The sequence below is a fragment of the Xenopus tropicalis genome, chromosome 1 (assembly GCF_000004195.4).
Source record: "Xenopus tropicalis strain Nigerian chromosome 1, UCB_Xtro_10.0, whole genome shotgun sequence".
NCBI classification, from domain to species: Eukaryota; Metazoa; Chordata; class Amphibia; order Anura; family Pipidae; genus Xenopus; species Xenopus tropicalis.
Window position 1 is genome coordinate 137,771,350 of NC_030677.2, and position 67,984 is coordinate 137,839,333.

Sequence of the window (67,984 nt, forward strand, 5' to 3'; positions counted from 1 at the left end):
GGAGATAGCTCTCAGTACAAGTGAGGGAATACAGGGTTATGGGAGATAGCTCTCAGTACAAGTGAGGGAATACAGGGTTATGGGAGATAGCTCTCAGTACAAGTGAGGGAATACAGGGGTATGGGAGATAGCTCTCAGTACAAGTGAGGGAATACAGGGTTATGGGAGATAGCTCTCAGTACAAGTGAGGGAATACAGGGTTATGGGAGATAGCTCTCAGTACAAGTGAAGGAATACAGGGGTATGGGAGATAGCTCTCAGTACAAGTGAGGGAATACAGGGGTATGGGAGATAGCTCTCAGTACAAGTGAGGGAATACAGGGTTATGGGAGATAGCTCTCAGTACAAGTGAGGGAATACAGGGTTATGGGAGATAGCTCTCAGTACAAGTGAGGGAATACAGGGGTATGGGAGATAGCTCTCAGTACAAGTGAGGGAATACAGGGGTATGGGAGATAGCTCTCAGTACAAGTGAGGGAATACAGGGGTATGGGAGATAGCTCTCAGTACAAGTGAGGGAATACAGGGTTATGGGAGATAGCTCTCAGTACAAGTGAGGGAATACAGGGTTATGGGAGATAGCTCTCAGTACAAGTGAAGGAATACAGGGGTATGGGAGATAGCTCTCAGTACAAGTGAGGGAATACAGGGGTATGGGAGATAGCTCTCAGTACAAGTGAGGGAATACAGGGTTATGGGAGATAGCTCTCAGTACAAGTGAGGGAATACAGGGTTATGGGAGATAGCTCTCAGTACAAGTGAGGGAATACAGGGGTATGGGAGATAGCTCTCAGTACAAGTGAGGGAATACAGGGTTATGGGAGATAGCTCTCAGTACAAGTGAGGGAATACAGGGTTATGGGAGATAGCTCTTAGTACAAGTTGATCCAGGGACTGGTCCGATTGCCATCTTGGAGTCAGGAAGGAATTTTTTCCCCTCTGCGGCAAATTAGAGAGGCTTCAGATTGGGTTTTTTTGCCTTCCTCTGGATCAACTAAATGTTAGGCAGGTTATATATAGGCATTATGGTTGAACGTGATGGATGTATGTCTTTTTTCAACCCAACTTACTATGTTACTATGATGTACCTGGGGGGGTTAGTTCGCCTTTAAACTCAACTTTTTTTTATGCAATTTTAATTTGGTTTAATCTTAACCGCATAATTGCCGAGAAACCTGAATTAGAAAAACATAATGTTTAGAAAGAAAACTTTCTACAAAAGTCAGTTACAATCATCTGAAAAGACAAATTAAAAAAATATTTGAATTCATATTTTTAGCAGCGGTTTCCTCTAATCACGCCAATAATCTTTAATATTTTAAATTTTAGTAGATTTACCCATAAATGTAAAAAGCCTTTATTAAGCAAGTTTTGCAAACTGCAAAATGGGCTTTTTCTGTTTTATCTTTATATTTCCTTTGATTTTTGGTATATGTTTATTTTTTAAAATTTTCTGTACACTCTTGGGCTAATGCCACATGTTTAATTCACTTGAATCAGCCCCTACACCCTACAATATGCACTGCTTTTCTTTCAATAGAGCTTTAAGTAAAAGACAAATATGCTATTTTATGCAGCTATAGTTAGTGAACTTTACATGTTACTTTAATGTGTAGCACATTCGTTTTTTCAATATTTGTTTACGTGAATGTGAGGAATGATCCCTTCTAAGGGCATCTGTGGCAGTCAGTGGCAGGCAGTTCAGTGTCGGACTGAAATGTCAGGGGCCCACCAGAAAACCTTGGACCATGGGCCCACTCTCTAAACCAGTGCTGTCCAACTTCTACGGTGCCGAGGGCCGGAATTTCTCTAGCATACATGGTGGAGGGCCGCTAATGGAAGCCAGTTTGACCACTCCCCTTTTTGAAACCACACCCACTTCAAACCACACCTATTTTATCACAATGGTGGTAGCACAGCAAAATCCCAAATGCTTGGTCCTTACTGTGGGGATATCAACCATCATTCATATGTGAAAGAATTATGTCATATTAAGATATACCCTTAAATTCCATATGCCTCCTCCCCTGTGGATAGCAGAGCAACCCCCAGTACATAATTACACACCTTAGGGACCATTTAATGGCTATTTCCAACTGCTAACAAACTCCCACAACAAACCCCTGCCAGGTTCACCTCCCACAAGCAGCATAGGGCAAGCAGAGTATGGCACACACAGGCAGCACTCTGCCTGTCCTATGCTGTCTGTGTGTGCCATACTCTGCCTGTCCTACCCTGCCTGTGTGTGCCATACTCTTCCTTCCCTATGCTGCCTCTGTGTGCCATACTCTGCCTGCCCTACCCTGCCTGTGTGTGCCATACTCTGCCTGCCCTACCCTGACTGTGTGTGCCATACTCTGCCTGCCCTACCCTTCCTGTGTGTGCCATACTGACCTATGCTGCCTGTGTGTGCCATACCCTCCCTGACCTATGCTGCCTGTGTGTGCCATACTCTACCTGCCCTATGCTGGCTGTATGTGCCATACTCTGCCTACAGTACCTATGTCTGAGGTATGAAGAAGTGAACAATGGGAGTGATTACAGTCTGAGCCTGAGGTGTGAACACTGCAGGGGGTGAACAATGCAGGTATTAAAAGGTGTGAAAAACACAGGGGATTACATTTTTAAACAATACAGAGGGATTACAGCCTGAATCCGAGGTGAGAACCATGCAGGGGGGCAGTTAATCTCAGTACTGATACCATTTAAAGCTTACACAAGAGTAAGCCATCAAAGCAGCCAGACAGGTGGGGGGCCACACAGAGGGGGGTCGTGGGCCGCATGCTTCCTGCGGGCCGCCAGTTGGACAGCACTGCTCTAAACTATTATTCTTCCTTTGCTCATTTAATCTCTTTATTATCCTGTTCTCATACAGGAATAGGGAATGCCCATGAAGCAGGCCACCTGGAGTTTTCCTTGTATTCCGATGGACCAGCCCAACTCCAGAAAATATTTAGCAGAAAAAGGGCCCACTAACACCTGGGCCCACCGGGAGTTTTCCTGGTATCCTGATGGGCCAGTCCGACACTGCCTAGGCCACGGGGGACATGCATCTTAACTGTGGAAATCCTACTAACAAAGTTTATGCTATATTGATCACACCTGAGGTCAAGTAGAAAAGGCTTGTGAATACTGTTCACATAGCTGCAAAGATATTTTACGTGCTTTGTTATGATCTATTGTCTGGTTAGTGAATACATGACAAGATCTTCCAAGAAATACAATTTATGAAACAAGGAAAGCATAACCTAAACATCAAATAAAACATGTCAACCTTCCTAAAGGTTTGATTATATATCTGTTATCAAAACACTCTTACGCTGTACAGTTACATGATCTATAGTGATGAGCGAATCTGTCCCGTTTAGCTTCACCAAAAAATTCACAAAACGACAGAAAAGTTTGCAAAAAGGCAAAAAATTTGTGAAACGTGTTTGTCACGCAACTTTTTAGTCAATTGTGACTTTTTTTGTCGCTTGTGTCTTATTTTGATGCGACCACACCCAATTTGATGCAACCGTGACTTTTTTTTGATGAGCGAGGAAGTTACACAGAACCATTCGCCAATGGCGAAATGCTGGAATTTGCTGCCAATCCATGCCTGCTGAAAAAATTTGCTCATCACTAGTGATTTATTATCCAGTGACACAATTAAGGCCCCCACAACATTCATAGTACAGGGAGCCCTGGAATTGAGAAGCCCCCACTGCCCTGGGTCTTGAAGGGACCTTACCCCCACCTCCATAATAATGATAGGCAGACAAAAGTGTATTCAGTTCCTGCATTCAGTATAGCCGTGCTTGTACAAGATCTTTCGATTCAAACCACTCACATGAATGGGGTTGCAGCAACTGAATATGCTTTTCTCTGCCTGTCAGGAGTTTATATACCACGGTGGGTGGCCTGGGTTTTATTACTATGGGGGGTGTAAAAGCCTCTGCTGTGGGGTCCCAAAAGTTCCTTTGCAATGCTATTGTCCTGCTCGCTTTGTATCTTTACATAATGTGAAGCACCATGCCTTTAAAAAACAACGTTCAGGTCGGCCTAAAAAACGTAAAAGAAGGCATTATTCAGGCCAGCCTATGATCCACTTTTTGATGGGAAAACACTGGGCTGAGAGAAGTGGATCTACGCTCCGTGTGACCTTGCCCTGTGATACCATTTGGGTCATATGACTGTATTATAATAAATAATGTCCCGCTTGGCCCCCTGCAGTAAATTATGAGGATATTAGTTATTAGAAGAGTTCCATTACCTATATAAACACACTCAGACTTCAGCCTCATGCTGTTCTAGGGTCATGGTACCCCTCTGTGACTCATATCCTTATATTTTATAACTGGGAATACATTATTCACTATATATATATATATATATATATATTTACCAAATCACATCATAAATATACTGTTATTAAAAACACAAAGCTAAAATTGCCTTTTTAAGATTATATAGAATCAACAACAGGAAACAGGTTTTTTTCAGTAAAATATTTTGCATTACAGAAGTTATTGAACAGAACTGCAACAACATTTTCACATTTGTACTCGAGTTCAAAATGTACAATTCTAAAATAGTAAAGCTGGAGAATAAATAGTAAGTATATAAATAATGAAACTGTCTGACTACATCTACAAAACATTTTTCACTCAAAAATAAATTACAGTGGCTTCAGCTGAACTAGAGTTCCTGTTTCAGGTATTACAAAGCATTGCACTTGTAGAAATAGTTTACAGGCATTCAGATAAATATTACTTGAAGACAATATATGCAGACCTATAAAATTAAATGAAATCATTTTCGGAGAACAATAAATTGTCTGCATCCTTGTTTTCGCATGAGTGTAAACATCTGCATGTGTGAATTGGCATGTACAGCAGTACTATTCCTATAACGCATTTGAGTTTGGATTGGTCCTGCACTATTGTCCAGTAAACGCTACGACAGACATTAGCACCGAGTGATGCTAAGGCATTAGGACATGCAAACACTAGAGAACCTTAATCACAAGAGATATGTAGGTGAATTTTAGTGCTTATGCATACAATCACTAGTAGGGAGGCAAGCAGAGCACCAGAAAAGGCTGAAAAGGGATAGACTGGAGGACATATTCTGCTGTACAGGGATATTCTATGCACAAGATTACACTTATACTCAAGTGTTTAAGTGGCTCTTAATAAAAAGAGCTAATTTCAACAGCAATATAAATGTTAATGTATCCATGCCATAACACTTACTGCCTTTATCACGTCACTTCCTGTTGGCACCTTAAATAATACTAATAATATCCAGGAAGTGAAGAGTGCAAAGAAGAAAAGTCTTTCACAAGTAAACAAATTGTTTTCTGCTGTCAGTGCTCCCCATTTATCTTTATGGGTCTGCAACGCAATACAGTCATAATGGTATCTCTTCAACAGAACGAGATCCCAGAAAAGGCTTTATAAAAATAGCCATAAATTCTGCTACACATAAATTGCCCTTTTATCAGAAAAGTGCCCAGTACAGAGAAAAAAGCATGAAACACAGGCATCACATTGAAATGCATCTTCCTGGCAATTGCCAAGATTTAAATACCCTGCATTCAAAAAGCATTTTATCAATAGAGTAACAAAGTGGTTGCAAAGGCGATACAAGATATTCCGTATAACATACAGATACATCAAATATCAGGCAGATTATCTTCATGATTAGCAAACGTAACAACTTATCTTAGAACTCAACCTGAGAAAAGTCCATTTCATTTTCTTCTTATAACACAGAATTACATTTCATTTTTTTTTTTTTGTATTATAAACAATATCATCAAGTTCAAATTCTTGTTTGAAAATATAAATCATGTAAAATATATTTGTAAATATTGATGTTCAAGACTAACATTTTCAACCATACTGTACTGTAGTGTTTTGTTAAACTGTCACGTAACTTGTAAGCAACCAGATACTGTACATAGGATTAGCGAGGACACTTTAAAGACACAAAGTATCAAAATGTAAAAATTCCCCACAACTCCAAAGTGCATTAAATGCCTCACACATGTAAACCCATACATTAAAAACATTTGAATATTTTTTTTTGGTAGTCACATTTTGTTGTTTTTCTTAATCCTTATATCTTGCCTTAAGAATTGAAAAAACCCCATACAGCTAGTATTTAATTCTTGATCGATTGTCAATATTATGTAATGTCATACTCTAGGAGGCTCATTTATAAAATGAATTTTGCATTTGTGACTTGTAGCGTTTAAACTGTCAAAATAATTCAAATGCATCAAATTCATATTCAGCAAAAAAAAGTCAGAAAAACTTGAATAGAAAAACCGAAGAAATATTGCCTGCCAGCTTCTATTGAATTCTACATGAACTCTTGAGCTTTTACATTCCAGTCTTTCAGATTTTTTGTGCTTAATAAATATTGAGTAGTGATAAGCCATGCCTATTTCGACGCAACTGTAATGCGCACAAATTCCACTGTGAATATACTCAGAAGTTTTGCGCAACTATTTGCCTATGACAAAATGTGGAAATTCACTGCGAGTCCATGCCTGGTGAAAAAATTCGCTCATTACAGGTATCAGACCCCTTATCCAGAAATCCATTATCCAGAAAGTTCCGAATTACGGAAAGGCCATCTCCCATAGACTGCATTGTAATCAATAATTCATATTTTTACCTTTTTCTCTGTAATAATAAAACAGTACCATGTACTTGATCCCAAATAAGATATAATTAATCCTTATTGGAGCCAAAACAATCCTATTGGGTTTAATTACTGTTTATATAATTTTTTTAGTAGACTTAAGGTAGGAGATCCAAATTATGGAAAGACCCCTTATCCGGAAAACCCCAGGTCCCAAGCATTCTGGATAATGGGTCCCATGCCTGTATTAATATTGAGCACTTCAATTTTAGAAAGCAGAATTCTAGAAGATTGTCGACTGAGAATAAGCAAATACATTGGTATTCTGCCACAATATGTGGTGCATTTTTGAGGCTTTTTTTAATTTCTTTGTATTGTATTACAGCCAAAAATTCCAAAGAATTTGGCAGAATTAAGGATAGTCTTAAATTTTACTACATTTGGGAAAATAATTTGGAAGTAAAGGATAATGATTTTACGCAACATTAGTAGCCCCAGCTTAAGGACAGGAGAAACCCTACCAAAAATAGAAATGTACTTTGTGATAGAACAAGATCAGAGGGGCACATTTACTAATCCACGAATCCGAATCACGAATGGGAAAAAATCGTATTGGAAATGAAAATTTCGGAAGATCGCAAATATCACGAAAATGCTTACGAAAAAATCGTATTAGTCACGATAATATCGTATTGGCGATCCGAAAGTCACGAAATTTTCGTACCGAACAATTGTAAACAGCGGTAAAACCTTTCCGATTTTTTCGTGCAAACGTCTGAAAAAGTCGTGCGGCGTACGAAAAAGTCGTGCGGACGCCCGAAAAAATTGGCGAAAATATGCTCGGAGCGTTCGCATGAACGCTTGAGCGTTCATGCTTTTGTAAATGTGCCCCACAGAGTAGATCATTGATATTCTGTATTTGCAGTTATGAAGGGACATAATCAACATCATTATACAATTGTAATATCATAATCTTATATAGATAAAAATGTAATACACAAGAGTCTGATAGTACAAAACTACTTTTATACAGTGTAATAATAACCTTAATTGCATACTAAGAGCTACACATTTGTATTGTTTATATAGATATTATCATTTGTCTTTGTTCATTTAAATGGAAATCAGGCGAAAAGAAGTGGAAAAGAAGTGGAAAACTTTTTTTTGCTGATTGTACCAAAGACAATGGAAAGATACAGGGGCCTACAAAAGTGAACAAAAATTGCAACCTGCAGGAAGAAGAAGGCCATCTCCCATAGATTCCTTTATAAGCAAATAATTCAAATTTTTAAAAATGATTTCCTTTTTCTCTGTAATAATAAAACAGTACCTTGTACTTGATCCCAACTAAGATATAATTAATCCTTATTGGAGGCAAAACAATCCTTTTGGGTTTATGGAATATTTAAATGATTTTTAGCAGACTTAAGTTATGGAGATCCAAATTATGGAAAGATCCCTTATCTGGAATACCCCTGGTCCTGAGCATTCTGGATAACAGGTCCCATACCTGTACAGTCATTCAGAATTGAAACTTAAGGTCTGTAAGACAAAGATTAAATGCACCATACTAGCGATTAATTTGCAGGACCAAGCTCATTTTCAATGAATGTTCCAAACCTGAACTCACCTTCAGATTGAGCATATTATTTTGGTTGTTGCTTAATAAGAATAGTAACAACACTATGGCATGTAACAAAATTATGAGTGGGCTGATTTACTAATAATTATCTGCAGTAATATCTATTTGTAGTAATGCTAAAAATTATTTCCAAGCCTATTGAAATTTGTTATCAATGGATATAGCAAAATATAAACTTCACAATCACAAAGGAAACCCCACATAAGTTAAAGGAATTCTGTCAAGGGAAAACATGTTTGTTTTTTTTTTTCAAAATGCACCAATTAATAGAGCTTCTCCAGGAGAATTCTACACTGAAATCCCTTTTTTAAAAGAGCAAACCAATTTTTTATATTTAATTTTGAAATTTAACATGGGGATAGTCATTTACTTTACTTTCCCAGGTGCCACAGCTATGTGACTTAAACTCTGATAAACTTCAGTCACTCTTTACTGCTACGCTGCAAGTTGGAGTAATATCACCCCCCCTCCCTTTTTTCATCAGCAGCCGATCCGCAAAACAATAGGAAGGTAGCAAAGCAGCTGAACCAACACCTTTGCTGAAGGATTCGGCTGCCTGAACTGATAATGGCTCCATAGTCTAATAGCACTGCTGGTACTGTCCTGAACTGCCTATACTCCGTCCCAATAATTTAGGGTGGCTTTAGGCATTTCTCTGCCAGCTAAAATACACTGTGAAAAAACTGCCCCATTTGCCATTAGCCTCAATTAGCTTGTAAAGTAATGGATATTTCTGCCAGACAAGACCCCGTTATTCTTCAAAAAGCAGGTTTCCTGAAAGCTGGAGAGGATTTTAGCATTGTAGAGTTCAAAACGATTGCTAAATGGTCACCAAGTGGTAGACATGAGAATAGCACCCAAGCAGGAAAAACTCTGTTTAACTATGTGATTTGGGTTGTATTGAAAGTACATTGAGTAGGAGAAACAATAGGTTACCTGAAAGCAGTTCTATTGTGTAGCACGGGCTCTTTCTGAAATCTCAGACTCAGGCACAATGCACTGAGATGGCTGCCTACACACCAATATTACAACTTAAAGAAAATACATTTGTTGGTTCAAGGTTAAAAACTAAATTGAAGAGTGAATTATTTGCTATGTAAACAGTGTCATTTAGAAACAGTACACTATAAAAATCATGAGAGAATCCTTTTAAGGAACTCATGTGTGCTTTTGGGCAAAACTAGCTCATTAGTTGAGTTTATAATGAAATGTTTCAGCAACTAACAAGGTATTTTTGGCCAAAACCCTGCACGAGGTCCTTTACACATGTGGGGTTTCCTTTATGCCGAAGGCTCAGTAATCAAAATCTGGGCAAAAATATTAACACTAATATTTATTACATCTGCAAAATGGTTAAGAATAACCCTATCCCTTAAAAACAGGTAGGCAAACCCTGTGAAAGAGGCCCCCGTCATATAACCAGGAATGCTGTCTGAGATACGGCACACAGTTATCAATGGAAAATTATGCATCGTTATGCAGTGCTACAGCTTTAATAAGATAGACCAAATCAGTCTTGCTCCACTGCCCTTATGTTATCTTCATAAATCCAAGGATTATTTGCTACTTCCATTGTTTCAGTGCAATGGAAAAGTTTGTGTGGGTTACAGCTGTTTTTTAAACAACAATTACCTTTAACAATTTAAAAATCTTGACAAGTTCAGTTGCATTACACTGAAGAAAAGAGCAATACACTGATTTACAAAAACTGAACCTAATGGGCTTATTTATCAATTTTTCGAGTTTGTAAATTCAAGTTTTTTTCTAATTTGAATAAACTCACATTTTAAAAAGATTTGAATGCTTGCTTATTTATTAATATGGAAAACTCACTTAGAATTCATGAGTTTACGAAAATCACGAATCAAAAATATGGCTGGACTTTGCTTAGGACAGATCCCAATGACTTCTATAAAAACGCGCAGGACACCTGGGCCCACCAGGAGTTTTCCTGGTATCCTGGTGGGCCAGTCCGACACTGGACATTGGAGTTTTTGAACCATAATTCGAATTGTGCGAATCTTAGTGATAAAAACTCGTGGAAAAATATCAAACTCGAACATTGATAAATCTCCCCCTTTGTACAGCAAGGCTTTGTAGCAAAATTGGGACCCAAAATGTGCCGCAGTAATAAAATATTGTAGGCTTATCTGCATAATGCAACACAGTTCCCAGGACTTAACAAGGACTAGCCCTGATTTTCTAAAATCAGTTAATTTTATGTGACGCCCTTTGGCTACATTTGCACAGAAATGCTGTGGTCTATTATGGTACAGGTAATATTTTTTATTTTGTTAATTTCAGTCAGCAGAGAAATGTGCCATACCTTTTTGTGCCGCCTGTCATTCACATGACATTTGCATGGTTTTCGTTCAGAGGAAAGAGAAAGAGCACAGAGGGATATGAACTATTTCTCCCATATGTTACCTGTACCATAGGGCTATACAGAGTGGCATAATAATAGTGGGGATACATGTTATGTTTCTCATTTCATTCATTTTCAGAGAAATGCTCCTTACGTTTGACATCTGTGATTCACCATCTGGTAGTCATTGGCAGTTACAGTGGTTTCCAATCACTGGAAACAGAGGCAACATACAGGTGTATTAAATTGTTTCCTATAGCAGAGAAATATGTGTCCCACGTGCCTATATACAGTGGCATACTAATAGTGGGAGCAGGACCCATGGCTGCAGTAGGGACCAAAAAAGCAAGGGGGTACCTGTATATGTGCAGAGAGAAGCAGGGGGTTTATAAGCCATATACATGGTGGAAGTTTTTTCCTGTTTGCATACAATAGTATATTTATTCAAACACTCAATTGCAAATGAGTAATAATATTATATTTAAAAGGCATTGTTAAGTGTTTAAGTAAAATAACCTTAAAATTAAGTTTTTTTAGAGCCCTTTGTTTAGAGGTCTGTTTATAGATAATAATTTACTAAAACAAGCCCTCTGTACTTCAATTTACTGTTACTTAGATTTTTTTTTACCCCTGTAGTCAAGTCTTTTGGACTGTATTGCATGGATTAGATTTCTTACTTTGGCTAAGCTTTAAAGTCTATGGGAAAATTACAATTCCAGCTTAGATACACCATTTCCCAAGAACTCTCGAAAGTTAAATAAGGAAGATTTGTGGAGTTTCTGATAGCCGTTATGTCCTACTGGTTCAGTCCTCCAAATTGAAAGCTACAAACAGCTAAGCTTGGAAGCAGCAGTGCTAGAATTTAAAGTGTCCATATAAATCGTCCCTCAGTCTTGGCTATTTCTAACACTATTTTATATAAGGCTGAGATTCAATTTGATGAGAAAATGTAAATGATTTATATGTTCTAAATAGCACCCAAAACTTCAGTGTAAAATCTTGGCAGGTTCTACTGGCACGCTGGTATAAATGTGTGTGTTTTCTCAGCATTCAAAATATTTAAGGAGAACCTGTCACCCAAAAAAAATAATTCCAATTTTTTTCTATTGTGCTAGTGACGCAAAATAAACTTTACTAACACTATATGCACTCTTTAAATCTTGTTTGCTTCAGTCTCAGAATTCACAATTACAGCTAGCAGGCAGGCAGACAGGCACCTGCTTGTGGATTTTGTGGACACTGTTATTAAGGCAAGTTTTGCATCATCCCAAAATCTTGTGTATGTGCCAGAGTGGGGGACCTTATGTCCATGACAATATAAAGGATTGACTATTATAGACCATGAGAATGGAGGGAGAATGTGAGGAGTGCAGTGACATCTAGGAAGTGCTGTATTGAAAGTGAAAGTAACTGCCTCTGAAGCATAGAGGCGGGCAGGCAATATATGAGCTTTTTTATTTATAACAGGTATGGATGTTTTAATAAAAAGAAGAATTTGGGTTTCATACTGAATTTGAAAGGACGTTTACTATTCAGCTTTTTTTGTCTGGGGGATAAAAGATGTAAAAAAAAAATGATCAAGATTAACCCATTTGATATTAATAAATACATATGCCCCCATATGTTTTCAAAACAATTTATCTTAATAATTATGTCTTATGACATTGTTTGTCATAAAATAATATCTGGAAAAATTCAGGCTTGTTTACTACAAAGCCACATAAGTGCTTCAAAATGCAACAGTGATCTGTAGATTGCAGGAAGATGTGCAATCGGTACCAGAATAGAATGGGGAAACATTTATATTAGAGAAAATAGCTATGTGTTGTTTAAACTACAATACCTGTCAATATATGTCTTTAATTTCACACAACTTAAGAAGTAAAAGACAACGACCGATCATCATGCCATATAAATTCATTACATTGTTATTTTGTTTAAACAAAGGATAAAATGCTTTTTGAATGAATGGGAAAATAAGTTTCTTTAGTGCAAGATCAGTTTAAAATGGTAAACTGGATTGAGACCTTATATAATCTAGTGAAACTGCTCCAAAACCTAGAAATATTCAGTAAGCCTATAAAACAATTCTGCATTTTCAGATATAGACTGCATAACAGTACATATTTGGACTGTGTATTTAAACATTCACATCTGCCCATACCAGAACTCAACTCTTTAGAATGCTGGAGAGGACTGCAAAGAATGAAAAACTGTAGCAGCACTGACTCTCCGGCCTTTGCCCCAGTATTGTGCTTATTACCTAAAACTGTTATCAGCTTGTACAGCATCCAGCTTATTATTTATTAATCAAAATGCTGCATTCATTTTATAGCTAGTGAACCACAACTATTGATTTATATCATTAAATCTGACTAGTCCCATATCTCATCCCTAGTCTCCAAAAATATAAATATATTTATATCTATATGTACAGAAAGTGTATATATACATACACATTTTATATTCACATTAAGGGATCAAACAATTTTATAAAAATCACATTTTAAGACGTGTCAATGATTTGAAATGACTGGCACGTTTTTGAATAAGGAGTGCAGAGTCCTGTATTGCACAATTTAATGATAATAAATGTGCAGCCCTCATACACATAGGAAGTTGTGATAATGTGCATAAGGATTAAGGTTTTCCCTCCATTGGTTGCTTGAGACACAGTTCACTTCCAGAGGAGACAATAGGCAAATTGTTCTCCAGGTGATGGTTGATAAGATGGCCAATGCTGTCAAACACACGATCCTTTGTTCTGACCTACATGTGGAAGCATATATTAGATAGAGAAGAGAAGGAAAAGATAATACAAAGCATGGTCTGCATTCAAAAAACTTGCTGTAAAGCTACTATATCCATCTTTTATATTCATTATTAGTAAAACAATGTTGGGACAATAAGTTTTGCAGGACAAGAGACCACCCTTGACCCAGCCTGAAGCTCCGAACAGCAGACACAAGGGGACACGAGGGGCCAGCATCTGAAAGCCCATCTCAGGGCAGGTATGGGCACAGAATCACGGCTGTTACATAATGTGAGTTTATATGTAATGGAGGATCTTTCAAAATGTGACATCCTGCTGTTGAGTTCTTAGTTGGGTAGGAAATGGAGGCCTAGGTACCAAACAATGTGTATACCACATGCTCTAAATTTTAAGACCTTTCCTTAAGTGGTTTCCATTCAGTGGAAAAGTGCCACCCAAGCATAACATATGATATTAGAGTAAGCAGAGTACACTTGTACCACTTCTGCGCTGCTACTTATTGATGCAGGATAAGTGATTTAGGATTCATTTAACAATGCAGTGGACACTATGGGGGGTTATGTAATACAGGGCACTAAGTTTGCCCAGGAGCAGTAATCAGCAGGTAGAATATACTGGTCACCTGTTCAAAAGCAAAAATCTTATTGGTTACTATGGGATACTGCTACTGGGCAAACTTAGTGCCTTTTACTACATATGGGAGTATGCTTGCAACCTTGTAGCCCTGTAGCAGGATCAAAAAGTTAGTTTTTTGGGTGCCCTTATTTTATATGAGTAGTTTTCCCACAATTTTGTAAAGTCCTGACCAATGCTTAAATTTTTTTCTCTCTCTTTACACATACACACACACAAAATATGAATATATACAATATTTGTTTATGCATACATATGATATAAAATCAATACACTTACAGTGCCTTCAGGATCAACAAGAAGAAGATGCTTGGCTAGTCCATTGTGCATTCCTGTTAGTACATATGACCCAGGATTATTGATGCTTTTCCTAACAAGGAAATCTCCATCCCTTTTCAATAACTTTTCTGCTTCTCTCCTACACATTTCTCCAACATACCAGGGCTCTGACCTCAGCTCTTCGTTAATGGTCAAGATAGCTGCTCGGGACAGCAGAGGACTAGAACAGTCAACAGAGGCATCTTTACTAAGTACAGGTTGGTTCTTGAGAGCATCCTCAAATGGTTCTGAGACAAACAGAAAATATTACTTCATATACTCTAGAGAATTGTTTTAACTTTTGAAATCAATTTTTAAAGTATAACTGTATTAGTCAGGGCTGGCAGAAGAGGCCCAATGGTAAGGGGGTGAAAGGCAGGTACCTCTTCAGGTACCTCTTCTGCCTACCCCTAGTCCGGGATCAACCCTAGTCTTTAAACCCTGTGTTGTTTGTAACCTCACTCCCCCCTCCATCCATGATGTCAGTGCACAAATGCACATACCCACACGCACATGTGGGGGGAGGGGCAGGGGGAGTGGCTGGCCAGGTTGCCCAGGGTGCCTTGGCTGTCACTGGTATTAGTATATTCATCATCTAAGCATATGTTTAATATTTTATAACTGAAGTATAGTTTATAGGGAAACTGTTGTTTATATCAGCTTCATCTCTTGGAAAAAAGAAAGAAAATATAAACAACTAAAATATATGTACTGATTTTGAAATAGTGAAGTAGTTCTTCATTATCTCATGCTCAGAAATCTGGACAGTGAGCTCTAATTTCTGTGCTTCTTTTGTCTAGAAGATGTATTAGAACTAAATATCTTAAATCATAGCTACTTTTTAATGGCTGCTATTGTGTTATGAATTGTTTCAAGTTATTTTTAATCTTTAATATGGTCTAAGAATGTTCCCATGAGTTGTTTCGAAATGGTTTTTTATTCACCTTTATTTTTATGTCTTAATAAATCACAGCTTATGTTATGTCTGAGTCTCTCTGTGTATGCATACAATAAGGAATAAACATTCAGCCTGCAGTGGAGATTCAACTTTATTCACTGTACTGTTCCATTTCCTTTCTCTGCTCCTCTCCTTCTATATCTCTCACTTCCTGGTTACTGCCCACCTTCCCAGCCTGCCTCTCTATCTTAAAGGTACACTGTAACTTAAACATGCAAACATTACAGCTTAGAAGAGCGCTTAAGTTTATGATAGTGACAAAAGCAGTGTGGTGTTTCTTATGCCATGTAACACCTACATACTAACAATGTCAGGCAGTAGGCAAAGAAGTACAGATACAACTAATGACTTATTGCAGTCCAATTACCATATCTTCATTTCTGAGTATTGTAAAAATATATAACACCAATTTAATTTCAAAAAGTACTTACTCATGTCGAAAATATCTTTTCTTGGGCTGATGTCCCGGGAACTGTCCACTGACTTGCACAAAATTGAATCGGCACTCTTTTGAATCGCTCCTAGTGTTTTTTTATTTATGTGCTGCGTATTAACATAAGTTGGGGCATTGCTTGTTTGATTTATTGATGACTTCCCTTCAGGTAGACTATAAATATCCAGAGAAGCTGTAGAAAAAAAACCTTAGATCACTACTAAAAGGAAATAATAAATGTTTTCCTCTTTTCCACAGGTAATATATACTTTTGAATATTAGAATTTTGGCATTCTGCTAAAAGCACATTTGCTTGTTAATGGCCTATGAAATATAATGATGATTGCCAGCTGAAATGTGCCAAACATTTTTTGAGGAAAAAATGGGTGAAGTGTATATAATCATAAATGAGGCAAACAGTAGAAATGTATTGGTCTTGTAAAAAAGTAATGAAAAATCTACAGTACAAAATATGGTTTTAGAGTATTACTCACCTTGCCTTTTAACAGTTTGCTGAAAGTTTTCACAAGATTTTTCTACTAGATGACGACCTTGATAATAGCTCTGTTCCAGAGGTACTGACTAATGCAGAAATTAAATAAATATCTGTAAGAAGTTTTCTTTTTATTCCTATGTAATTTTAGAATTCTAATGCTTTATTTTCCTATGTTCCTAACATACATGTTTGCTTAAAATTAAAGAGGAACCATTTCCATCATTTTTTAATTTTGCCTAATCCACAGTGCTCAATACACTAGGTAAAATACTGAACTGATCCCAAACTTTAATATGCATATTATTAATACTTATTTATAAGAGACAGCATATGACACAGAGCTATACTATAGAAAAATGTATACGTCTAACATACAAATTACATAAAAATCCAAAAATACAGTCCAAGTCCAACTGGAATTCAATAAAACACATCTGAACAAGCCAAAAGCCTTTTGGAAAAATGTCCTGTGGATGGATTGGATGAAAATACAAAGTGCACCATGTCTTTGTTTATATGGAAATAAATGAAAGCTTTAAAGAGTACCATCCCTACAGTCTATGTTGAGGAGGTTCACTGATATTTTGGGGTTGCTTTGCTGCTTTTGAATTTTGGTGCCTTGAGTCTGTGCATGGAGTAATGAAATCAGAATAGTATAATCTGGAGCATGATATTGAACAAAGTGTCAGAAAGCTTGGTCTTCCAGAAAATGACCCAGAGTACACTGCAAAAGCACCCAGGAATGGTAAAAGATAAAATTCTGGACTGCTTTGAAGTGGTCACTAATGAGTCCAAATCCCATTGATCACGAGTATAAGGGCTCTGGCACACGGGGAGATTTTCGCCGGTGGGATGGTAGTTCGGGGAGATAAGTCGCCCGTGACAAGGGAGATCTGAAAAGATCTGAAAACTGAAGTTGGAAGATAACATCCTTCAAATCTGAGAAAACTGGAGCAGTTTGAAAAAGAAAAGTGGCCCAAACTGTCCATAGAGAAATGTAGAAAGCTAATTTGTAGCTATAGGTAGCAATTGATTTCAGTTTCTTTTATTTTCATCTCAAAGGATATGTACAGAAGAGAATAACAAAACTCTGTAATTTCAATAATAAAACAAGTAATTGTTGAAAATATTTTCCTCTCCTTCAGTAGATGTTCATTTTAGTTTATTTGAAAAAAGTGCAAAGGTGTCAATGTTTTTAAATATGACTGTATATAGAAGGAGAACTATAGAAAGTTTAGATTCAATTTATTTTACCATTTCCAGGAATTTTGGCTTCTAATGATACAGTGGATACAGACCCAGCATTCTCATGAGAAAATTTGACATGTACTAAATACTATACAAAAAAAGTGTTCTTCATTAGATCATAAAATATTCTTCACCTATATTTTGTCTTATCATGAATTTTCACATTTTGTGTTAAAACACTTGATGGTCGCTTTGCATTTTTTTTTGTTAATAATTATTTCCATTGCTTATACCAGACAATTGTGATATAGAAACAGGATTATGCATTGTCACACAAAAATCATGAATTAGGTAGGAAACTAGAATGCTTTGCCAACTTTGCATGTGGCAAAATGCTTAAAATGACCCCTAACAGTAATTGCTTACTCACCTACCCAACAAGGTATTTTTTTAATCAAAACAACTTGTGTGCATTTTAAAGCACTATTAGTGACATGCAGTTTTCAGAAAGGTCTATGAGTAGTTCTATGGACAGTATCAGGGGTATGTCAGGTATGAGCCTTCAGAGTCAAATGTATAGATGAAAGTTTGCACTACCTGTATGTGTATATCTTTCTATATTTTTCATATGAAATGTTACATTTTATTAGATTTGTGTCACATTTTTATACACACATTTTGGCCTACCTGTGTGTTATCTCCTTGATTTGAAATGTGTGTTTTTAATCTCTCATCAATAATTCCACCAGGTGGAGGCATTTTGTTTGGGATACTGTTATAATACTGATGCTCTGTTGTCATCCCATCTTCTTCTTGCCACAAAGGATCATCAAGACTCTGCATTCTATAACAAAGCAAAGTAGTATCAGAACAACAGCACAGTACCTTATACAAAGATATTAAAATGTTTCTTCACTGTACACAGCAAGGTGGGTTTAAGGGTTCTGCCGAGCATTATTTGCAAGGAGTTTGTATGTTCTCCCTCTGTCTTTGTGGTTTCCTCGGCATGCTTCCACACTACAAAAACATACAGGCAGGTGAACTGGTTCCTGATAAAATTAACCCTAGTGTGTGCAAGTGTATTAGAGACTTAGATTGTAGGCTCCACTGAGGCAGGAACTAATGTAAAGGATGTAAAAACCAACCAACCAACCTCTCCAAAGTAATAACCAACCTAGAAGATAAGTAGGATTACTTTGGAGAAAAGGTTGAACTTGATGGGCATGTATGCTTTTTTTTCAACCTCATCTACTATGTGTCAGGATCAGCCAGGATTCGAACACCACTTGTTGTGATCCTGGCGGCGTGCATTTGCCTCCTGAGCCACTGGAGGCATTTTGGGCTGTTGCTGTCTGATTCTTCTCATGTCTGTCTTCTTACTTTCTGTCTACTCCCTTTCCTCCGCCCACCTCATTAACCTCATGTGTTTCCCATCTTCTAATCTTCACCCTTTATAAGCCATTCCCTGACCATTGCCCCTTGCTTGGTCATTAATTGTTTCTTGTGACCCTGCCTCCGTGTTCCTGGTTCCTGTGACTTTTCTTGTTTCGTGCTGGTTCCAAGCTCCAGTTTTCCGTGTCCTGTTCCTGCTTTCTACCCTGTTCCTGTTCTCTGGTGCCCTTCCTAGTTCTGCATTGATCTCCTGGTTCTGACCTTGGCCTGTCCTCGACTTCGCTTCATTGCCGCTTGCCCTGACCTTTTGCCTGTTTTTGGATTCCGCCTCTGCCTGCCGTTCTATTCACTGTGTACTGTATTACCATTGCGTGCACTGTTACGTCTCTAGTTATTAAAGTTCTTCACTATTATCATGGCCTCTGACACCAGTTCTGTGATCTATGGTTACACTCCGGGTTACCCAGTCTTCAGGCTCCCACCTTCCTGGTACTCCACGGCGTCTCCTCAGGGAGATCGTGACAGAATGACCAAGCCCTACAAAATGGAGCCTGCTGGTAACTCCTCCATGTCCTGTGATGTTGAACTACAACTCTCTACTGCTCCTTGGCTCTCTACCCTCAAGAAATACAAAGGTGAGGAAGATTCTTTTTCTGCCTTTCTGTTATCATGTAAAGACTTAAGTTCTGCTCCATTTTTTGTACAAGCCACTAATTCTTTAAGGAGTAGACTTATAGCCCAATATCTCCTAGAGGGAGATGCTCGTGTATGGGCGGAATGGTGCATTGCAGAAAAGGCCAGTTTTTTGGAGGATCCCTGTGCTTTTTTGTCCTATCTGAAAGCTACTTTTACTGGGGATTTATTCCCAGTTTCCTCTGACTCATTTTCTTCAAGTGCCACTGTGACTGCTGGTTCTGTAAAACCTTTTCTGTTTACCCCTCCAGTCCCAAGATATTCACAGCTTGTTAAATTAAATATATTGAATATCCACCAGCCTACTGTTCCTTCCTTTTATGATTTTTGTGATGAGGAACCAGACTGTGAAGATGACTATACTGATTTTTCTGATTATGAAGATTGGGAAGATTTGGATTCCGACGAGGATGAGATTCAAACTGCCATTAAGCCCATGTCTCTTCATTTACCTTCAGTTCAGTCTGTATCTGTCCCTCTGTCAGCTTTGGCTGTTCCGCAGTCTGACATCAAGCCTGTGACAGTTTTCCAGTCTCTCAGACCTGAACCCCAGTTCGTGAGTCTGTCTATTAAAAACCAGTCTCTTGCTCAAGTTCCTGCTGCCAAGCTTCCAGTCTCTGCTCCGGTGCCAGCTATCTCCCTGTCTGCTCCAGTGCCAGCTATCTCCCTGTCTGCTCCGGTGCCGGCTGCCCAGCTTCCAGTGTTTGCTCCGGTGACAGCTATCTCACTGTCTGCTCCAAAGCTGGCTATCTCCATGCCTCCTGCTCCAGGGCTTGTTCCCTGATGGCTGCCCGCTCCTGTGCCGGCTCCCCGAAAGCTCTCCGCTCCTGTGCCAGTCTCCACTCCTGTGCCGGCTCCCCGAAAGCTGTCTGCTCCTGTGCCGGCTCCCCGAAAGCTGCTGCTGCCTGCTCTAGCACCTGCTGTTAGCCTGCCGGTTCCTGTACCCGCAGTCCAGTCTCCGGTTCCTGTACCCGCAGTCCAGTCTCCGGTTCCTGTACCCGCAGTCCAGTCTCCGGTGCCGGCTCCCCGAAAGCTGCTGCTGCCTGCTCTAGCACCTGCTGTTAGCCTGCCGGTTCCTGTACCCGCAGTCCAGTCTCCGGTTCCTGTACCCGCAGTCCAGTCTCCGGTTCCTGTACCCGCAGTCCAGTCTCCGGTGTCTGCTTTCCAGCCAGTGTCTGCTCCGGTGTCTGCTTTCCAGCCAGGGCCTGCTCCGGTGTCTGCTTCCCAGCCAGGGCCTGCTCCGGTGTCTGCTTCCCAGCCAGGGCCTGCTCCGGTGTCTGCTTCCCAGCCAGGGCCTGCTCCGGTGTCTGCTTCCCAGCCAGGGCCTGCTCCGGTGTCTGCTTCCCAGCCAGGGCCTGCACCCCGACTACTGCCTCCTCCTGTGCCTGCACCCCGACAGCTGCCTCTTCCCATACCAGCAGTCATGTCTGTACCAGCTCCTTTCCTTGTGCCAGTTCTCCAGTCATCAGCTCCTGCCTCTGTGCCAGTTCTCCAGCCATCAGTTCCAGCTCCTGTACCAGCGGTCCTGCCCATGACGGCTCCTGTGCCAGAGGTCCTGCCAGCTCCCGTGCCAGCAGTTGTGGCTGTTCCTGCCTCTGTGTCAGCGGTCGTGCCAATGCTTCTGCCACTTGCCTCTGAGGACAAAATTGCTTCCGGGCCTACCTTCCCTGCTACTGGATCTGGTGGTTCTGTTGTCGCAGACTCTGCCAGTCCTGTTGCAGTGAGTGGTGGTCTTGTTGCTTCCCTGGGCATCTCTCTTCCACCTGTAGTGGGTGTGTTTGATGGTGCTTCACCTGTAATGGGTGTCTATAATGGTCCTCCACCTGTAATGGGTGTTTTGTGTGGCGTCTCATCCGCTGTGGCTCCTGACCCTGGCATCTCATCCGCTGTGGCTCCTGACCCTGGCATCTCATCCGCTGTGGCTCCTGACCCTGGCGTCTCATCCGCTGTGGCTCTCGATTCTGGCAACTTCTCTGTTTTAAATCCTGACCTTGGTGGCCTACCTTGTGTTAATTATCCTCTGGCTTCGCCTCCTGACTCTGGCGGCACTCCTGTTCTGGCTCCTGACTCTGGCAACACTCTTGTTCTGACTCCTGGCTTTGGCGACCCTCTGGCTTCGGCTTCTGTTCCTGGCGATCCTCTGGCTTTGGCTTCTGACTCTGGCGGCACTCCTGTTCTGGCTCCTGACTCTGGCGACACTCCTGTTCCGGCTTCTGTTCCTGGTGACCCTTTGGCTTTGGCTTCGGCTTCTGTTCCTGGTGGCCCTTTGGCTTCGGCTTCTGTTCCTGGCAACCCTCTGGCTTCGGCTTCTGTTCCTGGCAACCCTCTGGCTTCGGCTTCTGTTCCTGGCAACCCTCTGGCTTCGGCTTCTGTTCCTGGCAACCCTCTGGCTTTGGCTTCTGATCCTGGTGACTCCTTTGTTCTGGCTCCACTGATGTCCCAGATGTGGTTCTGGCCTCTGTTTTTGATGAACCACCTGAACTGGCATACTCTTTGTTTGGTATTTTTTCTAGTAGTTTTTTCCTTTGGTCCAATTTATGTTTTTCTTTCTGTATTTGTGTTATTTTCCAATGTGGTTTTGGGCCAGTATTTTCAATTGTTTGCAGATTTTATGTTTTTGGTCTCTCTGGACTTGAAACTTTTGGACATTTTTTGGACTGCAAGCCTTAAGGACATTTTTGGTAGGAAAATGTTTAAAATATGTCCACCCGATCCTGGGATCGCCCAGCGGTCGATCCTCAAGGGGGGGCTAATGTCAGGATCAGCCAGGATTCGAACACCACTTGTTGTGATCCTGGCGGCGTGCATTTGCCTCCTGAGCCTTTGGAGGCATTCTGGGCTGTCTCTGTCTGATTCTTCTCATGTCTGTCTTCTACTTTCTGTCTACTCCCTTTCCTCCAAAAAAGGAGAAAACAGCAATGAAAAAAAGACAAAAGAATAGTAACATAGCACTATATAAAAATGTAGAATCTGTTTTTTCTTTGATTACTGTTAATTTCTCTATTTTTTTTTATATTGTCTATGCAACTTTTCACTTTCCCTACCCCTTTCTATTTCTGTAATCCTCACTCATTTTCTTGATAAAAACAAATAAAAATTAAATTGAAAAAAAATGTAGAATCCTATTGTGCTGACAGTGGTATACCGTCTACTAGTTAAGGGGGCCATTTACTAACCATCTGGGGGGCTACTGGGGCATCTTTAGAGGCACAGATCTTCCCTGCTAAAGTGCTGGGGTTGCCTTGGGCTGGTACAGAAGCCCAAAACATAATATACAACATTCCTAACCTACAGTATTTCTTAGTTAAGCTTTAATTCTCCTTTAAAACTGGTATGGAGAAATGACCTTTAAATCTAAAAGACCACACTGCAATCTTATCATTCCTATAGGCTCCTTCAACCACCTGAATGAAACAGTAACATGCTGATTACAACAAAGAACAGTAAAAATTTTTATATTCTCAATTTAAAGGGACAGTAACACCAAAAAATGAAAGTGTATAAAAGTAATTACTATATAATGTAATGCTGCCCTGTACTGGTACAACTGGTGTGTTTTCCTTAGAAAGACTATTATAGTTTATATAATAAAGCTTCTGTGTAGCCACGGGGGCAGCCATTTACAGGAGAAAAGGCACAGGTTACTTAGCAGATAACAGATAAGCTTTGTAGAATATAATGGGGTTTTATCTGTTATCTGCTTTGTGCCTGTGCCTTTTCTCCTTTTTCCCAGCTTCAATGGCTGCCCCCGTGTTGACATAGCAGCTCATTTATATAAACTATAGTAGCGTTTCTGTTGCAAACTTACCAGTTTTACCAGCGCAGGGCAACTGTACATTATATTTTAATTACTTTAAAACACTTTTATATTTTGGTGTTACTGTTCCTTTAATTCAAATGTCCATACCGGATCTTTTGCCTTTTACCTTTTACTTTTACCACTAATCTTTTACCTTTAGCAAAATGCACAATGTTTTGTGCCAACTTATACTGTATATTTTTTATACAATACAGTTATAGAATCTCTTATCCAGAAACTCATTATCCAGAAAGCTCTGGAGTCTTCCATAGACTCCATTTTAAGCAAGTAATCAAATTTTTTCTTTGTAATAATAAAACAGTAGCTTGTACTTGATGGTAACTAAGCAGTATGAAGGCATATCGGTGACAAAACAATCAAATAAGATCTATTTAATGTGTAAATGTGCTATTGTTGTTTGCCCCAAAAAAAATGTTGCAGTAAAGGCATTTTAATCTACAAAGACAAGAGGTGCTGTTCCTGTTCTTCTGTAAAGGAGAAGGAAAGGCAAAAACTAAGTGAGATTTATCCGAAAGGCTCTTTAAGTCTATAAACACTTAAAGAACTGCTGCTCTGAGTCCTCAGTGAAAAGAAACACCACATTTCTTTCCATTTATTCTGTATACATAATCTTCTGTGTCAAACTTCTTTCTCTCAGAAAAATTCTTTAGGCCACAGCATGAGTCTGCTCAGTTTGCTCCTCTATCCCTCACCCCTCTTTGCTCTTTCACCCTCCCTTCTGCTGTTCCCCATCCCATCTCTGCTATGTAATTTGAGCTGAAAGCTTTTCTGTGCCTGCAAGCTGCTGCCTGAAAGTAACTTCAGACCAAACTAAAATGCTAGCTGCTATCTTAAAACAAACAGAGGCTGTTTACTCAGGTATGGTAAGGGCTCTGGCACACGGGGGAGATTAGTCGCCCGCGATTAACTCCCTGTTCGCGGGCGACTTATCTCCCCGAGTTGCCTACCCCTGCCATCCCACCGGCGAACATGTAAGTCGCCGGCGGGATGGCAGACGCGGCGGCGCGATTTCGCGCAAATCGCCAAAAAAGACTCGCGAGTCTTTTTCGGCGATTTCCGGAAATCGCCCCGCCGCGTCTGCCATCCCGCCGGCGACTTACATGTTCGCCGGTGGGATGGCAGGGGTAGGCAACTCGGGGAGATTAGTCGACCGCGAACAGGGAGTTTTATCGCGGGCGACTAATCTCCCCCGTGTGCCAGAGCCCTATAGCATTCTGCGGTGGCACTAATGTGATTAATCTATTGGCAATAAAATGCCTTTCTTTCTCCTTTAAATGATTACTTTTAAATTATTTTAAGTAGACTTAAGGTATGGATATCTAAAGTACAGAAACCCCCCTACCCCAGGTTCCAAGCAGTCTGGATAATAGATCTCATAACTGTATCTGATGGTTAAATTAGAGTAGACTGTATGTTACCTCAAAGGCACTACTGATGGGTCCTAAGGAAAAAATGGCATTGGTGAGCTCACATTTGCAGCGTATATATTTCATTGCACATACATCCTGCATGTAAGGTTGCTTTGGTGCACAAGCACCAACACTGAAAACAGCACTCAATTCAAAATAAATTAATGCCGATACCTGGATTCAATGCCCCGTAGTACAAACCGGATTCCAAAAAAGTTGGGACACTAAACAAATTGTGAATAAAAACTGAATGCAATGATGTGGAGGTGCCAACTTCTAATATTTTATTCAGAATAGAACATAAATCATGGAACAAAAGTTTAAACTGAGAAAATGTACCATTTTAAGGGAAAAATATGTTGATTCAGAATTTCATGGTGTCAACAAATCCCCAAAAAGTTGGGACAAGGCCAATGTTAGTGGCTTGATGGAAACTAAAAAGCCGTATTATTGTTAAAATTAGTGATGCGCAATTTTTTTCACCAGGCATGGATTCACAGCAAAGAAGTCACAAAGCGGTCACATCAAAAAGGTCACCGTCATGTAAAAAAGTGTCATGGGTGTCAAAAAAAGTCGCATGCATCAAATAAGTTGTGCAGTAGCCATTGCATTGCATTGCATTTTGCAAATTTTTTGCCATTTAGTGAATTTTTCAGCAGTTTCGTGAATTTTCTGGTAAAAGGGAAACATGACATATTCGCTCATCACTAGTGAAAATAAGATGATTTAATGAATAATAGTAAACACACAGCAGATTCTGTGCAAGAGACTGTGAGAGAGGCAAGTCCTTAAAACAGGCTAGTGTTTAAAGGAACAGTAACACTAAAAAATAAAAAGGTTTTAAAATAATTAAAATATAATGTACTGTTGCCCTGCACTGGTAAAAGTTGTGTGTTTGCTTCAGAAAGACTACTGTAGTTAATAGAAATAGCTGCTGTGCAGCCATGGGGGCAGCCATTTAAATTGAAAAAAGGAGAAAAGGCACAGGTTACATAAGAAGATAACAGATAAACTGTGTAGAATACAATGGGAATGTGCTACTTATCTGTTATCTGCTTAGTAACCTGTGCCTTTTCTCCTTTTTTCAATTTAAATGGCTGCCCCCATAACTACACAGCAGGGTATATATATAAACTGCAGTAGTGTTTATGAAGCAAACACACAACTTTTACCAGGGCAGGGCAATAGTACATAATATATTAATTATTTTTATACACTTTCATTTTTTGGTGTTACTGTTCCTTTAAGGTAGGCTGTAGATAATAACAAGTCCTTTTAGCAGGCAAGAGGTCTGGGAAAGCAGCAAACAACCAAAGCCAATGTAGCAGGCCAGTGGTTGAGTTAAGCAGCAAACAACAGCAAGTCCGTGTAGAAGGCCAGGGTCAAACCAGGAAATCAGAAGACAAATAACAAGGTGCTAAATCGCAAAACAAAGCTCAATGATCCAGCATTGTGCAGAGAAGAAGGAGGTCAGTTTATGTATCCACTTAACTGGGCAATTGCCTGCAGCTGCACCGAATGCAGTTGCAATTGAGCGTAAAGACAGGCACAGGCAGATGGGAAGAAAGATAACTAGACAAATTATAACACAGAACTCCCAAAGACTAATTTGGAAAAGCACAGACCTGTAATTAGAAGGACCCTGGTTCTGGTCCTAACACAAAGGCAATTATGTTTTACTTTAACCTTTCATATATTATATCTATAAAAGTAAAAAAAAGCACAAAAAAAAATCATCAAACCAGGATGGTCAACATTTTCACAACAGTGAACTATGGAAATAACCTATTTTAAATATATGTACCTGTCAGGAAATACAGGAATCTTTGATGGACATTGTAAGTATTGCTTGAAGCGTAGTTCAAATGCTTGTCCAATAGTGCTGATGACGTCTTGAGCCAGACCATCGCAACATTCCAGTATATGACAAGCTATAGGAAACAAACATAATGTAAGGTGTGGCCTATTCTTTCTCAGAATCACAAAAGGGTTTGTGGATAACAACCTGTGTAACTCAAGGCAATGGCAGGCTAACAAAGTACTATCTTATATTAATAAATGGAATGTATAACGGTCTCAAGGAAATATGAAAAAGGCCACAATGTTGTCTCAGTAAATACATGTTCCTCTATATTTTAAAGGACTTGTAAAGCCTACATTTGACTACAATGTATATCAGTTGGGCACGTCTCCCCCACCCAAATGGCATCATTTATACTGCATATATCCCCTCCGCTTGCTAGCACCACCACATGTTCCTAAATTAAATAGCAGCTTTCACCTGGTGGCCATTTTTCCTCTGATATATAATCAGTTACATTTAAATCTGCAAGCAGCATACACACACAAAGACCTTTATTCAGCATCCAGAATACAGGCTCAAACAGGCAGAACTGTCTTTGATAAAAGTTCTGTTTTGTTCGAGCACTGTAATGGTAAGACAGCTAGAGCTGAGTTTCTATGGGAACCAGCAATGCCATCTCTTCACTGGCTGCTAGACTGGAGGGCGTGTTTAGTAATCTGAGCATGCCCACAAGCCAACAACCAAAGCAAATTCCTGAGGGAGGGGGCTGAGTGGGTTACAGGAGGAGAAGGAAATTTAAGTGATTAAGGAGATGTTGTATCCTTACTATTAACCTCTGGACAACCAGAGTGGCAGGTATTGAAAGATTTCAATGAGGCTGTTCACTGATTACATTTTCTATATTAGTAGAATGACTGTAGCTTGCATCCAAAGGAAAGAAAATGCAGCTGCTAAATCTACAGAGCTAACAGTCTTTCCTTAGTTAGAAACCACTCTAGCTGCTTGAAAAGTTTTAAAAATTCTGGATGCCACAAATATTAGGGTAGTGTTCAGGCCAGTAGTGAGTCTTCAGACAGACCCGGGCCAGGGGCTTCAGAAACTACATTGCCTACAATGTAAGCACCCCTCTTTTTATGCCTCTGGCCTACCCAGTTATACCCTCCATTCAACTCCCATGACCTAAACCATACCTACAAACTCTAACCAAAACAATATCACCCCTCCCTGTATGTCATTAACTGTCATTTTCAGGTGAAAGGAGGCAACCCCAATTAGTCTAAACTGTACAACATACAGTATGCTGTGTTCCCTCAACTCAGTACACCTAATTGTGTGAACATAATCCAAAGAAACGTACCTCTTCGATTAACAGGGTCTTTTGCTACATAAGCAACATAGTCCGTTGCATCCTGCAGTCAAATAACAATAGTTACATTATGTATTTAATTGTATATATGTATATATATATATATTTAATATCTGTACACAAACTGTTGGCTGAAAAGGTACAAAAATCATATGTTTTCCCTTTGTACTAGTGAAACACTAAATACTTTGCAGAAACATGGAGCAAGTTGTACAGGAGCTCAATTTGCCATTCACTGTGCACTGTTTATCAAATCTGAATTTAAGCAATTTGGTTGTACTGTAAAAAAATTGCAGAGATTGCTGGCAGTCTGTCCAAACACAAAATCTAACCTGCGCATAGGATCATTTACCATTAGCAGGGCAGGGGATAAAGTGGAAGAAATGGCCACAAGCCACAATGTTTTTCTCACGTTCACCCCACCTTGCTAATACCACCCACAGTCTCAGGTCAGGAGCTGCTCTTCCCCATGAATATAGTTCTGCATGTGTTCAATAGAATGGTGAGCCATCACAGAGCAGTAATAGGCATCAGCAGTTCCTGTAACTAATAATTTAGCCTTCTATGTGAATAGGGATGTAGCGAACCTGAAAAAAAAAATTCGCGGACCCGTTCGCGAACTTACGCCAAAACTCGCGAATATTCGCGGACTTTGCGAACCCCATAGACTTCAATGGGAAGGCGAACTTTAAAAACTAGAAAAGCCATTTCTGGCCAGAAAACTGATTATAAATTTGTTTAAAGGGTACCACGACCTGGACAGGGGCATGCAGGAGGGGGATCAAGGGCAAAAACTTCTCTGAAAAATACTTTGTTGGCACAGCGTTGCGCAAAAAAAAACGCAAGATATTCTAGTGAAAATACGCGGCTTTTTTTCTTTCGCGCTAAACACCATGAAAACGGGATTTGCGGAAAAACGCCATGTGTGATTTGTGCGATATTTTTTGCGCCGATAAAAAAAACGCGGAAAACGCCGCGCGAACCCAAACTGCGAACATATGCTGAAAGTTCGCGAACATACGCGTTCGCGAACACCCGGTGTTCGCGCGAATTTGTTCGCCGGCGAACAGTTCGCTACATCTCTATATGTGAATAGCAAGTAAAAACAATAACGCCCTTTCAGCCAATGAGTTAAATAATATGAACATTAAAGTATGGCTTATCTGTATGGTGTCTGTGACATGGAAAAAGCTATACAATGACATATGAAGTGTCTAAATTATCCCTTCATATTCACAGTGTCTTTTTTGGATAATCCTAAATAGAAAATCACAACTTTAAGTAGTAAGGGCCATCCCCTGGGATCATATGATTCAGAGTGCACACAAACAAACCAACGGCACACATACATGTTAGGTCACTCAGTTCTTCCTGTTACAGTTAGACTTTCTGTTACAGTTAGAGCTGCATCATTTCCTGTCAGGTGATCTCTGAGGCAGCACACAGTTCATTAAAAATGGTGGCTCAAGATAAAATATGTAAAAGGGCAATATTTACTGATATATATATTCCAGTTTAGTAAGATTCTTTAATAGGCCACTTAATATGATATAAACTATCTGCTGGTTAAGTATTTATTTTGGGGGTATAGTTTTCCTTTAAGTGAAGGCTCTGGCAAAGTCTAAAGGGATGAGACAGAACATACCAGAGGCTGGCTACAGAATCCTGGATGGGGTAGTGACAGAAAGTGATGCGAGAGAACAAATTCACATGCAGATGGATGGTCACATCTGGGGTAATTAAGGTAGTTATATATTGTGGTGAGGCATCGCTGAAGGCTTTGTAAGTGAGTACAAAAATCCTGAATTGAATCTGTGTATCGCAGGAAGCAAATACAGAGATTGGCAGACAGGGTCACGACTTTATTTTAAAAATAAAGATCATTAGGAAAATTTGACACCGACTGTTCAATTCTGGACAATTGTCTATATGTGAACATCCCCTCGAAGAATGCATTTAGACCATTATCTACAAGGAGTTTGTATGTTCTCCCTGTGCTTGTGTGGCTTTCCTCCAAGTTTTCTGGTTTCCTCTCACCCTCGCACAGTTAGATTAATTGGCTCCTGATAAAACTATCCCCAGTGTGGGTAGAAAATTATATTGTAAAATTCATTGAATAAATAAAGGATAATATATAATAGAGAAAAACAGCCATGAGTGTCTGCCGTGAAACATGTTAAATTGTATCTTTTCTTCTGGGACCAACTCATATCCTGTGTGTGTGTGTAAAGGGAGACATGGTTAACTGTAGCTTCTGCACCAAGGAAACCAACACCTCTCTAGTTCTGTTTCCCTCATTCAACACCAATATAATCTCAGAAGTGCCTATCACAGTTAAGAACTCTATTATCACCACATCTCCCTAGGCCTTGGCCACTTTCAAATAAGGAAAATATACTCATTCATTATCCAAGATGCCACCAAAATTCTGATTAATTCACTCATCATATTACCCATTGACTAATGTGACTCTCTATTAATTGGCCTTACTCGTAAGAGGCAGTAATTTCTCCAGTCCAATATGAATATTGCTGCTAGGCTCATACATCTTAGCAACTGCTCTTCGCAGGGTCGGACTGGGCCGCCGGGACACCGGGAAAAATCCCTGTGGGCCCCAGCGGCCCAGTCCGACCTTTGCCGGCGCTCCCCCTACTGACTGTTCCTCCCCTGACGCGTTCAATTTATACGCGCTCGGGGAGGACGTCAGGCGGGGGCCCCAGGGGGGGTTAGGGGGGCCCCAGGGGGGGGTTAGGGGACGCGGCTGGAGCACCTGCAGGGCCCCTGGGGCGGGAGCCCCGGTGGGCCCTGAACCCCCCAGTCCGACACTGGCTCTTCGCCTACTATGCCACTCTGCCAGTCTCTGCACAGGCATGATTCCTTTTAGAATAAATTCAAACTACTGACCCTGCCATTCAAAGCATCTCATAACTCTTCCCCACCCCACATCTCTGAACTTATATATTTATACCTATATAAACATATATTATATGAATGTGTGGTTTACAGTTTATATCAAGTCACATAAGTCTCTCTGCTCCCCACCTGATTGGCAGTTATTTTTCCTATTTGCCAGTACTGCTGCTAAACTATTCCAATAAGTCTCTTAAAATAAATCATTTTTAATATATGCCACATTTACCTTTCCACATAGAACATGGATAATGGATAATCATTATGCTGATGATGGGTGGGGGGATAATTTTTGGATATTTTCTGTGGATCTGGGAATTTTAGGTGCAATTTCCAGATCCACTCTTTTACACTATAAGGGCTATTTTTTTCCAGCACCAAAAACATGTACAATTTTTTTCCCTGCTCCCTTGAAAAAGGCAAGTTGTGGGGCTTTCTCTCATCTGTACTATTGTGTGTATGCAGAGCTAACACTGTAAGCACTTGTGCCAGATTCTCAGGGACCTAATACAGGTATTGAACCTCACCTACAAGAAATAACAGGACTGGGGCATAAGGATGAAACCTTTTTCAACCAAATTATATAACGTATTATAGTGTTATTTATAGAGCAATACATTTTATTTACACACTCTACTAAACAGCCCCCAAGTTACAAAGATATATACTGAGAGCAGCTTGCTGGGTTTTGCCAGAAAATTAATATCCTACAAATCACCTCTCAGACCTAACATCTTTGTACCCATTTATAATATACAGGCTTAGGGGCTGATTTACTAACCCACGAATCCGACCCGAATTGGAAAAGTTCCGACTTGAAAACGAACATTTTGCGACTTTTTCGTATGTTTTGCGGATTCTGTACGAATTTTTCGGATCCAATACGATTTTTACGTAAAAACGCAAGTTTTTCGTATCCATTACGAAAGTTGCGTAAAAAGTTGCGCATTTTTCGTAGCGTTAAAACTTACGCGAAAAGTTGCGCATTTTTCACGTAAGTTTTAACACTACGCAAAATGCGCAACTTTTTACGCAACTTTCGTAATGGATAGGAAAACTCGCGTTTTTACGCAAAAATCGTATTGGATCCGAAAAATTCGTAAAGAATCCGAAAAATTCGTAAAGAATCCGAAAAAATCGCAAAACATACGAAAAAATCGCAAAGTACCGATCATTACGAAAAAAACGCAATCGGACTCCATTCGACCCGTTCGTGGGTAAGTAAATCAGCCCCTTAGTCTAAGAAATTAGGTTGCTTTTAACTGGTGACTTTGCCTCCCCTTTGAAAATTTCCTGCGGACATCCATGTGCACAGCCATCTTGGCAAACAAGCAGATTTTCAAAAATCAAAACATTCAGCTGTGATTTTTCACTTAGTCCACTAGAGGGTAGAACAAGATAACAGGTAATGCAACACTGCAGTCTTTACAGATGACGTATACACAAAGGGCTTTGGAATGCTCATTTTAGTTATCTGCTTCTCTCATTGCAAAAATATTTCTTTTAATTTTGCTCCAGGGTTGCTAGACCTTTATGGGCATTCCTTTCCATATTCCATATCTCTGTTTGAAAAATTATATTTAAATGATATAAACCCAAATTAATTACATTAATTTCCCCCAAACCTAATTAATTATATTAATTTCTTGTATTCTTTTATTTTACTTTATTTCCCTGCCTGAAAATTACCTATAACCAGGGGCAGTGCTGTGGTTACTGTTTCTATTGCGGAAGTCCCAATGCTGCCTAGGGGGCTACATTGCTATTGCAGTTGCCTTTCCACTAAAAGAGCAGACGTTCCATTTTAAAATATTAAAATAAAAGAAAACTATACCCCCAGAATGAATACTTAACCAACAGTTTATATTATGTTAAGTGACCTATTAAAGAATCTTTCCAAACTGGAAAATATATATATATATAAATATATATATATATATATATAAAAGTAAATAATGTCCTGTTACATCATTTCCTTTGACCCACCATTTAGTGATGGGCTGTTTGCTCCCCCAGAGATCACATGACTAGAAATAATGCAGCTCTAACTGTAACAGGAAGTTGTGTGGAAGCAAAAGACAGAACCCTGTCCATTCATTGGCTGATGTGGCCTTGCATGTATGTGTGCCTTGGCTTGTGTGTGTGCACTGTGAATCCTATGATCCCCAGGAGGGGGACCATAATTCTTAAAATGGCAGTTTTCCTTTTTAGGAGGGGTTTTACATATGAGCTTATTTATGCAATATATTTTTATAGAGACCTACACTGTTTGTTTTATAAAGTGGTCATCCTGTAATCTCTGTAGTTAAAGCAGTGCTCTGAATCCATTTTCTACAGTGATCTCAGTGGCATGTCTGGGGTTAATCTAGTGCTCATTATGGATACAGTTCCCTTTTCTGAGCCTAAATTTTAATCTTTGTAATTTACTTTTTCGTTATTATTATTTGTTATAATGCCAAATTAAAGCAAAACTGTAATTGATTTGTGTTGGAATCAGCCAGGTAGAGCAGGTGAAATCTGAAATCAACTCACTGCATGTTTGCCTTGGTTGCAGCCAAAAACATTTTTCAGGCTCAAGAACTCACAAATAAATAATTAAATATATAAACAAGTGTAGGACTATGTTAGAATATTTGTGATATTCATCAACAGATAACATCCACTACAATTTAGTGGATTTTAAATTACAATGACAGTTACCCTTTAACAGTTACAGTAACATAGCCAAATATATAATGTAAATATAACACATAACTGTTGCATAATATAAATTCCTAATGGTAATTCTCCTTTGGTAATCCTTGCACAAGCTACTGTATGTGTCAATACATATCTAGACAAATTCAAAATAAAGGTAAAATAGTTTCACGCTAAAGGACAACAACAAGTATCTTACCGGATCACCACCAGAAGCAAAGGAAATTGACTGCATATGATGATTTGCTATGATCTGTATTGGAATAAAAAAAATGAAAAATATTAAATCCACTAAAATGTGAAATAATATCCCTGCTATTAATCTTAACATTATAGTTAATAAAAGAGTGTTATGTTTAATACTACTATATTATGAAACAATGGAGCAGCCAGCGGTCTAGATCTGTGGTATGGGATCTTTTAACTGGGAACCTGTTATCCAAAAAGCTCTGAATTACAGAAAGGCCATAGTGGTAACAGAACAACATCGTTATTTAATGTTTAAATTAATTTTAGCCGGCTTAAGGAATGGTGATCCAAATTTCTAAAAGAGCCCCTATGCAAAACAGGTCCCGACTGGCAATCAGTGAATTCTGGCAAATGCCAGAGGGGCTGCTGTAAGATGCAGTATACAGTCATAATTTATTGGGCTGGTAGGGGGCTGATTGGGCCTCTGTGTAATTGAATTGAATCCCAGGTACCAAGCACTCCAGATTATGGATCCCATACCTGTACAACAAAATTCAACTGCCATGGGTAACTGAAATAAACCAGCTGTAATAAATGGAATAAGCTGTGTCAAGCACAGTTTATATATTGTACTGTATATTGTAATAAATGTAATGAATTTTCTGGAACCAGCACCTTTTACCCAAGGATAGAGATCTACAAATACTGACATTTCAATAATATTTCATCGGTATTTGTTATTTTTCCTTCACAGCAGAGATTTTTCTACAGACGTTAATGAATAACTAAATTTGCAATTAATCATGCAATGTAGTACACTTGTAGCCAAGTCCCAGTATTATTTGTACATCTATTCAAATAAATATTGATCAAGTCTGAACTGCCATCATTCCACTTTGGAACAAAAGTTTGGAACAAAGCTTTTCAATCTGACCCTGGTTCTAGCTAGAAATTTAATTTGCTTTCAGGAAATTCCTATAGTTAATCTATCAGTTCTAATTTTTAACAAACCAGCACAAAAGCCTAATCAATCAGCTGGCCTTACACCTCATCATAATGTTAAATTTTTCTAGAAATACCTTTTATTAACTTCAAAAAAATAAGAAATAAAAAACATTGTTTTTTTAGTACAGGTTACTTATCCTTATACTTATCTGGAAACTCGTTATACAGAAAGATCCGAATTACGGAAAGGCCATCTACCATAGACTCCATTATAAGCAAATAATTCTACTTTTTAAAATTGTCTTTTTCTCTGCAATAATAAAACAGTGCCTTGTACTTGATCCTAACTAAAAAGAAATTAATCCTTATTGGAGGCAAAACAATCCTATTGGGTTTATTCAATATTTAAATGAATTTCAGCCTTATCCAGAAAACCCCAGATCCTGAGCATTCTGGATAACAGATACCATACCTGTAGAGCTTTTGGTTAAAGTTCATGTGTGTATTAACTAAAACTTCACTGAACACAATTAAATCTAGATACATTTAGAAGAACCCTAATGTGCACTGACTGGCCACAATAGTAAACTGAGCAACCAATGACTTTATTATATGGTCATTATTAAACAGAGACAAGAGGTCCTCTGCACGCACCCATTATCAATATATACATATATATAGGACATTAAGATATTCTGTGCATTAAGCTACTAAGATATGCCCTTCCATTTAAACAACACATTGTTTGTTTGTCAATATATTGCAATATATTCAAGCTGGCAAACTAAGTTACACAGTTACAGAGGGTTGAAAAAAGACCATCAAGTTCAACCCTTCCAAGTAAACCTAGCACACATAAACCTATACTGACCTATCTTTACACTCACACATATAAACTATATATACCAACATTATGAATAGCTGTAGATTTTAGTATCACAATAGCCTTGGATACTATGCTTGTCCAAGAACTCATCCAGGCCCCTCTTAAAGGCATTAACAGAATCTGCCATTACAACATCACTAGGAAGGGCATTCCACAACCTCACTGCCCTCACCGTGAAAAACCACCTACGCTGCTTCAAATGGAAGCTCCGTTCCTCTAATCTAAAGTGGTGGCCTCTGGAGCCCTGATCGCTTTTATGGGAAAAAAGAACACCCCCTATCTGCCTATAATCCCCTCTAATGTACTTGTACAGAGTAATCATGTCCCCTCGCAAGGTCCTTTTTTCCAGAGAAAACAATCCCAACATTGACAGTCTAACTTCATAGCTTAAAGCTTCCATCCCCTTTACCAGTTTAGTTGCAGTCTCTGCACTCTCTCCAGCTCATTAATATCCTTCTTAAGAACTGGAGCCCAAAACTGCACTGCATACTCAAGGCCTTACCAGGGACCTATAAAGAGGCAAAATTATGTTCTCATCCCTTGAGTCAATGCCCTTTTTTATACAAGACAGCACTTTATTTGCTTTAGTAGCCACTGAATGACACTGCCTGGAATTATACAACTTGTTATCTACAAAAACCCCTAGATCCTTCTCCATTAAGGATACCCCCAACACACTAACATTCAGAAGATAGTTTGCATTTATATTATTTCTACCAAAGTGCATAACTTTGTCCACATTGAACCTCATTTTCCAGTTTGCTGCCCAGTTTTGCAATTTTGTCAAATCGCTAAGCAAAGTGGCAGCATCCTGCATGGAACTTATAGTTTTGCACAATTTAGTGTCGTCAGCAAAAATAGAAACAGTACTCTCTATGCCCCCCTCCAGGTCATTAATAAACAAGTTAAAAAGCAAAGGACCAAGGCCTGACCCCTGGGGTACTCCACTAACAACACTGGTCCAATTAGAAAATAAACATTCCAGAGGGCACACAAGGAGCATGTGGTGGGAAAGAGTGCGTATATATAAGGATAAAGCAGCACCATAGGTAAGGTACTATAATGTAACTACAATGGCACAGCTTCTCTTTTATTCTTATAAGCTAACGTGTGTCACCTTGACCAGAACTGGAAGCAAGTGACAGCAAGAACGTCATTAATGGCACTATATCATGACAAGTAACCGGGGTTTCTACATTTAAGCCCATTCAAGTTAGTTTTATTTGCTTGTCTTAATCAGTTAAATGCACAATGTATTTTCCTTTTTGTATGCATCTACTTCATAGATATCCACAGGTACGACATCTACTGCTCTTTGCCTTTTCAAATGTATTTAATTCCAGTTGCTTTGACAACCACCACCAGTATGCATTTATTAATGATTTTTTTTTTCTTTTATTTCTTCATTGATTTTTATTTCATTTTGTTTGCTGTTGAATGCATTTCAGTTAAGGCCACAGTAACACCCACCTGCATTTTGTAGGCAGGCGGAAAGAAGCAAACAGTATGCCACATGTGACTGTGGCCTTAAATGACAACTAACAGATGCACCAAGATAGCTCTCCTCAGTACTGTCCTATCTAAAAACTCCAATGTAAAAAGAGTGCTAACTAGCAAAATCCCTGGACATCTTATATGTAGCCCAGAGCAAAGTTTTCATATTGCTGTCTATTATATTTACTAAAACTGAAAGAAAGTGTAATTTAGTAAGAGATAAAGCACACTATATTAGAGCATACAGTATAGTAGAGTATATCTGGTTAGTAAAAAGAAAACTGCATATTCTTATTGTACAGCGTTGTGAAATATGTTGGCGCTTTATAAAAACATTTTAATAATAATAATCATAATTGTGTTTACAAAGGTAGCAGCTGCTTTAATCTTGCATGTCTGTGCTCAGGCTGCCATGAAACAGGAGTTACTGGTGGCAAAATTATTAAAAATTGTAACATTCTTACCAAGCTTTACTAAAGTATTACTTAATAATACTTTTAAGCACTTCCCGATGCCCCCCTCCCCTTGTTTTCTGAATCTATCAAGTTTACATTGGTTGTGTTTAAAATTGTTAATAGATCAGTATCATTTTACTGTAACACAAACGTACATGAGTAACCAACATTTTTTAATAAAATTCTGGCTAGAGGCAAGAACATTTGTCTTCTACTTCTTTCAACATTTACAAATTAAATTAAATCTAACCCATTGCTAGGTCAGGCTGCACTCCTTGCTGCCATGAGCACTGAAAGAAACCAAGCTAAAGTCAGTGGAAGCAAGTTAAAGCAACATTTAAAAACCCTGTTTTAGTCTAGCCAGATTATTGTCTAGATGTTTGATTATCGACTATATGGGTTTTGTTGCATGTCTTTAATCAGAACAAAATATTAAAGACCCACCAACCACTAGAAAGCCATAAAACATTTTCTTCTTGCTGAGAAAAGCATTACTATCTACATGTTTGAGATTCATTGTTTAAAAACTAATGACATTTATTAATGTTAATGCTCTTTTTCTTCAGAAAGGGAACATCCTGAACAAGACCAGTATTTACCAGTATCCTAGCAGGCCAGTTCATCCCTGGATATTCATAAACACAATTGGCCTTTTTTACATAAAATGGCGCACCATTCTAGAGTCACTCTGTATGTAGAAATGCATAAAAAGGGTTAGGAAGAGTTACATGGATGTCCCCTGAAATCTCATTCATCATACACAAACCAGGGCACCTTGGGGGACACCAAGGAGTCATGTACTTGATGCATGCCAATCCTTCAAAAAGTTGATGGCACCAATCCTGTAGGCAATTGTGCCCTTGTGCCTATTGCAATTGTAAATGAGCCCTACAGTGTATATACATTTTTTGGAAAGAAACTATGCCCTGTCCACCATATGCCAAACAGCAATGTTTCTCAAGTACACAGATTAGACTCACAGCTGCTCAAATACCCCAGTGTTTCACCATAAAACACCACTATTCATATATCTATAATACTAGGGGAAAGAGCATATAACAGTGTGCTTGTGGCACTTGTGAAATGGTCCCTTTGTGACTTGAAGAATGCTGTGCAGCATAAACTGCAATGGTGTGTGATTTTGCAATAGTATAATTCATATGGAGTAAAGGTTTCCCATGACATTAGTAGCACAGTCATGGAGTCATAATGGAGTCCATTAATCACTTCTACACAGCTAGGGGAGTGTAGTACGATTCTAGAATCCAATTTCTGGAACAGAAAATCATGGCCATCTTGGCATAGTCTTATACTACTTTTCCAGTCTCCATTGTAAACAAGATACATGCCATATCTTTACTATGGCCAAAAATACAAGAGGACTCTTGAAAAAAATAGATGGAAAACAGACTCTTTTGAGCACCTCAAAGTATGTAGGTGAAGGTAAAATGATTTATCAGGAGATTAAATCAAGTCATTTTCTGCAAGAAACTGAGCTTGTTAATAGCTGTAAAGTACTTGAGTTCTTTATTATCCACCACTCAAGCAGACGCTTACATAAGTTGTACCACTTATATAATTTTTAGTTTTGTCCTGCAGATATCAGAAGGAAGGCTAGAAAAATCCTGTCAGCTAAGGATAATGGTTCAAGGATGCAGTTCTATCTGCACAGGACCTGCCAATTAGGGAAATATTATGTTAATTTGTGGTCTTGCCATGAGAACTTATCCTCCCATGTATGGCTAGTGCTACACAGTGTGTTTCCCACATAGCATAGCCTTAAACCCAAAAATGTAGACACTATATAGTTGCCAGTATGTCACTCTGTCTGCCAATTCTGTAGAACCTAAATTGTTAGTAGAAAATGGATTAAATACCTCTCAACACTGTAAATTATCATAAAGGAAACTTAGACTCATCTTTTCCAAATTAAATAATAAAAAAGTCAGAAAATTGTTTTAGCAATTTAATATTTCCCTACCTGTTTGGTGTCTGGTGTCATCATGTTTAGACTGGTGGTTGATATATTCAAAGTTATGCTCATTCCTGCAAACTGTAGATTGCTCTTTCCCAGGATACTTGACAGATTTTTATTTGCTGGCTGTAAAGTAAGAAAGAAACACTTGTTCTGGAAGGTTCTTAATTACACCATGCCTAACTGGGCCGGCAGGACACCAGGGAAAATCTCAGTGGGCTCCAGCCTTCATGGGCCCCTCTGCCCCCTCTCCCAAGTCACAAAGTTAAGGAGAAGGGAGGTACACAGTATGAGGCATGTGGAGGTGGGAGAGGAGCGGAACGCCGGGAGGAGGGCCCTTCAATTCGCAGTACCAATGGGCCCCGGATACCCCAGTCTGACCTTGTAGTTACATATAGGCAATTAGAAAAAAATTATTTGTTGGGCATACTGTGTGAGTGTTGAGTGAATGTCATGGGGACCTTAGATTATAAGCTTCACTAGGACAGTTACTGATGTGTTTGATGTGTAAGATGTTTGAGCTACATAAATAAAGCATAATAATAATAATATCAAGTGTGTTCCTATAATGTAAACAGAACGTGTCTAGTGTGCAACGATGGAGGGCACTAGACACATACCTCTTCTGCCAGCCTACCCTAATTTCAGGCCCTTCTGTAGCTCCACACATGAAGCCCGTTCATCACTGCTCTATCCTGCTCCCTCCCAGAACTGCTTGTGACTACTGCAACCTGCCACCCCTGCTTGTTGTGTAAAATTTATTGTGAGAGGGGTGAGGAGTGGTGGGTCCTGCCTTGGGCAGAATCATCCTAATGCCCAGCTTTATACAAGCATGTAAAACTTTTTAGAAATGTTAGAAACTAAAGTTTACTGTAGAATTTGTTGAAATAACAGCACCAAACACTTGGAATAGTGTTGTGATTTGCTATTTATACATGCATCTTCACACCAGTGTAAGTAAGTGTAATCTCATTGCAAGTAAACAGTATCTCTTTGATTAAATATACAAGAATGAGTCACAAATGTCACATTATATTATGCCAAGCTCCAGAAAGACTGAAAAAACATGTCTAAAATTGCAAGAGGTTGATATATACTGTGTATATTAACAAAAAAGTTTTTCCTCCATGATGGGTATGTGTTAAGAATCCATAAACTAATTGAACTTAAAGGGGAACTAGTCTAGTGGTCTCAGCTTGCCTGGCGAGCCTCCACTGTGCCTGGTGCTATCAAACTGACATTCAGAATAAGAGCTGGGAACCTGCAGCTTCTTGTGCCACAATGAGAATTCACTTTGCTCAGAGTACAGGCAGACTAAACCAGCAACACTTGGAAGGGATGTGACAGGGCCCTGTCCTCATATAATTCCAAATAAAAAATGGTAGTGTATTCTGATTTAAATAATGATTAAAATTCTGTATCCACCCAACCACCATTCTTTCATTTCTCCTCACCCATTAGCCAGGGGCTGGATGATAGGAATATAATACTCACTACCCATATAACAAAGCAGACATAGGGACACCTTACAAGCTTCCCTTGTTAAACCAAACTCAAATTTCTGCACTGTGTGATATAGGCATTTTTTTTATTAGAAATCGTAAGGTGGGATGAACAATTTTCCTTGCAGCATATGCTTCTGTAACTGTATTGCCCACCCATCCATTTTTAATGCCACTTCGGAAGTGATGACATTTGTAAGAAATGTTATATAAGAGCATACAACACTCTCATGTAAATCCAGAAAGTAGGCTCTATTTCTCTTGCACAGTAGGCTCTGAGTGCATAACAATGCTGCAGAGAACAGAGAGCGTAATTGGCTTTACACAAAATTTTCAGTGAATTCTACACCAAGTTAAAAACATTAATGAAAAAATGGTAAATAACGACATAGTACCTTTCGTTTTTTGAAGACTCCTTTTGTACCAGGTACCGCTTCACATACTCTGTTGAAGGCTTCTCTGTAATAAAACAGAAATATAAATATTTATTATAAAAATGAAGTAAATAGTGATAATAAAGTGCAACCATTTCCTGCATTACTGAATATCTGGTTAATTATTTAGGATATTTAGGCTGCTGTTATAGTACAAAAAGAACTTCATGTTAGCATGCAGGCTGAAGCTGAGTTGCATCTATGTGACACGAAACAAGTGGTTTGCGCTTATCAAAAAGATCTGCACTGATGGCATCATAGTAATCTTAAATCTATATAGTATGGGCAAAAATATAATTTTTATTCAACCAGTGCAGGTATTTTATGCATCAATGAAAATGTATTACAAGATGTGTACATATAGGTTATATATATGTGTTATATAGGTTGTAAGTGTCTATATACATGCTAAAAATGATAACATTTATTGGACACCACATTTCTTTCCACAAGAATGAAGTCTTTAAGTAACTTTTTGCCAAATCTAAAAATGATATCACTTTATACTACTCCCACCCTTAATTTACAGGATATAGTTGGGAACATTAACTTGTTGAACATTCAAGATTTAGCCTAAAACCTATTGTTCTTTTAAAGGACTTTTTGCCTCAAGTGTGACCACCCTCCTTGGTTTCCTCTGTCCAAGTTTGCTGACATTGGTGGGGAAAGTTTGATCAAGAATATGTATACTACTTTGCAATTAAGCAACTGTCTAAAGGAATGTTAAAACACATTTTTCTGCACTGTTAAATAACTTTATACCAGTTTAGTGACAAATTGTGTACCCTGCAAAACAAATAGCTTGATGAAATGCTGTACTGGGTCAGTAAGATAAAATGTCTTTCATTCAGTGAAATTAGTGCTCTGAACATCTAAACAAATTTTCGTCACCAAATCTTTGATGGAGAATTTGGTATCTAGCTAATTTAATTACAAGAAAATGTATGTATTCATTTGCATAGTGCATCTACTTTGGGCAAAGCATGTTGCACTATTTGTGACTGGAGATCAAACAAGGGTCTGGGTCTTGTTCAATCCACACTGGTTGACAGCTTTGACCTTATAGCTTACTCACAAAGTAGCATGTTTCTTGTCCATAAGTTGTGTTACATTATTTGCTTACTATAGATTTGTGCAAGTTTTGTGAGCATATTTCTATTGCTTTTATTAAGTAAAGCATGAGGATTGTTGGTACAGATATAGAAGAACTAGATGCCTTCTCTGATTGCAAATTAAAGAAGTTATCTAGACTTAATCTCAAAGCAGAAGAGGCCACATGTGGATACAGAATAGGTTAATATGGTCACATGGTTATAGCACATTTTCTCTAAGGTATTTAATATTTTTACTTTTTATTGAGGTATTTCTGATGAAGAAGCAGGTTAACACAACTTCTACCAAGAATGATTTGTGATGCCAATTCCAACAAAGGGAAATGTTATGCTTGTATGTAAGATTTTTTTTTTTTTGCAAAATGGTTGCATGTACATTTGTATTATTAAAATTTTTAACTACACTAGGGGGCCCATTAATTAAAGTCCAAATGAGTATGAATGGAAAAAATTTGTATTTTTTCAAACTTTTAGAACTGTGCATATTGTCTGCGATTTTTTCGTTAATTTCTGCAACTTTTTTGTGCTTTGAGACAATTTGTGAGACAGAATCATGCCATTGAGTCCTATGGGAGGCTTCCAAAAACATGCACTGAAGGTTCAAAGCCAGAAAGTTTTTCGCGCAGTTTATGGTTGTCCGGATATGAAAATTTCGGAACTTTCGGATCGTACCATGATATTTCATTACGAACATGATGCAAATTTTCGCGCCATTGACGCACATCAAAATTTTTTGTATTCAATACAAGTTTTTGCCAATCGTACTATTAAAAGTCCGAAATTCGGACTTTGATAAATCAGCTCCTAGGTGTAACACTGCAAAACTATACCAGTTTTGTGTATTTATTAATTACAAATGAGTGGAGTAATCTGTAAAATACTGTTCTTCTACCTCTAATTTGGGGAGGTGCACTCCAGCACCTTATATATCTATTTAGCTCTGAATTGATAAAGATGAGAAAAGCCAACTCATATTTTAAGATCTGCATTGCCTCTTTTTCTGTAAAATCATGAAAAAAACATTTTTTGTTGAGTATGGCAATGTTTTTAGTAATGAGTTGGGCTCTGACTTTAAATCAATAGTGCTTAAGTTTTACACCCCAATAGTGCTGCTTGAAAGTAGAAGTATTGCATTATATTGCATAACTTGATGTGAAGATAGAAGGAGAAAAGGAATAGATTTTACCCCTAAACATAATCACCATCTGCTTTAAATATCATCAGATGGTGCTAGGATGACTAATACCGGGTACAGTCATATCTGCAATGCTGTACAGCTTTATATGACTGTGTTTATTATGTAAAGATATTTTTATGGTTTCTGCTAGTTTTTAATTTGCTAAAACTCCCTTTTATTAATAACTAGATAAAATAATCCATTGTAAACAGAAAGCATTGGTGGAAATGTACATAAATAATAGTTATATATTATGAAGAGTTACAAAATGTATATGACATCAATCTCCTCTTTCTCATAGCATTTAAAGACCATAGTGCTCATTTATGGCCTCCAAATTTTTGGAGGCATAAAGACACAACTGTAGTGCCAAAAAGAGCATCCTGCAAGCTGGCAGTCCACATGGAACTGATGTCAATATTGGGACAGAGATAAGAGAGAATCACTTTTTAACATCTCTTTTAACAACAGGAACATGCCAGTATCGATCTAAGATTACGGATTACCATTATTCATATACTCCTTTGCAAGAAAACATTGAGGTATAATAGCATTTCACAAACACACCAACTTACTGCTAATAGGTGGAGTGTAGAATGGTGATTCACTAATCATTTACATTTAGGCCGAACAAGGAATCTTTGGACCGCACTGTGGCAGGTAATTCAGAAAGGGAGTCAGGCCCTCTACCCCTACACTGATATAGGAGGTTCTCAAATCCCTTTGTGTATTTTAAACCAGCGAAGGAGTGGGTAGTGAGAGGAACATAAGCAGGTAAGGGCCATAAGGCAGGCCATCCTCTTTGCTAAAGCGCATGTACGCGTTTAAATCAGCAAAGGAGGGTGGGTGCCAAACAAACTTGTGCAAAGAGACACACTTAAAAACTTAATTGGTGAGGCAGGTCAGCAAGCAGACAGGGTGAGAGTGAGAGAAACTACTGGGTAAAGTCAATACAGGCACAGTGGGCACCTAGAATCATTGGGCCCAGGTCAGATGCCCCTTTTACCATTTCATTAAAGCACTGGATAAGGATTTTTTCTTCTAAACGGTTGGATACTAAGGGTGGTCTACATTATTAATGTGAAAATCTGATTGTATTTTACATTAGTATCATTTTTTCAGAATCCTGCACCAATACTATTCTGTTTTTTTCAAAAGAGAAGGCAGATTTTTTTATATTTAATGTTGGAATTTAACATGAGCACAGGATCTTGACTAATGACCTAAGATGGCTGTCTACACAACACAAAACCTAAAACTGCAGTGGGTTTGAAGATTGCAAGCTGACTTGCATAGCTAAATCTTAGAAAATATTTACCTTAGTTTTATCTTACCTTGTTATTTGAGTTCTTGTGTTGAAGTCTAAAGATCTCATGGATCGCAGAACTTCTATGCAACCCAGATACTGCAAGCAAATTAGGAAGATTAATTAAACACCCAAAATATTTGCTCGGTATTCAGAGAACATAACATAAAAGTCATTAAGCAACATTACAATGCCTAAAATATAAAATGGAGAGACATTTACATGTTTTCATGATGCTCACAGTGTATATAATATTTAGGACTAAAATAAGACTATATCTAAATATCTGTGATCAAGCCCAACCCTGGAATGCTGTATAACAAATGGTAAGGTTATGTTCAAATCCTAAACAAAAAAAGGAAATACTTAATACTTATATCTCTAAACTCTTAGTTAGTCAGTGACTTTAGGGGGGGCACGTGGGACATAACTGTTCAGTAAGTTTGTGAGCATGCAGATTCAAATGCAAACTAAGTGAACAGTTATGTCCCACGTGGCCCCCCTAAAGTCACTGACTAACTAAGAGCTTAGAGAGCTGAAAGCAGGAAGTAGAGTTCTGGCTATTATGTTAGACATCTGCTCAATCCAGCCCATACAGATTACATTTTTGCCTAACTAATGTAGGGACCCATAGGGTTAAGCTCCCTATGGCTTTAAACCCTACCTCTTCACATATCTAATGTTATTTGGCAAAGCCCTTGTACTCAGGTTACAGTTAAACCACTATTCCCTATTGGTCTAGTTAGGTTGTTCACACCCCTTGCAGACTGATATAGTGTCTAGCAGGAGGGTGTGACTTCCTCTTTGGTTGCAGTCTGCCTTCCAAGCAAAGCTCCCTTGAGCCTGGGAGCAGACCTTAGGCCCCAGAAGCTATTATACCCCAAAGGATACCATCCCTCTTAAGAAAAGTCGGGGACAGGGCCCCGTGAATGAGGTTAGAAAGCACAGCAGATTTGTCATAGCACTTTCTAGGAAAGTGAAGTAGTCAGCACCTAGTAAGAAAGGGCAGGTTAATAGCCCCAACAAAGGAGAGTTTAGATCTGTGAGTATTTGTCCTATGCGGAATTGTTGCTTCAGTGTAGGGCCACGGAGTAGAGATAGTGACAGGTTAGAATAAGACCCTGATCCCTACTCACCCGGAGGACTAGGGGTTATCAACTTGAAGGAGCAGATATCTACCCAGACTACCTCCACAGGGGTATCAAGCTGAAATGTGTATTTACCCTGCCCAGACTCTACCAAGAGGTGGGATAAAGCGGTGTACACCCTCTCTTCTTCCTCAGAGAGTTTTATCAAGCAGCATCTGCTTTTGTGTGAGTATGTGATAACCCTGCATTGCATTGTCTCTGACAATAAACTTGTTCATAGTTCAACAGCAAGAACCTTTCTGGCATCCATATTTCCTGCACTTGCACTACACAGCTACAGATAGTTGTAGTTTTAACTACAACCTCATCTCCGGTCAGGTCTCTTCCACCTAAGCGAAGGCCCATCCTGGAGAGTGCTGAAATGCATAAAGAAAGCGCTGAGGGACTGGGGAGCTGATCAGCATTTAATTCCCTCCAGCAAGCAGAGAGTTAAAGAGAGTAGGTTTGGGTGGGAAGAAAAAGCAGCTTACACTCACCCCCTCCCCTTTTCTGCCTGTCAGCTCTGTTTTACTCAGTTTCATTTTTACACTAAACTATTCCTTTAAGCTTGCCTGCTGGCAAGTGATTTACTAGCATGGACACTAACTTGCTCTTGTATTGGTATACTGTGCATAAGTTGTGCCGCATGGAGATTTGCGGGTGCCCTATATTCCACTGCAAAGTGCAAAATATTAGCACAACTTGCCATTTTTTTTCCAGTAATACTATACTCACAGAATTTATACCAGCAAAATCTCAGTTGCCACAATAAGGCACAAAGTCTTGCACAAGATAATGGAGGCACAAAGATTTTGATTGGTTAGTAAATTATGACTATGAGTTAAAAGGCAGTAACCCATTGGGACATGGGAGCGCATTTAAAGTGATCTCTTTGAGCTCATGTGCAGTTCTAATGATTGCTTTCTAACTGACTTTATCATTATCTGCTGATAATTTCAGGTTGCCTGTGAAGAATACTTTTACTGCAATAATAAAGGTCAGAAGGGAAAAATATTTGAAACCCAAAACACAGAGTAGGAAAAGAAAAGCATGTGTACAACAATCATGCAATATGTACCCCGAAAAGCATTGTGGCAGCTGTTAACTTTCTGCAGGAACACAAAAAATGGATAGAGTCATGTAAAAAGTTAATATTTGTAATTACAATACAGGGGCCTCTAGAGGGGGCTAGCCAACAGAAAATAATTTTAGTACATTTCTAGAAAGTACTGGGTGGTAGAGTTTAGAAAGTATAAAAAAGGGGACTCTCAGAGACTTTATTGTGAGTCATGGGAAGAAGAAACCTAACCAGCAGATGGTAGAGGGAACCTAGCTAGCATAGGCCTAGTTCTTGTAACAGCACACTATAGTAGTCTGAGGTGAGACAGAACAGCAAGAATGGGCAGCTCATGCCCCATCAAGGAATAAGAAGTCAGGGTTGGTGTAGATAGTTAGCCTAATGGAAGGCTCCACTGCAGAGACCTTGCATGTCTGGTGCCATGTGCTACGCTCTGTAAAGGAGGGAGTGCTGACTGGGCCCCTAGAATTGCACTGGAAGCTGATAGTGAGAGTGGGAAGGGACACAGAAGAGATCAGAAGATGTAAGTAACAACTGACTTTTTAAGTTGTCAGGAGATGTCTGAATTGTGAAGAATATATTGTTGTTGAATGATAAGTGTAACCTTTATTTAAGCTGGTATCTGAGTGAATCTTGACAGAATAAATAAAGTAATGTTAGATTTTACAACTTCCACCACCCTTGTGTTTTCTAGTGTGGAAACAGTTAAGTACAGGGTATTACTGCCTTCAAGCATATGTGGCCCCTAAATTAACATCTACTAGTGCAGTAGACAAAAGCAACTTCAGTACATATTTATTGGTCCTACTGTCATCATACTGATGTTATATACAGTATCTGTATTGCTGTGTTAGGCCCAATCCCACCGAGATATAACCATGTATTAGTGGAGCTGCTATGGCAACGCACAGTACTTATTAAAGTCCTTTAAGATCAGTGGGCAGTGAAAAATATATAGTTTTTTCATGGAGATCTGGAAGAAAATACCAAATTATTACCCAGCACAGGCAGTTTTACCTAACTGGCTCACATTCAGAAATCCAGGAAGATAAAACTTGTTATTAAAGAGCCACCTCAAATACTTGCATTGATTCACTTCAATAACCAGTTTTACCTATAATTATACACATAAAGACACCATGCGTATGAGTGGGGACCCTAATCACCCTAACCACTCACTGCAGAATTAATGGATACATCTATTACTCCCAAAATAAATGCACATATGTAAGCCTTGTAAGAGCAGACCTTCTTTGCAGCCTTGGACCACTTATAATGATGGACTGTTCCCAGGCTCCTTCTACATGTGAGTGCAGATATTCAGTGATATTATTACTGATGAACAAATAACCACAATATAACACATTAAGCAGTGAGCCTTAAATTACTGTGATTAAAAATATATATTTAGCTAATTAAAAATTATTAGCAGTAAAATGAATATAAAACAATTAGGACATCTAACATGTACTAGTTAAAATTACACAAATATCAAAATAAATCATATGGCTGCTTATATATTAAAGTTCATATAAATGAATTTCAGTAAGGAAGTAGGCAGCGATTCTTATGAGCAGCACTCATAATAGCGGAGAATACTTTTAGTAAAAGAGGTGGTTCACCTTTAGGTTTACTTTTAGTATGTTATAGAAGGTCCTATTCAGCAGCTTTGCAATCGGTCTTCAAATGGGGGACATCCTGACAGCCAAAAACCTATTGTTCTGTGAGGCTACAGTTTTATTGTTAGTATTCATCTGTATTACTTATCCTTCTATTCAGTCGCTCCCCTATTCATATTCCAGTCTCTCATTCAAGGTTACAACCACTTTTGGCTGCCCACAAACACCCCCAATATTGTCACGTTACCCAATATTTATAAAACTTTTGGTTTAAGCATAATAAATTTAACATATACAGATGCTAACAGGCCTCTGACTGGAGCAAAATAATGTGTCATGACATCACTTACTGTTAACTGTGGACAGGCAGGCGAGGTTAGAAAACAGTAACTGCTCCTGTGCCCTTTTGTTAAAGCATAAGCTCCATCTTGCCTTAGGGCAGGTGGTAAAGACAGGGCTCCACTGTGGGCTGTGCCTCCAGCTGCTCCCTGACTTAGATGGGGGCCAGAAGGGTGGCATAATGGAGCACAGAGGCCTGAGGAAATTTACACAATGCCAATTACAGACTTTTTTGCACTGTGGACACTGTTCTGCAATGTAAATGGCCTACAATGTTTCTCACCAAGCTGCTTCAATGGTTGGACTGTGTTCCAGCCTTCCTATACCCATGCATCAACAACCACTGCCTGGCCTAAGGTTGAGGGTGGCCAAGGCAAACCTCTGTACCAATTACCCAAACAGGTGTCACTACCCCAGAATTTACTCAGCTCACCTCCACTCCTCTCTGTGTGTGAGTACATGCAACTCGTCCGCCTGATCCTGGACAAATAGCCAAAGCTAGGGGAAGACAGAAAAGAAACATATCCAGTGCCCCCCTCCCTACCATTGCATTCTAAGCACATGTCTCTTTTGCCTTCCTATAGTTCTGTCCCTGTCATCAACAAGTTCTGAAGTAAAATGAAAAAAAATAGTTTAAATGGCCATTTGAGACCATGGGAAAGCAGTGACTGCATTCTTCAATTATCTCTCCTTTTGGTGTTTTGTTAACATGCTATGGCACATACAGCTACATACAAAATGAAAATTAAACTTACAGTCTTTTTAAGATTCCCTGTGCTCTCTCGGCAGCAGCTTGCACCTCACTCTCACTTAATGGTACAGTGTACAATGCTACAGGGCAGCAATAAGTTGACAGTCCTGGTTACCAGGGAATCCTGCCTATTCATGACCAATTCCCCAATAAATAAGAGACAACTGTTTTTCTACAAAACAGACCTTTTTTCAAACAACAGAGGACATGATATTAAACCGCATCCATTATAGGTAAAGCTAATTAGGATGAGCAGATTTTCACAACTCTCTGTGGGAGGATTGTGAGAGAATTCTGGGAAGGATATGCCTTGTGTGATTTTCCCAGTAATCATGCTCCAATAAATATTTTGTATTTGTATGTACAGCTTTGAGCAGGGGTGGGCAAACTACGGCCCGCGGGCCACATCCAGCCCCTTGGCCTTTTTAATCCGGCCCGCCGACGACGCCAAGTCTCATCACGCGAGACTTGGTGTCATTGGCGTGCCGGAATTAAAGAGACGAAGGGGGCGTAACGCTGGCCTGGCCCTTCCCGCCCTGGCCCGGTCAGGCCCGGGGGTGAGTAAATGTGGCCCGTGAGCCAAAAAGTTTGCCCACCCCTGGCTTTGAGGAATGTGTTTCTAACTTAAGAAAAAAGAACCAATCCAGTAAATATATATATATAAATATGTATTTTCTTGTACGGTTATAGCTGCTAACAATTATCTCTGAATTTCTTGTTGGGAAGAACTCAAGAGATCTTACCAATGGTGGCAGATTACATTTAAATGATGCCCCCCTTTACAAACTGGGACTGCTGGCAATACTGTATATGTCCTGATTTGCAAATATATGAACAATGGAAATGTAGCAGCTCCCAGTAAATATCAGAATAGCACTAAATAGTAAGAAATCCAAGTCTGGCTTGGGACTCCTCCAGTTACATGGGAGTAGGAGAAACAATATGTTATCTAAAAGCAGTTCTAATGTGTAGCGCTGGGTCTTTCTGAAAGCTCAGACACAACGCACTGACATGGCTGCCTTCACACCAACATCACAACTAAAAAATGAATAATAAAATGTTAAATGGTAGAGTGAATTATTTGCTATATAAACTAGAAAATATGTAAATTAGAAATAAAAAGTACACCATAACATCATGACAGAATCCCTTTAGGGCCATGGCAGACAGGGAGATTAGTCAGTCCCACCGGTGATTTACATTCAAGCCGGTGGGATGGCCTATCGGGGAGATTAGTCGCCTGCGACAAGGGAGATTTGTCTAATCTCCCCGTCTGCCATGGCCCTTAAGGGTGAAGACATGGAGCTACTTAGTAGCAGCTATTTGTCACGGTTACTAAATGCCAGAAAATACCTTGCCATAGACAATACTGAGAATTGCCTCTGCTAAAACACATGTAGAGACAATTATCAGTAAATGATCAGCATTGTCTATTTTAGTAGCTGTGACAAGTAGCTGCTACTAGTAGCTCCATGTGTCTTCACCCTAAGGGCTCTGGCACACGGGGAGATTAGTCGCCCGCGACAAATCTCCCTGTTCGCAGGCAACTAATCTCCCCGAATTGCCATCCCACCGGCGACAATGTAAGTGGTTTTTCGGCGATTTGTCAAAATCGCGCCGCCGCGTGTGCCATCCCACCGGCGACTTACATTGTCACCGGTGGAATGGCAACTGATAGCAACTCAGGGAGATTAGTCGCCCGCGAACAGGGAGATTTGTTGCGGGCGACTAATCTCCCCGTGTGCCACAGCCCTAAGGAAGCATGACTGCTAATCATACAAAACACACTGAGATAACACAAGATTTACATACAAAGCTTCATTCTCAGCCAAATAAAAACAGCATTAAGCTAGAAGATCCTGTCTCCTGTTTTATTTTGATGTGGTTTTAAAAGGCTAGCTTATTGCTGCTATTCCTCAAAACAGTTTGGTTTGTTATTTATGAGTTTCACACATGACACGTGCCAGGAATCAGCCCCAACTATGCATGCTCAAGAAGGTTCCATGTTGGTGGTGAGATCCAAAACATTTTCTAATGAATGGAAGATGGCGCCTAGTTATGCTGCTGCTCTGCTCTGTTTTTTAGCTTGGGTATTTTTACATAATACATGGTCAAAAGTGAACCCAATACAAAAGTGAACCCAATAGAGGGTCATCATTAGGGGATATAAAATTAAAACAAGGCCTGTCTTCTGTGTCTGCATCTGGATCCAATGAGTCAGTCTGGTTGCAGACACACAAAGCGGATTTTGTCGTAGAAATCCGTTCCATGTGACTGCACCTGGGCCGACACAGTGGATTTAGGCGCACACAGAACATAAGAGATATTAGCACAGGCAAGTGGCATTAAGCTGGCCATACATCGTACGATATTCAGTGAGTGAATGGCAAGTCGGCGAGTCGACCGATATCGCAGGGGGTTGCTGATATCGGTCGACTCACTGATCGGGCGGGTTAAAAGATTTTGATCGGGCGCCATACAAGGCTCCTGAGCAAAATCTGCCTTCAGGGCTGAATCGGCAGAAGGAGGTAGAAATCCTATTGTTTCTACCTCCTTATCTGCCGTTTCAGCCCTGAACGTTAGTGACGGATTGAACGATCTACGAACATCGAAAATCGCCATACAGTACCGATATAATCGGGGGTTTAGAATTATCTTCTTAATTTTTGTACCATGGCAATATGGCATCTAGTTAGTTGGGCAGGTTAGAAAATTTCAGTTGGATAATGATAAAATCTTCACATGTTATATCCTTGGGGGACCTAAAATGTATTTCCAGGAAGTCACTTTGGCATGACCTGTGTATGCCTACTGTTTCATGTTCAAAACATCCTCCGATTTATTATTTTTAGGGATTATCCTACAATTTCAGTCTGAATGTAAGTTTTAGATCATTGCATTTAAATGTACAACCCATATACAACATTCGTCAGAAGAAGACTAAAATCTGAACGTGTGTGGCCACCTTTAGATGGACACAATAAATCAATCACATGGTGAGTGTCTGAGCAGTCTAGAGAACCTGGGAGAATCTGGGATTTAAGAATTATCTTTATGCTGATGTTTAGTGGGGGTAGCATTTGTAAAAAAGTGGGTCTTCTAGCTACACTTTAAGATACTTTTGCTTGTTTTCCAGTGGATTAAAATGTAAAATTGTGTAATCAATCCCTTAAGCTGGCCATACACGTGGCGATCCGATGATGTTTCGTACGACCATTGGTCGCACGAAACATCGTCAGATCCGCCACACACCATTCAGGGCTGAATCGGCAGGTAAGGAGGTAGAAACAATAGGATTTCTACCTCCTTCTGCCGATTCAGCTCTGAAGGGAGAATTTTGGTCAGGCGCCTTCTATGGCGCCCGATCAAAATTTTCTAACCTGGCCGATCGACGAGCCGACCGATTTCAGCAGCTTCCTGCGACATCGGTCGGCTCGCTGACATACCATACACGCACCGATTATCGTACGAAACGAGGTTTCGTACGATAATATCGGTGCGTGTATGGCCACCTTTAGAATCAGTGCACACACTGATACGCATACAGTATGGACAGTGAAAATGCATTTTTTTCTGGTGTGTGTATTGACCCATAAGCAAAATTTATTTTTTTATTTATGCAGCAGTCTGCTGGGCAACAGTTGCATGTTTAGTGGTACACAAATATCTTTGTATTCTAACTGCATTTTTTAACTCATGGATTTACAATGCTATTTCTGTGGGAGATTGCTTAATTTATCTTAATATTTACTTATATAACACCTACATGCAATCCAACATAAAACTGAGTATCAGAGTGTCACATTGGTTTGACATGGGTGCCCTGTATGTATTATCTTGTATTTGTTAAGAAGCTCTAGGGAGAGCAAAGTGCAAAGCAGTCCTGTAATCAGCTAAAATAACACCTTACACTGGGTTCCCTTGCAGTGAACTGTGTGTTGAGCCTAGGTGCTGGGATTTTTTATATTGCTCAAGGCACAGGGAACACCACCCGCAAAGATACATTTTAAGACAAATCAACAAAGAAAGAAACAATAAGAACAATTGAGACCCCTGGGCCATAAAGAAAACTTATAAACAGGTGCAGACAACACGTGAACAGGTATGAGATGAGGTATAGTTATCCAAATTATGAAAAAATCTCTGGAAAATCCAGGTCCCAAGCACTTCAGATAATAAAATGTAATTTAAGAACCTACCAAACCATTTCTGGTTGCTCCAGCTTTTCACATGGTTAGCAGTAAAATTATATACTTTGATATTGGCTGGCTTTTGACCCAATACCATTCCAGTCACTACTTCACTGTACTGACCTTTATTGCCCTCCCTGCCCCCTCCTCATTTTCTGGGAACATCACCAAACCCATGCATTTGATTCTCTCTGAGGCTGCTGGTATATGGTAAATAATAGAGAGGCCATAGTAAGGTGATGATGGGCAGGAAAGACAGTTAAAACAGACATGAAGATGTTCAAGAGAAGGAAACTTGCAAGGAAAGCCTATATAGAGGAAGACTGTGTGCACGTAAATCCAAAGGGAATGGAAGGTGGATGTATGAAGCATGTGCAATGATCTGGACACATGAAGCACCCGCATTATTTCACAGGCTCCTAACCTAGTAAGTGCTGCAGTCTACAGGCCATCTCTGTTCTCTAATAGTGCTACCTGCCAAGTATAACTGCAAGGCAAGAAGATGATGCACATAGTGCATCATCATTTATTTATATAGCGCCAGCAAGTTATGCAGCGCTTTACATTCCCTATATTATTGGCATTTCTCAGGTTAATTTAATACCCAAAACAGCCCAACTGCACAAAACAGGTTCTTTATCCATGATAGTTTTCAATCTGAAAATACTAGAGCACTAAGGGGCACAAAAACCTGTTACTGATCATTCAATAGGCACTTCTGTTCAGGGTCTTTGTGCATTCTGCACTTCACACAAGCCAAGGCAAACTGACTGTTCTAAAAGATCACTCAAAATTTCCTTATATAAAGTCCCTGCGTGTGCGGCACTCTGTTCTTCATTTATATATGTATATATATATATATAGCGAGAGAAAGACTCCCCTAAAATACTCCAGTATGTTTGTTCAAAGCCTGCAATGAGACCACCATTGTAATCCACTGGGGGACAGTATTTGAAGTTGGTGGACCTTTCTTAGCCAGTTATTAGGGGTTATTCTCAATGCCACATGCAATCAGCCAAATTTTTGCACTTTGTCCTCTGTGTGGGGAATTGTGCAGTTATCTGCAGACCTCTGTGCTATGTTTCAGAGCACAAAGACCTGCAGACTAAAGGTGGCCATACACGAGCAGATCCGCTCGCTTGGCGATGTCGCCAAGCGAGCGGATCTTCCCCCGATATCCCCACCTACGGGTGGGCGATATCGGGGACCATTTAGGTAAAAAAAATAATAATCCGATCGTTTGGCCCTGGGGCCAGACGATCGGATTATGTGGGCGGCAATGGGGCAGTCGGATCGGGGACCGCATCAACGAGCCGATGCGGTCCCCGATCCGACCAGATTTTCTAACCTGGCCGATCGAGATCTGGCCAATTTCAGGCCAGATATCGGTCGGCCAGGCCGCTCTGCTCTCCCCATACACGGGCCGATTAGCTGCCGAATCGGTCCAAGGGACCGATATCGGCAGCTATAGTCGGCCCGTGTATGGCCACCTTTTAGGTGGGCGAATTCAGCTGCCGATATCAGTCCTCTAGACCGTTTTGACAGCTTATCTGTATGGGTAACACTGATGGGCCTCCATGACTGACATCTGGCCTGAAATTGGCCAGATCTCGATAAGGCAGGTTTATTTGTTCCATGAGATGTGGGACCACATCGGCTCATTGATGTGGTCCCTGAATCGACAGCGCTTATGCCCGCCATTTTAACTCGACCATTTGACGCTTGGGCCAAGCGATCAAATGAACCCGATATTGCCCACCCATAGGTGGGCACATCGGGAGAAGATTAGCTCACTTGGCGACCTCACCAAATGAGCAGATCTTACAGTGTATGGCCACCTTAAGCTCTGAATGGAGCACTTCCTCTGTTAAGAAACTGTCCATTCAAAAGGGGCAAGTGGGGGAAAGCACATAGGCGACCCCCTCCTGTCCCCTACCCACCCTGTACCTTGCTCATCATTCAGAGTTGCAGGCTACTGAAGGGCTGGACACACACCCCACATTGGGGCCCTGTCCTTCAGCACTTATCCTTATTGGTGTTCTACCCACATAGATTGTAAGCTCTATGGGACATGAACCTCCTTCCTCTTATCTCTTTACATCTATGCACATAAACTTGAATGTAACTATATTTAGTATTTAGCTTCTCACTGACTTCTAGTATTTTTATACTTAACAGTAAAAAGCTAGACCAAGTGATAAAAACATTACACTACATTATAGATAAGATCTATTCTTGGCTACACACTCCCTCAGCATTCAAACATAAGCCGTGATTATTGCTAAGGTGAATTATTTCAATAAAAGGCAAGGCTTAAAGTGAACCATTACAAAAAAACCCTTCTATACTATTGCTATATTTATTCAAATATGCAAAACAAAGAAATATAGGCAAACCTTGTACTTTTTCTTGACATACTCTTGTAATATATATATAAAATGCCCTTTCGAAATAAATCCATGCTCAAAAGATTTCACGGTTTGATTTTATAAACTTTAACATGTAGGGAAAACCCTTGCTATGAGATTTATGATAAATTCCCTTTCATAAAATGAAAGGGATTTTACTGGGCAATACAATACAGTAATGTGTGGCTAAATTTATCGTTATCTCCAAGCAGCAACTGGCGAAGAATTGCACCTACTGGTTTAGATATTAATAAATCCGAATACAGTATGAACAACATTTAAACCACAAAATTAACCTGTTCCATGTCAACAGCCAATTAATCATTATTCAACATATTTAAAAACCTGTTATGAAATATGGTGAATCTGGTCTGCAGCTTATTTTACGGGGTTAGGACTAGAAAAGCCAGCCAGTTTAAGATCGTTCACAGTAGAAAATGCAAGCCTCTGTTTTGAAAAATAATATCCTCTACTTGATCTTATCAGAGAATGAATAAAAAAGTGTTCAAAAGCGTATTTCTCTGGATCCCCAGAATGTAAAAATGATTATTCACAATGGAGAATTAGCACCTAGACAAAACAGTTTAGGACAGTACTAGGCTGCATATTATAGGTCTCTATAACCAAGAAGTGCACACCAAACCAGTGGCTAATGCCTATTTTGTTATTTGGAATGATACACAAGTAAGCTTATCCTCTTCTACTGAGAGGCACAAAACTCTGGTAAAGAGCCTCTGCTCTTTGCCAGCATAATGCTTTAACATTTTTCTTATTAAAAATCCAATAAAATACATTATTCTGATTAGAAATTATTATAAATGCAACCATTAAGGATAAAACCAGTCTTGGAAGAAGTAGCACTATGTAGGTTTATATCAATATTCCTGACTTTTTCTTTCTAAGAATAGAGAATGTGTGGGAACAAGCAGGAAAATCATCACGTAGGAAGCATAAGAGTGGGTATAATATACGATTGCAAATATTAACCTAGCCTTCAAAGAAAGTCTTCCGCGATTTTAACTGCACTATATGGTAAACATACATCTTTTTACTGTGCTTCAAAAAAAAAGCTCCTGTACAGCAGGATAAAAAAATATCATTGTAACATTATTGTTTACAAGGCAGTATTTCTATGCAACCACAAAAATCCCATGATTGTTCTGTAACTGTTTAACCAATGCTCTTATTAACATAGTAATGTCTAACTGGAAAGCAGCGCTGCATTCATTAAGGCTTGTCTCATATCATATGGTTAAATATATCCAGCAGAACAGAAGCCCTTGATATTTGGAACGTACACTTCTTTTCACACTGCAAGGAAATAAGCTACCAGCTAAAACAGAATGCTCCTACTCCTGGTAAGCACAACAGTAAAGCATTTACATGTGAACTGCATGTTTAATCATTCTGCTGTAGATCGGAATATACAGCCACTGACAGAGCCGTTATATACTGAATGATTCTGCTGTTATCGAGAGCAAACTGTTCATTGATAAAAAAGAAGAACAAGGAAGAAGCAGACCAACCTTCACAATGTACGTCACTCCAGGTCCCAGGATCTTCTCATTCGAGTGCAACCATCCCCGAGAAGGTTTATTGACGAAGCTGCTACTTTGATTCCAATCCTCACCTCCCTGATGCATTTCTTCTGGTGTTTTTTTCCCTGTGCTCATCTTGTTCAAGTCCTGCTGAGAACACGGGGTAGAGACAAGGTTACATGTGTTCTCCGTGGCTCCTGCTGCTATGCTTAGTGCTGGAGAGCTCCCCTGTAACTTGGAACCTGTAAGCTCCTTTACTGCAGAGGAAAGGTTCTTAATACCCAACAGGCTGCCTGAACTGGAGAGTTTTAAGTTGGACACTTTGTGGATGAACGTACAAAGAGTGGTGGGTCCATTTTCTTGGTCCTTTTGCAGCACGTCAGGTGGTGCTGAGCAGGGTGGTGAAGCTGGATTTCCGGCTACAGTGGTGACTTTACTGTTCATGGACAGGTTGTGCAATAGGTCGTCCACTGGTGTCACAGATTCATTCTTGAAGCGGTTATACTTGGTACGTTGAAGCATGCCCTTCTATCTCGTTTTATTCATATGCTTTGGCAAATCTGTTGCCAATCTAAAAATGACAGTTGCTAACATATCCCGGCATTCATAACTATACCTGTAAGAGAGATTAAGAAAGCCAATACTATAACAATTTAGAAGAAAAAAAACACTTGAAAACCTGTGCTAAACTGTCCAGATAAAAAAAACCAAACAAAATAAAATTGAATCTGTCTGTTCTTGTAGATGTACGTAGAATGGATGCAGAAGCAGACAGTTCTCTATGACATTCCAATTCTGGTTAGAGCTGCCAACTCGCTCACAGCAAAAGCATGACTCACACAAATGAGGAGACCCTTTTCAACAAAAGGCTCTGTGAACGCTGCAAATCACTTCCTGTAGCACAAAAAAATCCACCCACTTACAGCACACTAGAACCAATCAATTCTCAAATTTCTTCTCCCCAACTTCATAAACACATCATTTTTTTCTAGTCTTTTTAATCTGTCCCTTCTTTCCCAAACCTTAGCACACCTCTATCAACTATGTTGGTCTACCTGTAAAGCACAGTAGCTGATTGTCTACATAAAACCCAATAAGTATTAATTAAGTATTAAATACACTTACAGTTCCACATACATTTTATGTTAATGAAATATAAAAAGGTGAAAATGGCACTAACTGCACAGAATTGCTAAAAATAGTATTCACATTAGGATGACAAAAGCACAACAATTTGTTTTAGAAATTCCATGATAAGATCAATAGAGAAAAACAAATAAAATCCAGTGCTCTATTGGTAATAAATATTAGGTTACGGTACATAATGGGCGTAGGAGTAGGCATTTGAATGCAAGTCTGGATGTAAATAGTTATTTCCAATATATTAAAAAAAAAAGGCTGCACTTTTTTCAGGAAAATCATTTAGCATTCTCAAAATACCCAAACATTTGAAACTGCCAATGCATATTAAAATCTTACCAGTATAGTGTCCACCACCATTCATCCACTAGATCATTTGGAGCACAGTATGTTCCACAACACAGAATTAATAAATACAATGTTAAAAAGTGACAAACAAGGGATAACTTGTTTAGAAAGGAAGCAGTACAATTCAACAATCCCTTACTAGGTTTCCCATTCTTTCAGTAATAATAAAGCAGCACATGAAGAACAAGATGCACTAAATAAACTTTAAAATTCATGTATTTTGTCAGTCTTATTTATGATGTATGAAACAAGTCAGCACCTAAGCTCCCAGGAGTGATGAATAATGGAAATGTCCTATTTAATATAAGAGCGAGTTTCTAGTGATGTGCAGAATAGCCTTTCATTAGCACACAGCAACTCGCTGCAGTATCCACACAGCATTCATCTTACCCTTCTGTCTGTTAGCATAGCAACAGCAAATACTCACATCACAGATTGTTTCAGGTCTTATCTAACAAAGAAAGCCCTATTGTTCCCAAATGTCTCTCTTCATTAGATACAAATAAAAATTGCAAAATGTGAATGGAACTCTATTTATGTGAATGAAAGGGCTGGCTAGCATACCAGTAATTCTGTGAATGAAGCAGGGCCATGCAGCGCCTGCCTGGCAATCCCTTGGGTGCTAACCATTCCATCCAATGAGAGACTGTTTGGATGACTCATTCAACAAAGGTTGGCTAAATAGTGGAAGAGACCATTTTGATCACAGGCTGCATCCTTCCCACGACAATATTTAATCCCATTTAACAGCACCGAGACAAGCAGATACGGGTTCTTTGCACAAACATAAAGTACACCGTTCAAAAAACACAGGGTGTAATTAGTGTTAAAAAAGACAGATTTCTTGAACATGAATTTAATAAAGGCAGCTTCATTCACGAATGTGCTTATTTTAACATGCCTATTCAAGCACAAGTTAAATTGACAGACTGGGTTTTGATTTACAACACGATTTCCTTTTCTTTGCCAGTCTGCACTGAATGTAAGCGAACTTAACCCTTTGCTAACACTGCTATTTTAAATTATATCAAGGCTTGCATGAATAGCATTTTAGCATATAAAATATAATTCACTCTGAACAGGAATCAATATTACAAAACTGAACTCATGCAGTAATTGATTTTAATTAATATTGGGGGTGGGCACCATTTATACAAACACCCCCCTTAACTAATAAAAGCATTGGATTCCTGACACTAATTTGCTTAGATGTTTTTATAGTTCATTTTTACAGTTCAGTTGCAGTTTTTCTTCTCTGTGTTGCACAAAGATTTTACAGCTAAGACATGCTTTTATGCAAAACCTATGGGCCTTTTTAGCTCTGAGAAGCAGGAAGTATTGCAATGTTCAGAGAGTAATTTTTTTCACTTGGCCAGAGCTAACTGCACAACATATAGATAATAAATGTCAGGAATCATCAGCATTAGCATCACTTCAGTACAAGATTCTTCCTCTGAGCTGCTTGCTCTGCTTATGGAGCACTTCACAAGACACCACAATTTTTATTCATGATCAAAATAACATGATCTGAACTAATGGTTATCCATCAGTATTCCTTGAAAAATAAACTTTCTTTCTGCTACTTCTCCTTGCTCTTGTTGCTTTATGTTATCCCCTGCTATTGCTACATTACTTCCACAGAAAGGGAAGCAATGAAAATCCCTGCCTCTCACTAAAACCTTATACTTTTTTTATTTATACTATATAACATAAGGGCTTGATAATGAGAGTTAGAGGTATATATACAGTAGCTGTATCTCTACATGTTATGACCAGACTAAAGGGTATTTGTCTGCTGTGCCAATGCCTGTTGAGGCCATTTACAGTTACATTATTTTATGTTTCATCCCAATAATACCTAAACTATTGCTTTCTGCACAATAGAGGCAGATCACTGTTTGCTCAAAAGCAATGTTTAATATACAGTTGTAGATCAAGAACTATACTAAAAATTATACTAAGACGTATAAAAATAAGTAATAAAAGACAGTGGTAAGGAGCCTGCTACCAACTAATGTTGTACAAAGCTTTTTATGTTAATTAATGATCAATACACTAAACCAAGCATGGGCAGATATTTGTATATGTTCATTTGTGGTTTCCCTTTCCAACAGAAAAGGCCTCAGAACTCTCTTCTAATACTGCATTGGGTATTTGCTCCATAGTTTGGATATATTTCCTATAGCCCACCATACTCTCTACTCAGGGTCCTCTTAATTGCAAAATAAACACTTATGTCTCAAGCCAGCAATAGTTCAGCAAAGTTGTAATAAGTTTGAGGCATAATTCATCAGGCCTCACATGTCTGCCAAAAACAAACAATGGTATTACCAGTGGTGGAGGCAGAGGTCTTTGCAGCCATCAGGATCCATCAGGGATCCCAAACCATTTATACCTGTGAACAATATTCAAATGGAAAAAGTGTTGGGGAGCAACACAAGCATGAAAAAAGTTCCTGGGGTTCAAAATAAGAGCTATGGTTGACTATCTATTTGGTAGCCCCTTTGTGGACTGGCAGCCTACAGGAGGTTCTGTTTGGCAGTACAGCTGATTTTTTTGCAGCCAAAACTTGCCACCAAGCCAGGAATTCAAAAATAAGCACCTGCTTTGAGGCCACTGGGAGCAACATACAAGGGGTTGGTGAGCAACATGTTGCCCCCGTGCCACTGGTTGGGGATCACTGCATTAGATAGTAGAGGGCAGCTACAAAACATTGATTCTTAATCTATGTGGAATGCTTGCAAACATGGCGTTAGCTGCCCTATTTCTTTACAAAAGCATAATTCTTCTTCTGTGCTGAAATGGTTCATGATGCAAGATGTTATGCTATGAATCAAGATACTTCTCTTTACATTTTTATATAATGTACTGGTTTCCAACACCACTTTGTACATTGGTTAGACTGCAGGTGATATAAAAATGAATACTGAATATGCAAAGCATGTAGGGCCTTGGGAAACAAGGGGAACACCGGTTGCTTAAGAGAATGGTATGCTAAACTTGTGCTTATTAAATCACCCCAACTTCCTTAAATGTACTTATCCTGAGCCTGAATATATACGATGCAGTTTGTATGAAACTAAAGAAGTCTTTACAAATGTTTTGGTAATGGTGGTCAGAATCCATAAGTATGGTTAAGTTCAATGCAACCATCATAACAAACCCATGACACAAATAAAACTTTGTAGTAAGCAGCAAACTAAGGAAGTACTGCAAAGAAGGGATTGTCCCTAAGCTCACTCTTAGGGGATTTGTGTTTTTTTGCGCTCAAACATAAATTTTTCATGTAAAAAGCATTTTTCAAATGTTTAAGTGTAAAAACCATGAAAAACATGGTAAAAGTAGAAGTAAATGGGGCCAATTCACTAAAGGTCGATAAAGCTTTGCGTTAAAAAGCATGCGATAATTAAGTCCCAATTCATACAGTCAAAAGCTGTATTCCCTACAATGTGTATACAGCAAGCAGGAATGTGTTTATTATCTTCTGTGGTACACAATGCACTTAGTCAGGATTAGATACAAGCCATAAGAAACCTAACATGTGTCTGGTTTTCAGAAGTGAAAAAAATGAGTGATTTTCTCATAAACAGAATAAAATATTGCAAACATATATTTGAATCGCTAAGCCCCAGAATCAAAGTTGTATGATTATGTTCTATAGTATATGAAATGTAATCACCCCATACATTCACACAACCCTGCTCTGTTGATATTTGTCATATTTCTTAAATTGTTTTATTTTTAGCACCTTAAGCATTACAAGTGGGTGAAACAAGAACATTAGCACAAATAGCAAACAAATAGCTATGTTTCAGACTACCTGACTTTCCATGGGAACAATTCATACAGCTGCTAACAGTTTGATGTACTGTGGAACCCACCCTTAGCAACAAGGGTTTCCATGGAAACACACACAGGACCAAGAATCCGCAGGAATTTTTCAATGAAATCATTAGGATATTGCAGGATAAAGTGCAAATAACTGTCAGTTATTTATTGAAAAAAATGTGTTGATAAAGAACTAACGTGTCTTGATAAAGGAAATGTTGTTTAACCTCTGCCACTGGACTGTATCCAGGCATTTAAAACCAAACTCCCCTAAATGTAGGAGTGATGACAACTGCCCACTTTTAGCTTTGCCCTTATTCTATACTCAGAACCTGAAAGACATTTATGTTTTCATGTAGAAAAGCTGAAATGCAGACACTTGTATATTACTTTGTGCTTGTATAGCTTCAGGACATTGTGTTTCAATTCAATTACGAAAGAGGCATCGGAAGTATGTTAAAGCAACACCAAATGAAGAAAATGCATATTATACATAGTGCAAGCTTCCAAGTGTACCACAACCCAGAATGATTAAAAAATCTTTTCTTTCCTTCACTGGGAGTTTTTGAAAAACTTCTATTCTTCCATTTGCAGCGCTGAGAAATCAGTTAAAAGAGAATTAAAAAACTAACTAGAGATATGAGGGTACATTCACTTACCCAGATGCATTGAGCAAAGACCAAGTAACAAAATTGTCATGTTTTTTCTCCTCTTTTTTTTTCCTCCTTTTCTCAGAATTAATGTGTAATTGCGGGAGCTGAATCAGACGCAATTGCACTGCATCTGAATAAACTATGCTGCGTCCAGTGCATCTCATTCCGAGTTTTCAAAATGAACATGACTGTTTGCGGTTTGTTGCAAATTGGACGCAGATGCACTGTATATTTTTGCAGTCTGGTGTAATTTCCGGTGTTCAGCGCACGAATTACATCTGCTCCCATTTCTTTAGATGCAAATGCGCTGTGCCTTTTGTGGGTTCGCACAACACTGTACATCAATACACTGTACATTAGTCTGGAATAGAAGGCAGGATGGACTGATCCTTGCTGAGTACAATTATAGGGATGTAGGCAGAGAGTATTTGAACACAAATAAAGTGAAAAGTGAATTTAGATGCAACTTACTGTGGGCAAAAGCATTAGTTGCCTCACTGCGTCTTTGGATGTAAATGAGTCCTGTGGTATTTTATATACTGAACCAGATTTTCAGCACCACTATAATAGTAATGATCCATACTTTACAACTTTTCCACAGCAGATCACCATCTTTTTAGGCCATTGTTCCAAGCCAGTAGCTCAGAAAAAGCTCCTTGTTCTCTGATCTGCTTCTGAGAAGCTATGCTTAGGGAACATCGGAAGTGAACAAAACATTATTAAAAAGCTACAGGGGTGTAGGTGCGTTGTGTCTGTGAGTCTGAGCTTTCAGAAAGAGCCAATGCTACACATTAGAACTGCTTTCAGATAAGCTATTGTTTCTCCTACTCCTGTGCAACTGGAGTCCTTAGTCTGACTTGAATTTCTTACTATTGAGTGCTATTCTAACACTACTGGGAACTGCTATCTTGCTACCTTCCCATTGTTCTGCTGATTGGCTGCTGGGAGGGGGGTGATATCACTCAAACTGGCACTTCAGCAGTAAATTGTTACTGAAGTTTATCAGAGCACAGGTCACATGGCTGTGGCACCCTGGAAAATGAAGAATATGGCTAGCCCCATGTGAAATTTCAAAATAAAATATAAAAAAATCTGTTTGCATTTTTGAAAAACAGATTTCAATGCAGGATTCTGCTGGAGAGGCTCTATTAACTGATGCATTTGGAAAAAAAAACATGTTTTCCCATGACAATATGTAAATGTTCAAAAAAAAAAACATATATTCAGCGTTAGACAACTATTCTCTACAATTTGCAATACATTAATTTTTAATATAAGTCTCCTTTAATCTGCTGTTTCCAGCACTTACCCATGGCGTTTTGCTGTGACATGCGCCATCTTTCAAACTCCTTCTGGAGGAGCGGAAGCCCCCACCCTCCTGGGAAGCCGGCGCACGTCTGCACTGGTGCGTGCCGACTGTGTTATACGAGCGCACACCTTGCAGTAGAGATGTGCGTGCCAGTCCCTGAGATCACGCGCAAGATTTCGCACGATTTTATTTCAAGACCATGTGCACTCCCTCTGACATCCAGCACCTACCTTCAACCTGCTGAAGCCTGCAAGCGCCAGCGGACAGCCAAAGTAAAAGGAAAAATCGGTAATACTGATTGAGAATCACCATGTTATTGTGTAATAATCTTTCTCAGTAATTGTTCAGTTATATTAACAAATCAAACAAAAAGAATTCTGGGAATGAATTCCAGACTCTTAAAAAAAATCCCATTTACATGGGTTTATCCTATAGGCTACAGCTCACCCACTGGGTTTGAAGCTGAAGCCAGGACAATAGCTGATCAGATTCCCAACTACAGACCGGTTTCGCCCTTCTTGGGGGCTCATCAGTGTAGTGTAGGGTTTTCTGATCAGCTTAGGTAGAGTCACCATGTGGTTCTACAAACAAATAAATAAGGTTGAGGAGACTGCCTCACACAGACAAAAGCAAACAAAAGGAATTCTGGGAATGAATTCCTGACTCTTAAAAAAAATCCCATTTACATGGGTTTATCCTATAGGCTACAGCTCACCCACTGGAGTCTGGAATTCATTCCCAGAATTCCTTTTGTTTGCTTTTGTCTGTGTGAGGCAGTCTCCTTTTTGTTTGTTAAACAATGCAAATGGCCCTTTACCATGATGATGGTGAGGCTGTGACATACCCTTGGCACACAGAGCATTGGCTTTGCTGCTCTCAGTTGGCATGTATTCTACAGGTTGTAAGAAGCGAATCTGCTCACTTTTGCCTCTCTGGATAGCTGTATTGACAATCACAGCTTCTGCCTGCGTTTTGGGTTGTTCTCTGCTCTACGTAGCTAAACGCAGGCCCACTGCTATCATGTGTCAGGTCAAATCTGTCATCTAATTCTCACCAACATTTTTACTCAGTTACACTGGGAAAAGTACTGCTGTTTTTTTAGCTTTGTGAGTGAAAGCAAGGTATCTATAGGTTTTCTGGCACAACCAGAAACCTGGAGGCTTGGACAATTTTGCTGGACTGCATCAAAATGGCTGCTTTGTTCCAGCTATCGGCAATGCAGAGACATGCCGTGGAACAGAATATTCCAAAAGAAGAGTAGTTCTCTAATAAAAAACCTTGATTGGTAGCCTCCCCTCCAAAATGTACCCTTTTACCCTGAACTCATTGTAACAGCCCACTGACACAATAGGGTCAGACTTTATCTGACCCATGTTATCTTGTAATGCAACAACACGCAACTGCATAAGATTTTGTGGGAAGCTAGAAGACCTAATTCTGAAGTTTGGTGGTTTCTTGCTTTCACGTGTCTAAATCTGACAGTGTATTTCTATGAAACTTTAGCTGGATGAAAAAAAACTTTTGGCTTTCAGTGCTACAACTTTGTGATTGCAGACATGGTCAAACATGGTGGTTACTACCTCTGCTTGGAAGCTCTGGTTTTGCAGACACACAGGATGGGAACAAGGTACCTTTCATGAGATGAGTTAATACAAGTGATTAATGAATCTGTCCCTTTTCGCTTTGCCAAAAAAAGTAATGAAACTACTAAAAAATTTGCTAGGCGGTGAAAAATTAGCAAAACGCATTTAAGTCCATAGGTGACATTTTTTACGCGGGCAACATTTTTTACACACAACTTTTTTTTTGTCTTGGTGGCATTTTTATCTCGGTGACTTTTTGTCTCTTTTTTTGCGCCGATTTTTGCCGCAGTTTCACAAAAAAATTGCCAATGCCTAAATGCATAATTTTGCTGGAAATCCATGCCTGCCGAAAAAATTGGTTCATCACTAGTTGATATAGTTGGGGAGGGTGAGCAGGGGCCCCAGTGATTAAAATACATATCTGGGGTTCTTCTTTACATAGTTTCAGTCCCTTGTGGGACTCTCTGAGCATACTATAGAATATTACACTTAACTTATATCAGTATAGATTTAATCTGGAAATCAAGGGAAAATATTATTTATTCAGTGTATGTGTGTGTGCTTGTGTATCTGTAAAGCATAATGGATATTAGAAGCTTTGTGTACAGTGGAGTAGTGTGGGTGTCTGAAATTGCATAAACATACACAGTATAATAGGAACTGCAAGAGGTAACATTCTAACAGTTCATGTTGTTTAATATGTAGTTTACTAAAGATTACATGAACAACAATAGAAGAACAAATCATTTAATTTATCTACAAATGAAAGGACCAAACACATTCAAGTGGTTAATATTGTATTCCTAAGACTCAAAAGTAATTATTTTAGATTTCAAGTATTGTATAACAGAATCCAAAATCACAGAATTGCCATAAAATGCTAAGTAGCAAAACTTCAACAAAACCTCCTTTTAAATACAAAACTATTAAGATTTCTCAGGCACAAGTACAGAATAAAAGCTAGGTTGGGAACAATGACAAGTCAAAGGAAACCTTGCTGTTTTAAGCGTGCTTTTTATCTTATGTCAGGAAAGATTGGATAATGCTTGAAAAATTTCCTGCATC

At 39.2% G+C, this 67,984-nt stretch overlaps 1 protein-coding gene across 2 annotated transcripts; it reads right to left on the reverse strand.

The window, feature by feature from the left end:
* Window positions 1-5,771: 5,771 nt before the first annotated feature.
* shc3 (SHC adaptor protein 3) lies at window positions 5,772-60,113 on the reverse strand. Of its 2 annotated transcripts, NM_001100264.1 has the most exon segments (14): window positions 5,772-13,412; window positions 14,329-14,615; window positions 15,757-15,951; window positions 16,253-16,340; window positions 18,130-18,286; window positions 26,561-26,687; window positions 27,918-27,969; window positions 33,733-33,786; window positions 39,484-39,603; window positions 41,375-41,438; window positions 45,037-45,107; window positions 58,047-58,674; window positions 59,538-59,565; window positions 59,974-60,113. In NM_001100264.1, coding segments are annotated over 12 exon segments (1,878 nt in total). In that variant the 5' UTR covers window positions 58,581-58,674; window positions 59,538-59,565; window positions 59,974-60,113; the 3' UTR covers window positions 5,772-13,283.
* Window positions 60,114-67,984: the final 7,871 nt, after the last annotated feature.

Coding starts and splice junctions, on each gene's coding strand:
- shc3 (XM_031897825.1), bottom strand. CDS start 58,580: ATGCTTCAACGTACCAAGTATAACCGCTTCAAGAATGAATCTGTGACA. Junction 33,787..39,483: donor TGACACCAGACACCAAACAG/GTAGGGAAATAT, acceptor ATTCCAATACAG/ATCATAGCAAATCATCATAT. Junction 16,341..18,129: donor ATCAAGGAGATAACACACAG/GTAGGCCAAAAT, acceptor TTTCTGCATTAG/TCAGTACCTCTGGAACAGAG.